The sequence below is a fragment of the Anas acuta genome, chromosome 1 (genome assembly GCF_963932015.1).
Source record: "Anas acuta chromosome 1, bAnaAcu1.1, whole genome shotgun sequence".
Classification (NCBI taxonomy): Eukaryota; Metazoa; Chordata; class Aves; order Anseriformes; family Anatidae; genus Anas; species Anas acuta.
In genome coordinates this window covers 125249729-125320429 of record NC_088979.1, presented here as the reverse complement: position 1 = coordinate 125320429, position 70701 = coordinate 125249729, and the positions used below count along the sequence as shown (strand labels likewise).

Genomic DNA, 70701 nt, shown 5'->3' with positions numbered 1-70701 from the left:
ATGACAATATTTATTTTGAAGTCCAGGTTCCACTTGCAGCATGTTACCATCTCTCACACTGCCCTGTTCATCATTTCTGCTTCCATCATGTGTTCTCTTGCTCCCTTAGCAATAGTCCTACTTATTATGGGACCATCACCACTGAGAAGTTCTTGCCTAATGAACTAGGTCATGTCTCTGGCCCACCCCTCTGACTACTTGTACTGGTGCAGGGCTGCAGGGCCCTGTAACATTCCAGCTGGATTTGTTACAGCCTCCATAAAGTGCTGTTTCTGCTCCAAGATCTCTCTTGGCTCCAAGATCCCTCTTCATTTCTTCTCTGAGCTCAGCAGTGTAGCTGCTTACACTTCAGAATGGGCTATTGAATAGTCAGAAACCACATTTGGCCTAGGAGGATTTGAAAAGAGCTGGAGCCTGGGACTGTGTCGGGCTAGAAGTATTTCATCTTCTTACTTTGTTCTTCCCTAGGATTTCACTTTCAGGAACCTTTGTTGCTGGACTTCTCTTTTGGGACTTCTCCTAGCAAGACTAGATTAGACTCTGTGAGAAGGAGGGACAAACAAGCAGTTGGGCAGAAAAACAGATAATTAGAGGGGACAACAGATGAAAGCATATTTTTAAGGGAGTGACAGTCAGAGAGGCAAAAATTCATCTATAGAGAGCTGGAAAGGGACATTAAGTAGGATATCCCTAAACAGGCACACACTGCTCCCTAAAAACATTCAAGGAACTAATGGACACTAGCTAATATTGCTCTGAGGCATCATGGTGGAATAAGAGAGGGCCCAACAGCTTCCAGGGTGTGTGTCCAGAACTCATCATGTTGCATAGCCATCTCATATTCTTGCTAGTGCTGACCTACTGTTATTAATACCCAAGACATTCTTCACTGTCCTGGTTAGAGTTAATTCACTGGCTGGGATAGAGTTAATTCTCTTCACTTTTAGTTTGTTATTTTTGTTTCTCACTTCGCTAGCTTATTAGCAATAGGTAATAAATTTATCTAATCTTCTTATGCGGAGTTTGTTTTGCCCATCATGATAGTAGTTAAGTGATCTCTCCATCCTTATCTCAACCTTTGAGCTCTTTTCATCCTATTTTTCTCCCCCTTTCACTTTGAGGAGGGGGAGCGAGAGAGCAGCTGTGGTGGAGTTCGGCTACCAAGCTGAGTAAAACCACACCCTGTTGCTGTTACAGGATTAGAATCAACTTGGGCTGATATATGTCTTACTGGACTACAAGGTATGCAGAATGATGTGATTGGAGGGAAAACACAGCAACATAAGCAGTCCAGGAGGTTACTAGAATGCATTGATGATACCTTTCTCATCCAAGTAATAGAGAAGCCAACAAAGAGAGGTGTTCTGCTGGGCCTCATTCCTGGTGAATGCAGGTTGCCCATAAAGGCTGTGGAGTCTCCCTGGAGACATTCAAAAGCCACCTGGACATGGCCCTGGGAGGCTGGCTGTTGGTGCACCTGCTTGAACAAAGGGTTGGACCAGATGACCTCCAGAAATCCCATCTAAATTCAGCCTTCCTGTGATACCATGATTCAGTGACGTAGCCCTTGCTTCTGGACCATCTAATCCCCTTCAGTTAGTGCTGTTTACAGAAGGCCCCTGGTCTCTTTCTTGGGTCTTTGCAAATTAATTCTCTACCATCAACCTGTTTTCTCATCTTAATTCAAATTCAGGTCTCATTTAATCTCCAGGCAACATCATCATCCTTCTCCAAGGATTTAGGGCATTCAGTCTGCCTTCTGTCTGCAGAGAACTGGGGTTATAAGTACACCGATCTCCGACCTTTTCTACATCAAAGTCAGACTGCATATTTATTCTGAGGTACCAAAAAATAATGACACCTGCCAGCATTTTTAGATTGTCATGTGAACTGGCAATGTGTATGGAATTTCCATACTGCTGTGGGTAAAGCCCTCTCTGTTCAAAAGCCCTCCCTAAGCTGTGAGCAGGACTTTCATGATGCTTCAGTAATTATGGCAAGAGATATGGATGAGTCTTCATTTAGGTGCTGCAGATTTTCTTAAAACTTGTTAATGAAGGGGTTCCATTTTGTGCTGGCCATGCATGCTATACGTTCTGTAGTTTTATGCCATCGAACCTTCTAGATTCTTGGATGGGGCTCAGCTAACATCTGTAGCATAATGAAGGTATATATGATGATGAGTCTCAAAGTTAGTTGCCATATGCCGCAACAGCTCAGTAAATTACAAGTTTTGTTGAAGAGTTGTTATGGACTTCAGTATACTCAAATACATAATGATTAACTGATCTGATTTCTCCCAAAGGAAATGGTTAACACCAGAATGGCCAGAAGACGTATGATAATCCCCCCTGAGGGCCTGGACGGGGGGAAGAAAACTTCAGCTCCACTGTGCATCACTTGGAGTAACTTTATTTTGTTAGTGTACGAGATACTCATCAGCCAGCTGTGCTCAATTTCAGATTTGCCCTCAGATAACAGAGTCTGGAAATCCCCCTTCAGCCTGCAACTTTTCTGGTTCTCTTAACTGTCTGCTAGATATCTGGAGACCTTGGCAGGGATAAAAGATGTCATTAATCAAGTAGAAGAGAGAGGCATGGCTCCCCACAGCCCTTGCCTTATGCTTCAGATAATCATTTGTGCCTGTCAGCTTGCAGGCCCAAGTGGTAGCACATTCCCTAGTAGCCTAGTGGGACAACACGAATCAACTGCTTGAAGGCACTGGAACTGGGTCTCCCAGCATGGTTCACTCAGATGTCTTTCATTATTTCCAGTGCAAACTGCAAACTACAAACTACAGAAATGCCTAACACGCCTGCATCTTCTTTTTGTCTCCTGCCCTTAGAGATAGCTTAGATCTTTCTATATCTCCTACCTCACCATTCCACTCAGTGCTTTCTTTTGGAAATTCAGAGACTTTTTACAGTTCTCCACATGTTCTCTCAGTTTGCAATGAACACCTAGGACTCCAGAATGTGAAAGAATTTGTGAACAGGAGCTGAATGAGAAAGACAAAATTTCTTGAGTTGACATTTTCCGTTTATTCTGTTGTTTCTACATAGGGAGAATAAATACATAAATATATATATATATATATATAAAATACTTTGTAATATAATTGTATTATATTGTAATAAAAGCAGTAATATAATCATAATATAAGAAAAATTGTAATGTTATATCATGAGGTATTTTCTGAAATTTACACACACAGTCATGGAAGTGACCTTCATAAGAAATTCTCAAAAACAATGCTCTGCTCTGATTAAATCTATAGAACAAATGATCATGAAAAAAATATTATTTGCTGGCCTCTCAAGATAGTATTCATAGAATCTGACTGCAGAATCAGCAGACCTGAAAGACTTCATCCTGTGGTATGATTCCCATCCACACTGGACTATAAAGATGCAGAACACTGTAACCTTGTTGCCTGGCCGCATCATCTGAACTTCCCAATAATTTCTTGTCCACAGGAAATGTTCCTTCTGCTGTGTCCAATATTTAGCAATATTTAGCAATGCCCAGCCTTCTGGGTGTAAAGGCCTTTTATAGTGACAGTATGAAACTTCATCATTCAAAACTGTAGTAGGACTGCCAAGAATCGGCTTCTCCAGTGTTGTAGGTAGTGCTGTGGTGCACAAAGTGAACTTGTAAGCATGCTGCTGGTGCTAGTATTCAAGGTTTAACACTGGAGGAAGCCCCTAAAAGAGGACAGAAATATGAATATTAACAGCTAGATGCCAAAAGCTTTAGTCTCTTCAACATGATATGGAGTTTGAAAATACAGCATCAGTTCCAAGAGTTCACTCTGATCCGCCATCACAATGTCAGAGAATCTACCTTGGGACACAGCTTTCCATACAACAGGATAACACCCCAGAATTTATGTGCAGTATAAACCCCTCCTAAAAAGGCCTCCTACTCAGAAAAAGAAGCATTTAGAAGGTAACAGATTGCTTAGCTGAAACCAAGGGAAGTGGGGGCAGATCCAGTAGAAAAACAGAATTATTTGACTTAGGAAGGTCCCCTAGAGGTCCCCTAACTCCAAGTCAGGCAGCTGAGAACCTTTCCCAGGAAAGTCGTCAGTGTCTCGGTGGATGAATATCTGACATCCTCTCTCGGCACCTGTTACCAGTACAATACCACTGTCACCAGGAGGCTTTTTCCTTCTGTCTGGTTGGACTTTCCCTTGCTGAAGCTCACACCTGTTGCCTCATTTTCCATCTGTGAAGATTTAAGGAGAGTCTGACTCTGTCGTTTTTGCCTTTATGTAGTGGAAAACTGCAATAAGATCCCATTTAACCTTCTTGAGGTGGAACAAAAATATTTCCTTGTAGATATATTCTAGAAAATACATATCGTATATTTATAAATATATGTATATAAATGCAGTCTCCTTGTAGGGCAAGTGCTTCAGTCCCCTGGCTGTTACAGTGATGATACTCCTCTGAACCCTCTCTGGTTTCTAAGTGCCCTTGTTAGGAAGCCCAGAACTTGACACAAGAGTCAGTGTATTTGTCAGGAGCATGTCTGGAACTCACTCTCCTCATTACACCTCTGTGCTCAGGTAGTTTTTCTCTGCCCCAAGGATAGCGTGAGCTGGCAATGGTCAATGAGACATACCTGAACTGTCAGCACAGTTAGTATAATGTGGCTGGGCGTTCACAAGCACTGACCATATACAACTTCCTGTTCTTTCTGCAGGGAGTTGCTGGTTAGTCAGAGTTACTGGTAATGGATCCCATTCACCTTGATTTCATGGCTGGCTTGAGTTTGTCTGAATGAGCAAAGCAGCTGAGCAAGTGCTTTACTTTTAGCTTAAGTATCCTAGTGCAAGCTTCCCAGCCAGCAGGGCTCCTCAGTAACCAGCATGGTAGCCAGGGGCGCAGGGAGAGCCAGGTCATTTATTAGCTGGTTCTTTGAAACTAAGACCTGAGACCTGAAGGCCGTATTCAGCTTGTACAGCTGCCTAGAGAACTGCTGAATCTGCTGTTTTTTCCAGTTACTCACAGGGATGTAGCAGACAGCTCTGTTCATATCTCTGGTAAGCAACATACTATGCGTTTAACTGTGTATGATCTGCTAAACTATTTAATCTCAGGCATTAGGAGACTGAGGAAAGCTCAAAGCCAAAGGAAAGTATCTCCTAAACAGTTACATTGCATTAACTACTTTGTTAGGTTAGCTGACTGACTGGACAATGCCATTGACAGCATCCCCTGTTACCTGAACTTCTTAGTCATACAGTTAGAATTGAGAAGGATGGGTCCTGAGATATTCAGTGACCCATGTAAATTTTGGGGTGGATGGAACTGAAATGGAGTCCAATGTTTAACTTTTCCTTGTTCAGAAATAAAAAATACATTTATAGCAACTTATAAACAGGTTAATTTTCCTCCTCCTACACTTCAAGTCCCTGTCTGTATTATGCAGTTCTGTGCATCTCTTCCTCTGTCTTTTGCTGTCCATTCAGTTACCCCCATTTTACATACAGGGAACAGTTCAAACAAGAACTAACTTGTCCCATAAAGGATGGCTGAGCTGGGAGTTTATCTCCAGTCCTGCTCTTCTCTCCTGTTCAGTTGACCAGTTACTCTCTCTTGTGTAGTGGGATATCAGACTGTGCAAACAACTTCTGTAGTTACGAAACAGCTAGTAGGGAATGCAGATCACAGTCATATGATAATCTTATATGTAAGCTCTGAAAGTGAATCCACACAGCTGGGCTTTTGGACACACTCAGAACTCCATTGAAATCAGTAGACTTATCCTGAGGGACTAGAAGAGTGTACTTGAATCATGTTTACACAGATGAATGAGCTTTTAGTATCAAGTAGATCCAGTAAGCTGCAAGAGAACATATTCTAATTGATCCATGTAAAAAGTTGAAATAATTTACCCTTTCCTTAGTATCAAACTGTGAGTGTTTCTAACTCCCTTCTCTATTCCTGGCCATAAACAAAGGCACAATGTATCAGCAAAGTCCTTGGAAATCTCTTGCCACTTGGCCTTTTTTTTATGCAGCACCAAATCCATGCCAATTTTTCCTACTATAGTTTCTGCTAACACCATTGCCAGGGTTCTGCAAAGTTCATTTGTCTAGGACTTTGCATTATTTTAGCTCTCAGCCTTTTCTTTAAAGTGGCTACTAACCAAAATGATACGGTGTAGCTCTATGCAGTTCAGAAGGATGTGCAGAATGAAATTCCAGGGCCAATAATCTTCTTCTCCATGTTGGTACGCAACAAATCTTTTCCAGCTGGAACTGTAATCTGAGAAAAGGAATATACAGTCACTCCTGTTGAAAGACATGCAGTCCTGGTTTTGGCTAGGATAGAGTTAATTTTCCTCCTAGTAGCTGGTAGGGTGCTCTGTTTGGGATTTAGGATGAGAAGAGTGCTGATAACACACTAATGTTTTAATTGTTGCAGAGCAGTGCTTACACCAAGCCAAGGACTTTTCAGCTTCTTGCTCTGTCCTCTGACCATACGGGGTCATGCTAAACAATATATAGGGGTGGCTAGCCAGGGTGGGGGGGGGCAGCTGCTTGGGGTTAGGTTGGGCATCAGTCAGCGGGTGGTGAGCAACTGCATCGTGCATCACTTGTTTCATACACATTATTAATACTAGTGCTATTATTATTATCATTATTATTATTATTTTCCTTTCCTTTCTTCTCCATCCTGATATACTGTTTTTATATCAACCCACAGGCTTTCATTTCTTTCTGGCTCTCTCCCCCAACCCAGAGAGGGAGGGGGGAGGGTGAGCAAACAGCTGTGTGGTGCTTAGCTGCCAGCCAGGTCTTTCCAGCCTAGTTCTTTCTTCAGAAATATCAGTGAGTCAATGTTTTCTCAGTAAGGCAACGGTAAAGGACAAGGGAAAGATATTCATCTGCAGGCATTCATGCAAGGGCCCAACAATGACCTGCAACTACACAAATAAGTTAGTGGAAAGGGGAACCAAAACTATTGAAATAGCAACATGTCCAAAAAGGGGAATTACCAGACAGAAATCACTAAAGTGGCTTAGGCAACCCATACCACAGATACCACATAAGGGCATAAGGCCAGAGAACCTCGGCCAGGAGAGAAAGAATCTGTGAAAGACAGGCTGCAGGGAACAACTGCAAAGGAAAGTGGCATGTGCAATCTGGATTTTTCAGGCACACCTTTTGGCAACCTGGATCTTGATCACGGAAGATTCAGATAATAAACTTATTGCTTCATTCATGAGTCTGTCTGACTTATCTTTATGGTCAGGGAAAACCTGATGTGAACACCCTAACATTTATCAAGATTAACAGTTTTCTATTTATCTTAGTGTTGACAGGATAGCCAGAGCTTCTTTCAGTGCTCTGGTGGCATAATCCCAGGGACAGGTTCCCAAAGATAAACAATGTCCTTAAAGTTTACGTTTGACTTGGTAGGTTTTGTAGCTGCACACTACAGTAATAACTATCCAGACATGTATGTGGAATTCATCTTTTCAAATGTACTTTCCTTTCTGTGAGCTACTTGTCTAGACTTTTTTTTTTTTTAATCAAACATCAAGAGTCAAGCAAGATATACAAAAAACACAGGTGCAAAAGACACATTTATAGTATGTGATGCATAATCTGAGTCTCCTTATGATGGGTCTCCTCTTCTCCAGCTATCAAGAGGATCTCTTTACTAGGCGCAGTTAGTAAACTGATGTGCATATATATGCTAAGACAGACAGGAAAGATATTCCTGCGAGGGTTTCACATTGTATATAATGAAGACATGGATGGCTAGAGAATGACATAACTTTCCTAGTTCACGTTTGGCAAGAGGAAATGACCATGGTGGTCCTACAGCTGTTTGGGATTGGGAAAGAAATAAAGCAGAAGAAAGCAGCATATGGGCACTCACCAGTTGTTCCCAATACCAGTCATCCACACTACTACAAAGTACAACTGCTGGTAGTGGATATAATCCCATAGGTTTTGGTGTACACCCAGACAAAGATGAGGAGTAGTTGGGTTACCTGCAGGACTCATAATACGTATGATGACTCCTTTCTCTGTCAGGTTCCTGAGACCTTGCCGGTTACGAATATCCAGATGTTTGAAAATCTTGGCTGCGAATATTTTCAGGGTTACATTGGGGTGTATCCTCAGGAACTCCAGAATTCTTTTGGAGCACTTCCCACAGGGGGTAGTAGATAAGACCCAGGTGATAGAGCAAGAAGCTGATGACAAGGGCTTGAAGCAATTTTCCAAGAAGTTGACTTCAGCGTGTTGGGTAGGATTGTTTGAGCACCAACCCCTCCAGACGGTACCTCTGCGCCACTTGATTGCATACATCAAGTACACGACCTTTGGGTGTTGGGAAGGCAAATAGTTTGATTTGAAGTCATCTGGCTGCATCTTCCACCTGAAATAAAAGTATCAGCAGTGCCTCTATGACCCCAATATTTCAGTGATGTTTGGTCACACTGTGCACTGCCCGCTCTGTGTGGCATCAGCCAATGCTTATTCCCATTCTCAGCCTTTTCCATAACAAAGGAGTAGCTTGAAAAATGCTACAATCTAGTGATCTAAATCTGGAATGAGATGAAGACCCCAGAATGATTCCCCTAGAGTGATTCTGGTGAAAAACCCACAGCACTGAGAAAGGTGAAACACCTCATTTAGAGATGTTGGCGGCGTGAGCCATGACTGGCCAACATCATGCTGAGATCAACACTGTTCAAAGCAGTGAGACAACTGAAAAGGAAGATGAGGGAAAGGAACAGTGAGAAGAAAACAAGTTGCAAGTCTTCGTAGTCTTGTCTGTCTCTGGAAAATTCCATGAGCCCAGGCAGCCTGATAAGATAGAACAATATGTCTTACCTTTGGTTGTTCTGTCTGGGTGCACGACCTATGCAGAAAAGATTTGTTCAGAAAATGAAATCTCCTCTACACATCCTATCTCTTTTATATAAAAGGGCTTAATAAGTAATACCTGTACACCCATTCTGGGATCCAGGAGTGGTGGATTTCTTCTTGGGAGCTAAACTTGGTCATTTAAACTATTCTGTATGTGAAACTTTACGCGCTTTAACACATTATTGTATACTGTGATATCAACCATTTTTAACTTCAGTGATATCATCAGTATTGCATCTGCTTTTGTCTGACAAATCAAAGAGTAGAATCAGATCTCTTCTCACTTTCTATTTTCCAAATCAGTTCTGCTAGGCAAAACATGAACTAGTTTCCCATTGGTACTCATGACAATCTCTTTTCTTAATATGAGACTTTCTCAAAAGCTGGAAAATACCAGTGCCAAGAAAAAAAACTGCAGAAAGGCAGGTGATTTCCAATACCTATGGGGTAGTACCACCAACCTGTCTGTTTATATATACATTTTGACTTTCATGGCAGCAAAGACGTTTGACCCTATGAATCACTCAGCCCTTCCCAGATTAGGGTTTCTTCTGCAAAAGCCCATCCATGCCAAACTTAAGAATTTTAGAACCTTCATTTTACTGGAGGAAAGAGAGTTAATTTATTTTCAAATAAGATATGAAAGGCACTTTTCCATATACCTTAGGTCTTTGAGATGGGGAATTATGAAACACATGCATTCAAATTACATTTCAGCATGAATCTGATAGTGTTCTTCATTAACAGAGACCTGGTCAGCTCCTTACACAGCCTAGTGGCATCAATTCTTTAAAAGGCATTTTCTAGGTGGTTCTTGCGTTGGAAACAAGACAGGTGAAAAAAAAAAAAAATTTGTTCCATTAATAATTGCCTTTGGGATGTCTTTGCACACTGAGAGGTCTTTGGCGATTCAAATTTTTCTTGTCTAACACAGATCAGGGTTGACACAATGAGACATTGGTATTTTGAAGCTCAACCTAAGACTCAAGACAGAGTAACACATTGAAAGAGGTCGCACAAGAAGATCCACAACTGTCTCCTTTGCCAACACACGCAGTTTTCTGTACTCACCAGTACCTTAGATACAACTAAAGTAAGCATCTACACTGAATATGTAGAAATAGGCCCACTTTACACATAGGTGTACTTACCTCTATCGCTAACAGCTGCCATTGATATTTCTGTATCTGTCTATAGCCTCTTGGGCGACGGGTATCCTTTTATTAGTCTCGTGTTTATTTCAGTTTCTATTCTTGCAGATTGGACTTTGGATGTCTGCAACGTCACTTAGCTGAATGTTTCCTCATAGTGACTTGCTCTGACGCGAGTAAACTTCTTCACTGGGTGAAAGAAGTTTCACCCTGCAAAGGAGGGTGAGCCCCATTCATAAGTGAATCTGGGTATGTAGATAAGGTCACCTGCCAGAAGCTGAAACCATCAGGTGAGATATTTTTACTGTGCAAGACTGAAATTTCTCTCTTTATTACCACTAGTCCCAGGTAAGAAAAACAGCTCTTCTGGATTCGTTTTCTCTATGTTTCCTGTGGCACTGTTACTAAGCGCTGCTACTAATCAAGACACGTTTTTGCAAGTCAAACAAGGCATCTCAATTTACAAATGCATATTTGTAAATATCTACCACTGAGAAGGAAATTAAAAGAATATTGTGTCACCTCATCTCTTTTTCATGAGGGTTTATTAGCATATATAACATTGAAACAACAAATACATTGTTTGAGGTGTTTCTCTCTATTGCAGTTGTTTGTCCTTTTTGCTGTGTCAAGAAATTATTTTATTGTATTTGCTGAGATAAAACACAAACAGTAGCTATTTTTACATATATGGCCCATCAGATCTTCTGAACAAACAGTGCCAGGTATATAACAGCAATGAAAAATGATGGTTGCAGTTACAGTGAACAGTGCAGGGGGGACATCAGTGTTCTGTCATCTGAGGCCTCCCAGGTGGAAGTGCCAGCTATGGTCATGCCATGTTTTACCATCAATACTGCCCTTCAACATTTTTGTGGTACATTCTGACTAAACCTCATATTTACTTAAATATAAGCAAAATATTTTTTTCCAATTTCTCATACTTTCAATTATTTCACCTTACAGAAGTTGCTTAAGATAATGTTAGAGGTAAACATGAAGATGATTTGCAAAATGCTGAGCTACGGGCAGCATCTGAATATATCTCACCCACTCCAGTAAATGGGGTTTTGAAAAAACAACCATTGACCCCCTACACATACCTCCTGAACATAAAAATGCGTTTTGGAGGAAGATAGTGCAAAGGGCACACAGTGGTGGGCATACATTCATTAACGACTTTTTTACCCACCAGGTTCCTTACATCTTCATAGTAATATTAATATAAGAGTGACAGGGAACTAACTCCCTGCGGATGTCTCCCAGGAAACAGATATCAGCATGAGAATACTACAACATGATCATATTACAGAAATGGTGTCTACTGGATGTACTATTCCCCTAATTTATTTTACTAAGCAGGTGTGATTTGAGAGTACAGGCACATGGCATGTATTTTTTCTCAGAAGTCTCTTGGCTTATTTGACAGTTGAAACCCAAGGTGTATATTTGATAACACTGACTCCAGCATCACACTGAACAATTTTATTCAGAAAAAAAAAAAAAAAAGACATAAATAGAAGTCATAGAAAAGGGAAAGGGAAAGATATGGAAGAAATTAAGAAAGACAGGTTAGGGAGAAGAAATAAGAACGCATAAGAAGGAAAATTAGATCAGATACCACAGACAACAAAAAGATGCGGGGTTTGAATCAGCCAAGTTCGTACTTTGTAAATCCCTAGGGATTTTACAAGGTCCTGAGCTTTGATTCTTACCTTTGCATGACATTTTTGAATGAATGATTTACTGGAAAGAGATGAGAATCAGCAGGTGGAAGCCTGGAAGCAAGGAGGAATTCAAAACTTAAATGTGACTGGAAGTTCAGATCTTGTGCCACAGAGGCTTAGGTCTCAATCCCCATTTACAAGCTGCCTCCTGGAATCAATTTGCAATGGCAAATTTTGTGTTAGTTTAAGTGCAGATTCTGTTGCTGGAGCATTTGACCGTAAAATAACATCCACTATATGTTTGGGTTTAATGGAGTTTTCTCAGAAGATATCTACATTTCTATGGAAAGAAAAAAACAGTTGGTTTTGCTTTTGTTTGTTTGTTAGATTTATACTGTGAACTTCACATTTAAAAAGGGCTAAAACATGACTCTGTGTATGAATATATATGCATGAGTACACACAGCTATTTACATACATATGTATGAATAATAACACAATAATGCAAATAAAAACACACAAATATACATCCTTAGAAGCATATGAGCATAATAATGAAAAAAATGCAAATAAAAACAATCTTAGAAGCATTTGAGTTTAACAGTCAGACCTGCAAGGACATCTACCCAGAGGTGGATAAGGACATCCACCCGGAGGTCTTTTTACCTCTCCAGATCTTTGCTTTCATTTTCTCTAACTGCAGGTTACACAGCAGAATCATACTTTACTGGGACTCCCGTTCAGTTTCTGTACGTGGCAATCAAAACATACCAGATTAAGATAACTGTTAACACCCTGCTACTACTCAGTGAGCTTTATGAATCTAATTCTGAATAACAAAGTGGAATGACAACCAACAATGAGGGTGTGTGGGCAGAGCCTTGGCCAAGACAAGGCTGAGGGCAGATGGTTAGTGGGAAGGACTTACCTGTGTGCTTACTTCAGTAATACTTTTTGTTACCTTAACAAAACATAAATAAATAAATAAATAAATAAATAAATTTAAAAAAAAGAGTCCAAAAGTGAATGTATCTGTACTTTGGACTATGGTTTTCTGCTCTGAGCAGTCCTGCCATCATTGTACACTACTTTGCACCACAGAAGGACTATATTTTTATCTTTCTGATTTTGCCTACTGCCTGCCTCTTCATTTCAATGCATGTGCTGTGTAAAAGTACTGGCAGAACAATAAGCTCTACATACCAGAAGAAAACCTGGTGGACATCAGAGTATCCACCCTCCCTTTGAGAGGCTGAGTCTGGCATACAGTCATCACAAAACTGGCAGGGCTCTAAATAGCAGAAGGGTGACAAAACCAGGTGGACTTGAGGGAAAGCAATGATTCTTCTGTTCTTTTCCTTCTGTCATATCAGAGACAGCGTTCAGAGTAGCTCTGTGAGCTTTCAGTGTGGATCATGTCTTCTCCAAGCACTCGGGAACTGCTCAATGGCATAGGTATTGTTAAGCTCTCACCAAAAATCACCTGTAAGTTCTAGCTCCCATGGGAGGTAAAACCTCCATCAGAACCAGACATCAGAACCATTGGAAGGACACTGTCAGTATTGGTTTGGCTGAGATGGAGCTGATATTCATCAAAGCAGCCCATATGGCACTGAGGTATAGACAGGTGATAAAAACAGCATTGTTAATACATCTTTGTTTTAGCTATTGCTAAACTCTGCTTCCACAACATCAAAGCCTTCTCATTCTGCCCCCCAGTAAGTAGGGTGGGGGTGGGCAAAAGGCTTGGAGGGGACACAGCCAGGACACTTGGCCTTAACTCGCCACAGGGATCTTCTGAGTCATATAACAGTATACTCAGCAAAAAACTCAGGAAGAATTTTTCCAAAGTTGCTGTTCCTCAGAGATTAGCTGGGCATCAGTATACTGGTGGGGAGTGATTGCCTTTGTGTCTTTTGGGGGTTTTGTTGTTGTTTTGTCTTGTTTTGATTTCCTTCACTTATTAAATTGCATATCAACCCATGAGTTCTCTTGCTTTTGCCCTTCTCATTCTCTCCCTAAAATGTGCAGGGAGAGGGAAGAAATCAGCTGCTTAGTGATTAGCTGCCTCCTGGAATTAACCCATCACAAAATCTGTTATTTACAGTTAAACTAGAAATCCACCCAACCTGAGTATCCACAGATAAACCATTAAAGAGATCTTCAGAAGGTACAAGAGATATGGGGTTGCTCTGCCAGGATTTTCATGTTTCAGGCCCTATGCTGCTCTGTAAACAGTCTCTTCTCCTGTCACTGGCATGAAGTATGACTGTGAGATAGCAACTTGCTTGTTTAAGCAGCAGTATGTGCTTTGTCATATTTCTCACAGAAGAGGCAAGACAATCTTCAGGGGGCCATCTATCAACAGTCGTGGTAGCTTTGGACTTGAACATTTGTGGTGTGTGGTGCAAGAGCAGGGGACACCTGGTGCTGCTGTGAGATAATGCATCCAGGGAAGAGATTTAGGGAATGTAGCTGAAGTGATGGGTCCCAGGAACCTTTTCCCAGGTTGAAACTGTTTTGCTCATGCCAGTCAGTGGAACAAGGAGGAACACCAACTGTGCAGTGTTTGTTTTGGACTGTATTCATCTCATCTGAGAAGATATTAAGGGAAGTGAGGGATTCAAAAGTGAATATGGGGCTAAGTAGTATTTGTGAGCAGTAGATGGCAGAAGTGGAATACAAATGAGGCGGAAATTAAGGTGGAGAGGCAGACCCTATATCAAAAAATCCAGCTGAATTGTCACAGTTCAAACATATATATGAGCATACCCAGTGGGGTCAACGGCAAATGCTCATCCAAATATGAAAGTGATCTGAAAATCATCCCCAACTATGCAAATAGTCTTGGTCTTGGCTATGGATTAGATTTTCCCCAGTCAGGATGCTGCTATGGAAAGACCTCGCAACTGGGAGTACAAATAATCCAGGTGACACTAGAAAACCAAGGGAATTATAGTACAATGGTTCAGCTCTTTTCCCTGTCATAGTTTACGGTCTCATCTTAGACAAGTCACGCATGATGCTGGCAGGGAAGCCCCTCCAGATCTCACTACCACAGTTAACACATTGTAGATTTTGAAGTTAATAAAGTTGCTGCTCTTCTTGCAGACAGGCAGGGCTGCAGGATGGGTAACATATCCATCTGCACCTCTTTTGCCTTAGCAAATCTCCACTCCACAATCCACCTTCAGCAGAGGCTTAATCTGAGACGCCCAACCTCCAGTCACCATGGCTGAGGTTCAAGGATTCATACATGAAAATAGTCATTAGCTGGTAAGAAAACTTTTCTTGGATTAACCAGACCCACAGTAGCAATGTATGCAGTGCAAAAAAGGTGATGCCATAACATTTCTGGGGCTGCAGATGAGGAAACAGAGGTGAGATGGGCTCCCAAAGCAAATCTGTGAGACAAACCTTCAGCTGCTCCCTGTTCAGAGCTCTGGGATGCCACCAAGCGACCACCCAGATGCATGGGTGGGGTGACTCATGCAGAGCGTGCTGGCATTTCTGCTGAAGTTAATGCTGAAACATTGATGATGATGGCAGAGAGAAAGGTCTCCAACCTCTTCAGCAACTGGCAGATCTGAGTCTCCCCAGGAATGATGTAAGAAGAAAGACAACAGCTAGTGGCACCTTTGTCCAGTTAGAAAGCAGACCATGGCAAAAACAGCAATCATGTTGTATGGCAGGACCCAGGGTTAGGCTGGAGGTGGAGAACAGTTGAACAGACCATAGTAGCCAGGTATTCAGAATGAGGTGAAGGAGAGTTGCTGAGGTGCTGGATGGTGTCAAGATGAGGTGTGTTGTCTACAGTAGGCCAGGTTAAGTTATATTTATTTTGTTTTCCTTTCTGTAATCACCACACTGTCCATGCATATATACATGTATTACAGACTCCAAATCTGCAAATACTGCAAGAATGCTGTACCCACAGTTCTCTCACAAGAAAAAATAAAAATTAAAAATTAAAAATTAAAAAACAACAACAACAACCAAAAAAAAAAAAAAAAGCACGGACAGCAAAGGCTGGGGCTCTTTCTTGGCAAGACTGGATGCTTTCTTCTCTCAGAGGATCCAGCAAAAACAACATAAAAAAAAAGGCTTTGCTCTACAGAAGTTTATTTAAAGACAAATTCCAAATTTAGATTTTGTTTTGGTTCCAGTCAGCTGTCTAGTCTTACTGCTTGCATATGCCTACACGTGTATCTCAAATACAGTCACATATAACCCTATACTTACCATCCACAGCCTGTAAGTGACTGAGCTTGAGTGCAAATTTCAATCTACAGGAGATTAGGAAGTTCCATGCCCCAAGCTGGGAACAGAAAGGCCGCAGTGAATAAAGGAATAACAGTGACAATAAATGTGTCATACATACAGGATTCAGGCCCTTCTGTTTCTCTTCACATAAGAACAAGACATCTCAGTACAGAACACCACCCAGCAGTTTCCAGATCTTTTCCCTAGTCTCATACCTCTGTGCTGCACAGCCAAATGTTGATGTTTCAGTCAACTATGGCAGCAACAAGAGTATTCGTGAGTTTCATGGCTTGGCTTTTGCCTCTACCAGTTCAAGAGAGACTAATTCTGATTTCTAAGTTACTCTTGAGAAATATTGCTCAGCTGCATCATTGATATTTGGTCTGTCAGGTCCCATTTATTATGTTTATTTTTGCTGTTACATTATATGTAGTCTAATATTCTGTGTTTCATTTCCTTTCTCTCCCCACACACGCCGAAGAGAGAGTAGTCTGCTAAGAACTGACCCGAACGTGATGTCACTTCTGGCTTACCTTTTGACCTCAGATTGCTTTGCAAGGCAAATATGGTTTGAAAGAATGGCCTGGAATAGAAACTTCATCACAGTGTTATAGGTAATCAGAACCTGAACAACTAACCAGGAGTCCAGAGCTGCTGTTTTCCCTGACCAGGTCACAGCAGGTTTTGCCAGACACCTACTAGGTCACAGCAAGGGTCAGCTACCCCTAAAGAATGAAAAGCCACATCAAGAGAGGTAAAGCAACCAGCAGAGCAGGAGCCTCACTAGCAAGGTCCTGTCCCACTGTACCCCAAAAAAGAATGATTAGAGCAGGCCTAGCTCTAGCAGCCAGGATCAGCTAACAGTCCAGATCTTCAGGCAAGTTCCTGCTGGCCAGTCAGGTCCTAGGTCAAGTAGGGCAGTTAACTCCTAGGTCAGGATGATCCCTGTGATAATAACCAAGGTCACACACAGACCAGCAATTACCAGGATGGTCTATAGTGATAAGACAGGTCTGATGTCAACCCAGAAAGTCAGATTAACAGTGTCCATGGCTAAGCATGGACATGGGCCTGGACATCAGTGTCACAGAGCTGGAGACAAGCACAATTGTACCATAGCTCAGGCAGGGTCTAATAACCCAGACCTGAGATCAAATGGAAATCCTGGGTAATCCACAGACAGAGTGTCAGTGGGAGCCCCAGGTGAGGCAGGTCAGGGCAGCTGAGGCTTTTTAATGTCCTCAGGTCCCTGAGTTCACAGATCATATAATTGCCTTCAAGTTTTATTATGAAAGTAAGTTAGGGCTTTTTCTTGGTTGTGACAGTCTTGCTTCAGCTAAAAGCAAAGGTTACAATGCAAACAAGGGCTGAGTGTGGTAAGCCACAGCCAACAGGGCAATGTAAACAAGAAATGAATGCAATGAGCCTTGCACAGACCATTAATCAACCTGGATAAGTGTACTGTGATATCATTTGATTGGCAGCTAGTGCCAACAGCTATCTTCCAACAACCTTCCAAACAGAAACTGAGGGAGGGAATTGTCGTGTGTACAGCTGCCAACATTTGGAGGCAAAGTGCCCAAAGTAGAACAGCTGCATGTTGAAGCCAAATTGCCACCTAAGTGCCTGGCACTGAGACTGGTGGGAAGGAGTGCCATGTCTGCTCCCAGCCTCAGCTTTGCTGACTCACTCGAGTTGTGTTTTGAGGTGGTCTGCATGTATGTGTGCATGTGTGTGTGCAAAGCTTTTCCTGACATAGCCTATCCCTCACTTGATCTGCTTCATAAATTGTGCTTAGAGAAGTCACATTTCTGCTGTTCCTCTTCCAGAACAATTTGTGTGATCAATTTTCTTTGCTTCTTTAAGACCATCTTGAAAGCATCAGCTCCTGATCTTGTAAGATAGAAAGATCTGTATCTAACCAGGGGGATGCATCTACCAAAGTAGCCTTAACTGAGGAATGCTGCCATTCTGTGAGTTACAGGTAGCCATCTCTTAGTTTCTGTAAGTCAGATCGTCTTTAGGCTAGACCTATCCAAAACTTTGACTAATTCTATTGACTATGTTAAAAATTTAATCAAGCGAATGAGAACCAATCATAGCTTCAGCATTTAATGACTGAAATGGGTATAAACCAGTGAGTATTTATTCTAGTCTTGCAAAAATAACCTAGTGTCAGGAACAGGGAGTGGAGAAAGGTTCTATTCCCAAGCACACAGTACTGATAGCAGAGCTGTACCTTTGCACAGTACAGAGGCCGCCTCAGAGGAACAATGCTAGGAGTAGTGGGCCTGAAACACTTCCCTGTTCTGCCTGGTACCTGCCTCCATTTCCACATCCAGAGGCTTCTCATCAGGGATATTTAGTATGGTCCAGTGTATTCAAGTGTTCCATTGACAAGCCGTCTGTGCAGGATATTGGTGGCTTTTAGAAACTGAGGTAAGTTAGCAACATTTTATGATTGCTATCTTCTACATACAAACAGTAATTTTCTACGTACAAGCACAGAATCACAGAACCACAGAATTTCTAGGTTGGAAGAGACCTCAAGATCATAGAGTCCAACCTCTGACCTAACACTAACAGTCCCCACTAAACCATATCCCTAAGCTAAGGGATCCCTAAGCAGTATCAGGTCGTCTTCTGTGATTGTAATCCCTTAGTGGAATACAGATTCATGAAATGAAAATAAAAATAGAATATTTAGATCCTTTAACAGTTACACTTTGTACTTGCTGCAATTTTAAATGGACATAACACAAGCTCTTGTGTTACAGATTTCCCAGATGTTCAATGACACATTTAATTATAGATTTCTTTCATTCCATTTCACTAAAAGTAACGTCAGAAAACTCCAATACATTGAAATCATTGTGTTGAAGAACTTATATTAGCTTTGCTATATTTATTATTTGTTTATTTATTTATTTGTACAAAGAATCTCTGATCTCCAGGGGCACAGCCTTTCAGTATCGTATCATTGGTGAACACAATCTCTCATTCTCTTTTGCCTTCTAAGAGACCTGACAACAATCAAAGGCTGGAACTTGCCAGGGGACTGAAATTCCCTTTCAAACAGCTATGCTCATCTTTGCAAAAAAAGCTTCTCCCTTCTGACCAGTAAGGGAATTTGACATGTAGAATCTGGCAGGAAATTTAAAGAGGTGTGTAGGGGCCCAGTGACTAGGAGGGGATCTCAGAACACAGCAGATATTGACAGTGGTGAGCAGTGTCAGTGGTAAGTAGAATTATTTGGTGAACAGAAACGTGCTTGGAGACAGATTAGAAAGGAATCTGGGGGAGGCTTTCTATGATGAGACCAGTTTCAGCTGAAAATCAAGGGATTTCCCACTCCGGAACCTGAAGGAGAAAAGATACACTCTTAGCCTTTGCTCTCTACTATGATGAACAAAAATCCGCAGTGCTTCTCTCTCAGTGGCACGGGGTAGTTCCTATGATTAGGATAGTTCCTTTTCCAAAAGCATGCTGCAGCACTCTTTAAACTCCTACTAGATGTGAACAGCTTCTTTCCTGCTCAGTGACCCCAGACTGCAAATTGCTTCATGTGGTTTCCCCTGTCCCTCAGAGTCTACAAGCCTCAAAGACATTCCTGAGCCTCATCCAATACATAGTTATCTGTGACTCAAAGCCCACAGACCAAGAATCATCAGCAGCATTTCCTCTGACAAACGTTTTCCAACAGTAGGTGTAGCCTGGAGAAATGGAAGCAAGCTGACTGACCTGCGTATATTCAGGCATCAGACAAGCTCAGGAAACAAGAGTTTTTAACCCCTGATGTGTGCCCATGCCACTGGGACAGCTAGGCCATGGACAGGCCAGCTGATGGATGCTCTCCTCATTACATTTGGAAATACCATTCTCTTTATTATTTTTTTCCCCTCTCCTTCCAGCAGAGGACTCCTTCAGCCAGCCTTTTCCCAGCAGCTGCCTTTAATTCCAAAGGACAAGGGAGAAGCACCTTATCTCCCATTCTCTGAGGACTGACAGGAAGATGGTGTCTGTAAACAAGAAGGGTTTTCATACAGATTGGGTTGCTAAGACTCCTGTCCCCTTTCTCTTGTAATATCTGAATATCATTTTTTGTATGTGGTAATTTGTTGCTGAGCAGTGATACATGTGCCCCCAAAGGAGCCGGATGGGAGGGTACTGAGCACAAGAAGTAAGCCTATACCAGATTTACCCATGCCCTAAGTTCACCAGTTCATCCTTTTCCAGTTCCAGAAAGCACAGGAAAGCCCTGCCTTTGTTCTTCATGACAGCAGTGGTGACATTAGCTTAAGGTCCATCAGACTTCTGCAGATCTCTTCATTTTCTATGCAATAAAGTCATGCTTCATGAGTGTTTGTGTTCACATAAGACTGTTGTTTTGTGTTTGTTTTGTTGTTTTTTTTTGTTTTGTTTTGTTTTTTTTTTTGTTTGTTTGTTTGTTTTTTAATTTCTGTATTTCATGACAGCAGCATGCACAGGGGCTCCAGGACAAGCAGCAGGTGATGGAACAATCAATATAATTACTCTATCTTTTACTCTTACAGACGTTGTTCAGGAAGCAGCTTTCAGCATGGGAAAAACATTTATGACCCACCAAGGCCTGCTAATCTCACCCCACTGCAGTTCACAGAGTAGGTATGTCTCCTGTGGATTCTCACAGGAGGCAAAATGACACTTTCATGCCTTTTTAGAAATGTACATGCTGAAATAGAAGAGAAATTACAAGGAACCAGAGGTTACAATTTTGTTTTCAGTAGTATTCCAGTATGCAAAAAAAGGGAGAGGGTAGAGGAACCAATAGGGGGAAGGGAAGGGAAGGGAAGGGAAGGGAAGGGAAGGGAAGGGAAGGGAAGGGAAGGGAAGGGAAGGGAAGGGAAGGGAAGGGAAGGGAAGGGAAGGGAAGGGAAGGGAAGGGAAGGGAAGGGAAGGGAAGGGAAGGGAAGGGAAGGGAAGGGAAGGGAAGGGAAGGGAAGGGAAGGGAAGGGAAGGGAAGGGAAGGGAAGGGAAGGGAAGGGAAGGGAAGGGAAGGGAAGGAGAACTTGTATTTTCATAAAGATTAGCATGGTCAGCACAATTCTACTTGAGGGAGAGAAAAATAAGTGCTAAGAAAAAGATGCAACTCTCAGGAATGACATTTTCTGATAGATAAAATGAGATCTATTCAGTTCAGAATAGACCTCTAAATGTAATAACTTAAGTAACTGTACAAATACTGGAAATGTTAGTAGTAAATATACCCTTCATATTAGCAATTATCCATGATAGATACATAAATAACAAAATATATTTTCCATGAGGACTTTGTAGCCTTTTTACAATTGTGCTATATAGAGATCTGCATTAGAATGCACTTCATATATGTATTTTTTCACATTAGAGTAATTAAGAATATGTGTAGTAGACAACTGGACAGACCCTTAACAGAAAAGCAAGAAACCCATAGATTGTTTTACAGATTAGCACGCACCAGTAACTAAAAATCCCACGGTCTAAACCAAGGACAAATGAAATCTTGCAGATCAGCTGTCACATACTCTCTAACCGCAGGAATCATTGACTAAGTAAAAACGCATCTCATTTATCTAAGTCAGTCGGAAGGCTTTGTATTCTTACCCTCTCTCCTTATCCCAGCCTCCCACACATTAGCATGTTTGTGTACATAAACCAGTCTTTAAACCACCGAGTCACCGAGTATGTCTGTTTATTTTCTCAGTGTAAACTCTGTGTATATAAAACCACAGAAACTATATATGCTTGTTGCTTTATGAGATTTTCTATTGAATTTATGTAAAAGTAACATTTAGCTTTGTTTGTTTAATTATGGTAAAGGAATATTTTTATTATATATAATTCCTTTGTTATGTCATTAAATATACAATGGAGAGAGATAACGGAATCACAGGCTTGAATTTTACTTTTTCTCATCTGAGGTGCTAAAAGATGTATTTTTTCTGTTTCTGTTATGTTATTTGGAAGTTAGTGCTTATTAGCTTATTTTAAGCTTGTTGATCATTAAGAAACACAAACACACATATCATATGTAACATAATATAACACACACATATATGTATGTGTATATATATATACAGGGAACATAGTGACAGTGTCTGAAGTTCTGAAGAAAATACATTAAACTCAATATACAAGCCAAATCCTTTCATCTGTTTCTTGCAGAAGGTCTATGTATCATTTTGGAAAACATCATTACAACATATTGTAGAGATCTGATGGATTCAAAAGTATTTCTAGTTGTTGTCATCTGATTATAACATATAGACAAGGAAAATTTTTCAAGTCTTACTTAAACTCTTGCCTGTGTCTTTACTATAAAACATTGCACTTTGGCTAAGCTATTGCAATGGGTGTCCCATGCGTATTTGCAATGACATAAACACATTTCTTTAGAACAATCTTGCATTACAGTAATCTTCAAGCTATAAACACCTTAAAGATATGCCTAGACAAGTGAAATTTGTTGTGTGACTAATTTAATACAATATTAACAAAGGTCTGCATTGTTATAAATGTTTGCTACAGATGTAACTTACTATTTTTTGAAACATATATTAAAGTAAAGTTAAACAGGTCTAACAGAAGGACAGACAGGAAATTTATAATACATCATAAAATATTTTGACACTATAGGAATACACAGAATCCCAGCAACTATTCATCCACTTTTCTCCTCAAACCATGTAAGAAAATGCTTAAAATGAATTGTGTGTTTACAGATAAATTGATAATTTGCCCAAAGTCATGCAATCATTTCCATTTTTTATTTTTATAGCTATTACAAACTGTTCTAGCTGTTCAGCATTGTTACATATAACACATATAAATTCATAGAACCTAACTAAAAGAATAACAATTAAAAAAAAAAAAAGTTAAAAAAGAGTTAAGCACTTAGTAGCTGGTTCCTTGATACAAATTTGAGGTAAAATTAAGATTTAGCAAATCCAAAAAATAGCCCCTACCTCTTTTACTTTTCTTTCTAAATTTAGTCTATTAATCTCATGAAGGCGGACTTGCAACACTTTCAGAATTTAAGAGCTAGAGAGAAATACACCACATATAAAGACTGACTGAGCATTTGAGAGGTGAATTGCACCCAAAAATGTTTAGAAGAGCTGGGGGAAAAAATGGCAGAGGGATGACAGCCAAATATAACTACCTCTTTTTTTTTTTGCCATTAATATACAACAGCTATATAATTGTGTACTAAACCTTGAGAACATCTTGACTGATTACAATTATATTTTAAAATGTATTTTTAATATCTTTTTTATATTTTTACCATTGCCCCATTATTGATAACTTGAAAAAGAATGTAATGAATTTATTTTATAATGTTCTGATTTTGTGAAAACAGCTTCTAAATTAAGTAGAATAAACTGCACTTTTACAGGTATTTAATAATTTTCCTTCCTTTCCCTAGCACTTTTTACTAGACAACATTTAAAGTTCTACTCCTTGTAAGATGATAGTAGCAATTATAATATCTAAAATGTATGGCTACAAATGTGTCAAAACTTCTTTAATCTATATTTTTCCTCCACTACTAATGCTTTGCAAAGCTGATGTATTAGAACTTTTTTTCTGTATTGGACAGAAAATATCCGATCTGACATTTACTGTTAATTCTGTGGCACAGCAGCCTTTTCAAGAGCCACAACCGGTTCAGCAGGGAAAGGGCACTTTCAGGTTCTCTTGTTCCCCAGCACTGGGGTGAGCCATCTCCTGCCTTTGCCCTTCCCTGCCCTACCTTTACCCGTTTTCACGGGTGTCATTTGCTCCTTCCCTTGTGATGCTTCCCGTGCCAGCTCTAAGCCTTGCCCAGTGACGAGGCAGGGCAGCAGGCAGCAGTTTCCCCAGCACATCCAGACCTTAGTGCAGCCCCTTGCAGGCACGGACAGTGCCCAGCGCAGTTACTTTTGGAAGCAGGGTTCCTCTGCAGTTGGGCTTGCACAAGCAGCATGCTCACCCTTCCAGAAGCAAGCACTTTGCACAGATATAAAGCACACCCGTGGAGCAGCAAAGCAAGGGATCCCCTTCGTGTGGAGCAATGACAGCACAGAGCTGAAGCTGAGATTTTCAGCCAGTAATCTTTTTACCCTCTCAGCTTCTTCTTGTAGATGTCTTCTTTCCTCGTGAGCCCTCTGGCACTGCTCTTTTCTTCTGGTGCTCTCCTTTCTGTTTCTGTTCTTGCAGAGCGAAGCTCCACACTCAACCAGTGACAGAAAACGCCTGCAGGTTCAGCTCAGGATGATGTAAGAGGAAAGGCAAAAAACACTTTGACCTCAGTTGCTCCCAAGTAACAACAAGCCTTTACACACCTGCTCTTACCAGCACTTCTTCCTCTCCCAGCACATGGTGAGTGAGAGCTGATACGTGTTTCTGGTTAAAAACATAATAACTGGATTGTCTCTTTGCAGCCCACTTGTAAGTTTGGAAGGGATGGTAACACTTAATTGTCAGGAAATGTGATTTATTTTTGTGTTCAGAAGAACCCTTCAAGTGGTGCAGCTGTTCCGTAAGGCACACCCAACTTTCCTCTGAAGCACCTGAAGCTGTGGGAACGAGGTGGAAGCCTCACACACAGCAGGATTTCTCGATGCTCTCAGAGCTTTGCCAAGGTTAAAGTGCTCAGAAATACCCTGATGAGTGAATAAACTCATAAGTTACCAGCAAAGTTTAAATACCTTCCTGCCAAATCTGGAAAGATGAGAGTTCCTCCTCTGGAGGAAGAGAGATGACCACGTGTTGGGTGCCTTGCAGAAGACATAATATCCAAGGATTCAACCTCTAACAGACCATGTCTGCTCTACTGGGCTTCATGCTTAAGGATTGAGAAGCTCTGATAAAACCTGAAACTTATATCTTTGGGAAAGGTAAACTGCATGCGGATCACAGGATGGAAGGTCGAGATCCTGACCAGAGATCACTGTACATCGAGACAGTGACACACAAAACAGTCAGCTTGGTCTAGGTGAAGGTCTGTTCTGCACTGCACAAATCCTGTAGCTGCAGAACAGCCTCAGGCAGTCCATGGTAACAGATCCCACCTGGTACTGGCCTTGCCTTTATCTAAGGTGTTCTCATGTGCACTTCCTTTAGGAATAGAGGTGTTTTGCTTTGGTTTTGTTTTGATTCAGGATCTGTGCTACACAAACATGGGGTGCCCAGCATCTGAAGATTTACTCACTGCTTATATGCTTCTTTTTCTGTGTTAAACAGCAGTTTTATTAAGCTATTTATTGTCAGGCCTTTGTTACTTAGCTCCAGAAAGCTATGCCACAGTCTGTTTTGGCAGCACCCCATGGTCCAGGAGGATAGGTCGCCTCAGACTCAACCATGCTTGGACCCACAGAGCCAGCTTTGGCCTATTACAGTGGCAGAGCTCCAGGTCCCTGCATGAACTGGTCTTGTTGTTTAGTTTATTGGTTGTTGTGGTTTTTGTTTGGTTGTTTTGTTTTGTTTTTCCATTACCTAGGCTATTGCAAAACTGCATGAGTTTGCAGGATGAGGATTTGGGTCTCCGTTTCTCATTTTATGGAGTATCTGTAGAAAACTGCTGAGCCCTGTCTCTTCTGAGGGATAAGTGCTTTCAGTGCTTTCTGAGTAGAAAAGAACTTCATCCCTTAGCTCTGGATGTCATCTGGAGGAGACTTAGCAAGAAGACTAAGGATGATGGTGGTTATTCTGGTGCTGGGGATGTGCTCTGACCATTCTAGGTGGACCCTAACTAAGACCAAGTTGGGCTGTGGGAAGAGTTTTAGAGTGGAATGAAAATTTTGTGGCATGGTATCTGAAGTTCCCATTTGGTTTAAGGCTGCTTTGTGATCAGTCTGAGGCCATAAGAGAGAGGAAACTTCCAGGAGCAACGATATTCTCACCATAGGGAGGGTACCTTGTGAAGAGAAGAGGTAGGCTACAGTGACTTTTTTTTTTTTTTTTCTTCAGTATTCCTGTGAGAAACCAAACAGCCAGCAATCAGCAATCAGTCTCCTGTTATAGTTTGGTTTTATTATTATTTAATTGTTCCCATAAGGATGTGACCATCTTTGAGGGAAAGATAACCCCAGGAGAATGTCACTAACATGGGTGTATGATGTTGTTCAGTGTGTGCTCTGTCACTCACTGAAATCACTCGCAGGCCAGTCTCACTTTTGAGAATTTTTTTGGGTCTTCCCACCTCCAAGCCCCAGTTCTGGTGCCTGTCATCTGAGCCCACCCTGCCTTGGGACTTTGCCTTTGGCACCATTATATGAGATATCCAAAATCCATCCCAACAAGCCTGTACCTATATCTGTCCCCACAGCACCTCAGTCCTCTCAGAAATCCCTTAGTGGGCACCCACAAACATTGTAACAGCAATAATTTCCTGGGATTAATCAATTTACCTCTTCCTCTCACTCACATTCTCTACATCATGCAATCAACATTAGTAAATGTGATAAAGGTATAGAACTGTAACACAGATTGAAATACAAGAATTTTATAGTTCTAGGGTCAAGCTCTCTTACAGTCTTCCAAGGATGGAAGAAAGTCTTACTGTAAGTCTTTTCTTTCTCCAGGTTTCACAATATCCTGTGTACTGTAACAGCAACATGGTGATCTGGATGAGAAAAGAGATGTTTTTGCTGTGTTGTGACAGGTTCACATCATATTGCCAAGCCACGGGTTAACCTCTGCTGAGCAAGCTGCCAACAACTGACCAGATGTTGAGAGCTTCTAGTTCCCAAACACCCAGAGCTTGAACTACCTCATCCTGCCACTGCAGTGTCCTAAGACTAGATGAAAATGACTTGCTGCACTTCTGAAACAGTATTATCCCTCCCCACACACAGCTGGATGGCTTTATTTAAAGCCATATCCTGGGATGGTGGTTGCCTTCAAAAACAGCCAGACCCTTCCTGGGAAGCAGCCCAAACATATGCTCTGTGCATCCTTGTAATGCACAGCGTGAGCCATGCTCAGTACCACCTGGAACACCAGTGTCCTGCATTCAGGGCATATTGCTGATGTGGCTGTGGGCCCACACCTGAGCTAGAATACATCTGTGGCAGCAAATTATGACCAACAGAATTTCCTTTGTCTGGCACTAATGTTGTAGCCTCACAGGAGTCTGATGAGGTTATAGAGGAAGCAGGTTAAGTAATTATAGTTTCAGACACTAGGACAGAAGAAAACTGATGATATGATTGATTTGATTGATATGCTCACGGTCAATTTGCCTTTTGAGCACTCTGTCCATATTTGTTACGTGGTTTAGAAAGATTGGATACCAAAATGAAAAACATTATGTGAGATCATCAGCAGGTAGGTAAAAAAAAAAGTAGGTAGGTTGGTAACACAAAACATCTTGTTCTGACTGCTTAGTCATAGAACATATGAGTCAGAGTGTTTAATGATTTAATTTAATTTATCTCTTTAAGTATCATGCTCTTTATATTTATTGTTATTACTCAATGAAATGGAAACCATAACATAACTGCATTTCTGTGCCTGATTTACATTTTTGAAGATCTGAAAGGGTATGAGGGAACATTTCCTATGCACATATTGGATGTTGGTCTCCCAGTAGCTGTGGCTTTCTGTCCCCATCTTCTGCTTGTGACTTTGTAAAGGAGCCTTTATCAAATCCCAGAGCTGAATAGGACAGGAGAAGGTGTACAAGAAAAGAAAAGTCATGAAAATCAGTGTATCACAAAACTACAGCATTCCTTAGCACATCTCTCTCTAGCACCTTAGGTGTTGTTTGCTTTTGCTGCCAGGTTGTTGACCTTCCGTACAACCCAGCTCCTCTAACTTCAGACTTCTGTCACAGTCACTGATCCAAAGTTATATATACATTCAGGCTCCTGGGACAAAGAACTGGAGGGACAGTTCAGAGCTTGAAAAGCAGAAGGCAAATAAGTACCCCAGGAAAATTGCTGTTTCCCTTTTATCAAGCTTATTTCCTTTTTTTTAGGGCAAATGCTGCCCTGGTGATTTTCAGACAGTTGAATACTGGGGACAGACAGTTTAGATTTTGAAAGGTAGTGTTTGAGGGAAGAAAAGGGGAATGGGGAAGGTTATTTCTTCACTTTAAGCCTAACCATTGCAATAGGATAAAAGATTTCCCTTTCACCTCTCTATTTCCTGCGTCATCCACATGCCATTCAGATAATTCTCAGTGGTAGCTGTCTCTGATCTTTGTCCCCAGGTCAGTCTTGGATCTCTGTGTCACCAGAAGGAAAATTTAGGCTGCAGCAGTAAATATCATGTGAGTGAAAGGAGATAGGGGGATAGAGATGTTCTCTAGTGCATGGTGGCTGTGCAAGGTGTGGTAGGGCCAAGGGCTTTGACACAAGACCATGGTGAGGGAAAGAATCTCAATTCATGTGAAATGTCGTGAGAGACAGAGAATAAAGAAACATCCTTTCCTTCCTCTCACCATAGTTTGTCCTGGGTCTTTAGCCATAGGAAGATACAACATGAGCCAGCTTTTTCTTGACTTCAAGAGACAACCTGTGTCTATACTGAGATTTTGTACTGATGGCCAAATGAGAAGGAGCAGGGTGAGCTGTGAAAAGCCCAAATACCAAACCAACAACCTAAGTTGCTTTTTGGGGAAATTGCATCATGTCTTTGTAAGTAGTTTGAAGCAGGATGGCTCCACCTTACTAAAGCACAAATCGTTCATAGGGCTGCAACAGGACTGTTATTATCCCTGGCTGTTTGTTATTGCTCTTCCACCCTGCCAGTTACCACCTTTGCACTGGTCTTCCTAGGAAGGACAGGACAAATGATCACTTCTGTAGATTTTTTTAATATTTAAATCTAACCCATACAGTTCTGTAAGTGCTTGGACAGCAACTCTACAAAGGAACAGATGGATATTGGCCATAAATAACCAGGCTCACAAGCAAACCAAAATGGAAAGTGGCAATATGATACAAAAGAAAACATAACAATCCTCATTTTTCCAGAAGTTAAATTTTTCCAGAAATACCTTTCCTTATATGAATTCAACTAAGCTTAAAGACAGCTAGCCAGAAATTAGTAGTTCCGTTTCCTGAAAAGCATCACCATGATGACTTGGGTTTAGTTTCACTCACAACTGAAACAGGGTCCCTCCTTCCCTTCCCTCTCAAAATTTCAGTGGTTTCTCAGCTGCATACTGTGCTATCCTCTAAAAGAGCTTATAGTTTGTGGCATTCAGCTGAGATGTCATAGGATTGATTACCCAATTAATCTCCTTCTTTTCAGCCTGGAGATGTTTTCCCAAGGGGAGGGACATGGGGAGTGAAAAACAAAACTTTCTGCAGAAACCTCTTGCAGCCTTTCCCCATGTAAAGCCAAATGATGATAACTCTCATTCCTTCATGCACTTCTGTGTCTCCAAGCTAGAAAAACAAGTACCACAGAAACTGATGAAGGAAATCATATAATGAAGGAAGTGAAAGAGTCATGATGGAAAAAAAAATAAGAAGCCAGCCTGGAGAGCAGAATGAACAGGAAAATGTATGAGAGAAGTAAATGAGATGACAAGAATAAACAGCAAAATCTGACGGGATATCAGAAATAGGCCAAGCACAGAAAGGTACTTCTGGAATTTCACAGTTGACCCTGTCTGTGTGAGGGGAAGAAGATGCTCGTTATGCCAATGTATGAGACTCGCTTATTTCATCTGCAGAGAAGAAGGAGCACAGGAGCATGATATGTGGTGGAGGGGAAGAAGATCTTTCTCCCAGCTTAGCTGAGGGCTTTAGTCTTGTTCAAGTTCACAATAGTCTCTGGATGTCCTGTGAAGATATCTGAAAATGTCATCTCAGGACTAGCTTTCAGCAGCCAATCCTGTTGTGAATGAATAGGCAAAATGAGAGAAGAACAAAGGAAGTAAGCTCTGAATTCCTCAAGATTTTATTCATGTGAGAACACTCAAGAATTCTATGAGAGAAATACTCAATGTTCCTTCTACCTAGAGGAGATGGAGTTCATCATTTGTATGAAGTTTCATTTGTCCTGTCCCTCAACTGCAGCTCAGCTCTTGTTTAGAGGCCCTGGAAAGAGTAGTTTGTATGTTGGAAGGGAGGACCAAGTTTGCAAAAGACCTTTCCAGTTCAGGCCTCACTCTATCAGTACGGAGCAGCCATTATGGAGATCTGTGTCCTTGGTGCCTTGCTGTTCATAGCAAACCAGTGACCAAGAGGAATTTCTCTGTCCCTGGGGCAGGGAGCAAGTATGGAGAGCATCCTTAGAAGAAAGGTGAAATGATGAGGCCTCTGGCACCTCTGGCACCGTGATTGTTTAGTAAACATAGCTCTCCTCTGTGAAGTCACCTTGAGATCTCCTGGAGACTGCCATTCAGAAATGGGAGAAAGGAGACAGATGGAGCAACGTCCCTCCACCTTCCAGTGTTTCTCAGCCCCTTGTCTCATGGGATGTTGGGATGTCGAGGCATTAAAAGTGAGTCCCTCAGCCCCTGGGCTTTTTGTGAAGGAAGTGACAGGCATGTTTTTTCAATGCATGCCAAACAGGTGGGTCATCCACCTCCCCAGCCTGGAGCACAGCTCCGAGTGACTCCACAGTTACAATAAGATTTCTGCACCCATGCTCACACTGTGCCACTTTGTACTGCTCATGAGGCACAACGAAGAGGATACACTACCTCCATTTCGTCTGGCTGCTTCTGCTTTTTCCAGTCCCTCGACTTTTCTCTCCCTGTGCCATCATTTCTCTCTCCCACATCCACAGACAAGCAGAGCAGAAGCCTCCTCCCACTCCTCCAGTAGAGGCAGGGGGAGGGGAATGAGGAGGTGAAGCAGCATGCTGGAATGTGAGATGTGTGATGAGATTTCAGCAAGCTACACTGTCCTGTGGAGAACAGGCAATTACCCCAATCCAACTTGTTTCTTCACTGGTTCCATTCCCAAAGCCCTGTGCCTCGGTTTCCTGACAAGTGAAAGCATTAGCTGTTACCACCCCCATGTGCTCTGCTGAGAGTAGGGCAGGGAGGTGGACCTGTTTGTGGGAGGTGATTGATTACTAATGTTTTATTGCTGTTGTTGTCATATATACTGAGCAGATGTTGTGTTATTTTCAATCTTTCCACTAAGCTGATAATTTAGGTCACACCAAGTTAGACCATGGCTAGATCATTTTGCCACAGAACTACCCAATGTAAGCAGATTGCCTTGCAATTTGCTTGCAGTTGGAACTCCACTCACTCAGGTTACTGCCAGAGTATCTAACCAGAATCTCAGATGGATTTTGCAGCTTCTTAGCTTCACATTGCCTAAACTCCGTCATTATAAGTAACCAAGCCACAAAGTTAAGTGCTGGCTTGCTGATGTAAAACTAGGATTGCTGTGATAAGGTAAGTTCTGCGGAGAATGAACGCTGCCCAAAGCTGAGTCTGCTGACTGTGGTGGTTTTACTCAGGTGGACAGTCGAGCTCCACCACATCTGCTCTCTTACTGCCCTTCCTCAAAGGGGAAGGAGAAGAATACGATGCAAAAGGCTCAAGGGTTGAGATAAGGATGGGGAGATCACTCAAAAATTATCATGATAGGCAAAACAGACTCAAAGTAGGGAGATTAGTAAAATTTATTGCCTATTACTAACAAGCTAGAGAAGTGAGAAACAGAGGAAACAAAAAAAAACACCTTTCCCCCATCCACCCTCTTCCACCTCCTCCCCCGGAGCAGCACAGGGGAACAGGGAATGGGGGCTGCAGTCAGTCCCTAACACCTCGTCTCCGCTGCTCCTTCACAGTCACTCCCTGCCCCTGCTCCCCATGGGGTCCCTCCCACGGAATGCCATCCTTCCCCAGCTGAGCCTGTGGGAGCTGCCCGCAGGCAGCAGCTCTTCAAGAACTGCTCCCACACGGCTCCATCCCAGGGGGTCCATCCCCCAGGAGCAAACTGCTCCAGCACTGGTCCCCCATGGGTGGCAGCTCCCCCCAGACCCCTGCTCTTGTGTGGGCTCCTCTCCACGGTCTGCAGCTCCAGCCCGGGGCCTGCTCCACCGGGGGCTCCTCCATGGGCTGCGGCATGGAGATCTGCTCCATGTGGGACCCATGGGTGCAGGGGGACAGCCTGCTCCACCAGGGGCCTCTCTCTCCACAGGCTGCGGGAGAACTTTTTATTTTGTTTTGTGTTTTGTTTTTGTTTGTTTTCCCATTTCTTAAATCTGCTCTCACAGAGGCACAAAAAGCATTGCTTATTGTCTCAGTTCTGAGCAGCGGCAGGTCCCTTTAGAGCTGGCTGAAGCTGGCCCTTATCTAACATGGGTCAGATTCTGGATTCTTCTCACAGAAGCCACCCTTGCAGCCCCCTGCTACCAAAACCTTACCAATACACTGATGAACATGGTTTTGTGCTAGATGTAGCACAATGGGATGGTGGAGACCCCTCAGTTATCCTGGACACTTACTTTATTCTAAGCACACCACTTCCTGTAATACTGGTTCAGACCATCTGACAACCTGACAAGTTATCCTTCTGACAACTCATAGAAACTCTCCTCCCCTCCCAACATCAGTTAGTGAGCAATATTTTCAGCCTCCAAGGTCACAGAATCAGATAATGGTTTAGGCTGGAAGGGACCTTAAAGATCATTCAGTTCCAACCCCTCTGCCATGGGCCCCATCCAGCCTGTCCTTGAACACCTCCAGGGATGGAGCATCCACAGCTTCTCTGGGCAACCTGTTTCTGTGCCTCACCACCCTCATAGTGCATGATTTATTCCTTATATCTAATCTCAACCTACCCTACTCCTTGTCCAGCCCCTTGATCATATTAATGGCTCTCCTCTGGACTCATTCTATTACTTCCATGTCCTTCTTACGCTGGGAGCCCCAGAGCTGAACACAGTACTGCAGGTGGGGCCTCACAAGAGTGGAGTAGAGGGGAAGAATCAACTCCCTCGACCTGCTGACCTCTCCTCTGTTGATGCAGCCCAGGATACAGTTGGCTTTCTGGGCTGCAAGCACACATTGCTGACTCATGTTGAGCTTCTCATCAGCCAACACCCCAGGTCCTTCTCATCAGGGCTGCTTTCAATTCATTCTTTGCCCAGCCTGTATTTGTTCTGGGGATTGCCCCAGGCCAGATGTTCAACCCTGTTGGTCTTGTTGAACCTCATGAGGTTTGCACAGGCCCACCTCTCAAGTCTGTCCAGGTCCTTCTGGATGCCATTTCTTCCCTCCAGCGTGTTAACTGCATTATACAGCTTGGTGTCATTGGCAAACTTGCACTCAATCCCACTGCCCATGACACCAACGAAGATGTTAAACAGTGCTGGTCCCATCAATGACCACTGAGGAGCACCACTCGGTACTGCAGACATTGAGCTGTTGACCGCAACTCTTGGAGTGTGACCATCCAGCCAATCCTTACCAACTGAGTGGTCCATCCATCAAATCCATCTCTCCAATTTAGAGACAAGGATACCATGGGAGCCAGTTTCAAATGCTTTGCACAAGTCCAGGTAGATGATGTCAGTTGCTCTTCCCCTATCCCCCAGTGCTGTAACCCCATTATAGAAGGCCTCCACATTTGTCTGGCACGATCTGCCCTTAATGAAGCCATGTTGGCTTCATTCACCAATCAAATCCGTATTTTCCATGTGCCTTAGCATAGTTTGAAGGAGAAACTGATCCATGATCTTGCCAGGAACAGAGGCAGCCTGACTGGCCTGTAGTTTCTGAGTCTTCCTTTTTCCCCTTTTTGAAAATGGGGATTATATTTCCCCTCTTTCAGTCAGCGGGAACTTCACTGGACTGCCACGACTTTTCAAATATGATGGATAGCGGCTTAGCAACTACATCCGCCAGCTCCCTCTGGACCTGTGGATGTATCTCATCAGGTCCCATGGGCTTGTACACTTTCAGGTTCCTTAGATAGTCTCGAACATGATCTTCTCCTACAGTGGGCAGTTCATAATTCTTCCAGTCCCTGCCTTTGCCTTCTGGGGCCCAGGCCAAATCAATCATCTACAGCACAGAGACAGGGCTGGGGAGTGTTTCTCCACCCCCTGTTGACTTGCTTTTCCTTGTATCTTGCCCACATTTTGTAAGCTGCCCCCTGCTTACCAAACTTACTGTCCAGTTCATGGTCTCTCCAATGCAAACAGCAGCCTCGGATCAGCACAAAGAGATTCCTCAAAGCTCTAGAGTCAACAGTTGTCATCAGCTGGCATCAGCAGATCCACTTCACTGATACAGAGGAGCCCCTCTAACCCTGTAAAGATCTACTAGAACAGGAGGCAGAATTGTCTCAGGCATCAGAGTAAGGCAACACACAGCTCAAATACAAACAGCTGTGAACACATTATGAACAAGCCCCCAGACCAATCCAACTAACCCAAAGTGAAACCCCAATAACATATGCAATTCTTTCCCTGCAAAGAGGATAAGAAAGAGACAAAGAACCACATGTGGCAGATCTGAGTCAGGGCACCGGAAAATGCTCAGACACCATAACGATTAAGGCAATCTAGGAACCTAGACAAAATAGACTGGTTTTCTGTTCTCTTTCTCTTTTTTCCTCTCCTCTACTTAATGTGGTCCACCTCTTTCTCATTGTGACTGACTTTATTTATTTGTCCAGGAATTCATGTTTCTATTGCATTTAAATAAAGGGTCAGATTATGCACTTACAAGAAAAATGTCAAACCTCTAAAAGCCACTGAAGTTGATATAAAACTGCCTTTGACTATCATAGGACCAAAATCCTTCCTTGCTGAGGAACTATCCCAGTTACAGAGGGAGCAGGGATCAGCACCTGGTTAACTGGGCTATTTAATCCCCTCTTTTGGTTTTAACTTCAGCAGGTTGGAACAAGATGCTCACATGTTTTCTCCATGTAAGAGATTTTAAAGCAAAGAAGAGAAAGTTATATAGAACAGCCTGATTCTGAGCATTTTCATTTCCTCCTGTTTCATGATGCTAGGAGACTGCTGTTCAGTAGGCTGCCAGCAGACCTTGGCATTTCCATGACTGTGTCATTCAGCACTGTGAGGGTCATTTTTAGGTGCTCCAACTGGCTGTTTCAAGTCATTGGGGTGTCAATACCTGAAAGACACATTCAGAGGACAGGTGTTGAATCCTGTGGTTGGTGTACACCTATTCTCTGGGGATCAAATCACAGAGAAGGAGTGCTCCAGTTCCTCATACAGCAGGAGCAGACCTTAATTACCAGGCTTTGCTAGGAACATGCCAGCGAATAAGCTGCTCTGGCTGCAGGGCACCACTACTGCCTTGTCCTCATAGTAGGTGCAGCTGGTGGACAGATCAGAGATCAAACCTCCAGATGGGGCCAGCACATGGGTTTGCAGAGCGTGTGGGTACTGATAGAAACTGAAATCTTCAGTGGTTTGTGTTAACGTGCTGTCTGTGAACTGTGGTGACTGAGGAAAGATGAACTACATCCTGCTCGACCATTTTTGCCACAGATGTGGGGATTACTGGCAGCTGCAGTAAGTGAAGACAGACAGCTGAGGTGTTAACCATGTCAGAGGGCCCTGCTGGATCCCAAATCAACACCTGTATGTTTGCACCAAAAACATGCAACACTCTGCAAGGTTATTTTGCATCTGCAGGCGCTTTAACGCTATTAATAGATTGTTTTCAACTATAGTGAATCAATTCAGTCATGAGTGGGGTTAAGAGAAGGTGTTCCCAGGCCTGTCTTAGCCCCTGTTTGCATGCAGTACACAGCTGAGGTTAGAACTGGAATTTTTTGCAAAATGTTGTTCCCAACAATCACAGCAGCTCCTCCTCCTCCTTCATGGCTAAATTGTGCCAGGGAAGCGTTACTATATTGTCACAGAACAGTCTGAGTGTCTGCAGTTCTTTTGCCATGATTCTGTGGCTTTTCCCGATCTTATAGACAGGGAAGACACCCAGTCAGTAATTCAGTCCCTTTGCTGCCCACAAAGATGTGCTTCACTGCCTGGTGTGAGCTAGCTCTCCCTAGACAATCCGAAAAAAATGAACAAATATTTTTTACCTTTATACCACCACTAGCTGGTGTCAAAGCTATGCCCCGCTCCTCCACTGGATTCAATTCCTAGACAAATGACATCCAGCCGGAAAAAAAAAAAAAAAAAAAAAAAAAAAAAAAAAAGCTACTGCCTCTTACTGTTCTTCTCTTTGTCTCTTTTTCTTTCCATCTCAGTCACGTCGGCCACCTAAATATTGTTAAACAAAAGCAGATAAATCTCTTTCTTCCGTCAGGCCCAGACAAAATCCACTTGCAGATCCCGTTCCACAGCACTGGGTTTCACGGGTTACCATTCAAATGTAGAGTGGGTGCCAGCCAGGGAGCCTCAGGCTCTAACACTTGCTAATCACTCATGAATGCATGTGCAACAGCCAGTCTTGGAGGAAAGCAGAGGGTGGACCGATGGGGGTGATGGTCAGGCAACGGGGGAGTCCCTGTCGCAACCTGTGACAGGTTTGAAAGAGCAGCACCCTTTTCAGTCATCCCAACATTTCTTGTAATCAGACACTTGTCTCATAGGTGATCTGCTCTTACGGGGACTTTCTGGAGCTTAAAAAAATCTAGATGCCACAGAATTGGCACAGTGACACATTTGAGAAGTATGTGCTAACTAGAAGCGTGTGGTTCATGAGATGTATTAGGAACACAAAATTACTCACAGGCTGTGTGCCCATTTATGGCCTGCATGTATAATTACAGTCATCCACTTGGCACATGATCCTCATTAGTTCTGTTCTGATATGCATTAACAATTGTGAAAAACATGGGATCAGCCTCCGGTAAAAGATGTGGAAGAAAACAGGTGCCACAATACTCAGTGAACTCAAGAGAGCCTTCAACGTGTGATCTATCTACCAGTTCAGTGCCCTGCTGACTGCAGGTTCCCACTAGCTATGGATTTGTGGAGACTTCCCACTGAGTGGGTTGTTCGAAATTGTTCCTATCACAAAGGGGAAGAAGAGTAAAGAAACCTCAGGAAGAAAAGCTTCTGTTTCATTTCAAAGTGGAGTGTGTTTGGGGAAGAAAAGGCAAACTGCCTGATATAGAGCATCCTCTGGGAGGAGAGCATGGGAGGTGACTCATTTTGAAATTACATAGGGCCTTTGTACAATGAAAAGCACAGGACTTGGTATTCCCCTCTAGTGGTGGAAACGCCAGAAACTCAAAGAAAATATCTGAACACAGTGATCTCTATCCCATTTGTTTTTAATAAGAGGACATCTAAGTGAGCCTGTAAGAACAACCTCACTATCACTAAAAGGAAGAGGTGTGAATTTGATCAGATAATTTGATTTCTGTCTCCACGGGGGAGACAGAAATTCTATATTCCAGTTTATAGGCGCTGATAAGGAATGCTTCCTCAAACAAGTACTTACAACATAACTTCAACATTGTGTGCACGGCAGGCATGGGCACAAGAAAGGGCCGATAAAGAAGGAACAGGCCCATCATACCTCAAGAAATCTGGGTTGGCGCACTAGCCTTCTTCCCACCTGATTCTGAAACTCAGGTTTTCCTGCCCGTGCAGGGAGTCTGTTGGTTTTATGCCGTGGCTCCTCTATCCCAGTCTGCCTCTCCACAGCTAACAAAGGGCCACATCACCCAGTAATTCTCAGGTGATTGAGAGACTGGGTTGCCACTGCAAAGGAGAAGCTTTGTCCTTTTCTTGACCTGCTCCCCCAAAGAGCCAAGAGAAAGGAAAACCATATTGTAATATGAATGAAGGTCTAATTTTTGTTATTCTTTCTTGGCTGCCTTCCCTTCCACAAACACGGCATCCTGAGACCAGACTGTGAGCTGTGACCAAGCCACGGGTGGGCAGGCTGTCTGGAGCCAAGAGCTCGGTGGGTACAGAGGGCTGCAGGGCAGGATTATTTTTCCAAAATTTAACTTGAGAATTCAATGTAAAAAAAAAAAATCATAGGTGCCTGCTCGCAAGAAATGCCAGGCGAGCTCAGCAGAATACAAGGGAGGGATTTCTACCTGCCTTCCCCTTCCATGCACATGACTGACTGAGTGTGATGGCACCCAAAAAAACCTCTGAGGAGCAACAGGGCCCAGGCCGTGGCCCCCTGTTAACCACTGCCAGCTTGCTGAACACCATGAATGTGAGCAGAACAATACAGGAACTCTCATGACACTTCACAGTATTCACCAAAACACAACTGCCCCGTGTTTAAGTTAGCAACAGGAAGACAGAAGAGTACCTATCCTATATAAAATTTGAAACTACCTCTACTAGTATAACATTAACCTGCTGGTGAAAATGAGCTTAGCAGTGCTCTGAGGTAGGAACCCATGGCATTTCTGATCTAGTGGTATAAGATCCAGAGCTGGATATACACTACCAGTCATCTGCTTCTTCCCCAGCTCCAATATAAGTTTGTATCACTTCAGTGCCAATATATGTTTGTATCACTTCAGTGCCAGTTTGAGCTCCAGCCCTCTGAAGGCAGAGATTGCACTGACACTAACAGGGGCTCCTTCACAAAAGGAACTTGCAGGATGAAAACATCTTTCAGCCTTGGTCCTGTCTCATGTGTACTTAGGCCAAGAGGCCAAGACTGCTTTTAGACCTGAGCTTCTATCTCTACTCTGGAAGGACTATGGAAAAGGTTCGTTAGGACATGCTTCAGCCCAGTGCCTGGTTACGTTCACTGCCATATGCATAATAAAGCAACTTATGCTCACTTGACAAAAGCTCCAAAATATTTGGCACATCATAAACTGAGAACTACCAAACTGGAGAGTGGCCACAGGATGAAGAGGGAGGGGGTCACAACTTTTAGCTTAAGAACAAATTGCTGCTGATACTTCACCCTGTGGGGAAGAATAGGACTAAATCAGATCTGTATCATGTTGCTGTTCCTGCTGAAAACAGCAACAAAAAGAAACATGAGTGGAAACATGCTTCTGTTTTAGGAGTCATTCTCAGCAGGTATTTTTTAAATACACGTCAGCTCTACATATTCATGGGTAGTATATCCACTTTGCAGGCTGATGTTGTCACATGGCAAATGTCCCTGACCCAGTACCTTGGGGAGCTACTCAAACATATACATCTTGCTTCCTATAGCATCCTATGTGCCTGTGAGACTTATGGATTTACCTTCCCAAGGCATTTTTATGTCTACAATTTATTTTGGGGAAAACAACTGTATTTCTTTACATTAAAAAAAAATAAAAAAAATCCATCTTTAGATGGTATGATTTTATACACTCACACAAGCTTCATTTCTCCCACATAGACATTTCAAAAGATATGCCTCATAATCTGGTAAGAGGTATGGTTGGGGAGAAGGAGAAAATTGATGTCACTAGAGCGGGATATATGGAACAGAAAATAGATCGGATAGTTCAAGCATAAAAAAAAAGCAAAGGAAATGGAAGACAAAGGAGATGAGAAAATCAAAAGATGAACAAAGGCAAATGGAAAAGGATGGGTAAATGAAATCAGTTCTATGCAGGCTACAAAGCAGGTCTGTCTCTTGGAGAAAAACAGCAGCTCAACACCAAAAAATTGCAAACCGTGAGCAGTTCAGCTGCATTTTGCAACACACACACACACCAAGGGAAGGTGGGATCTGATGGTGGAGGTAGTGTTACTCCATCTGTAAAAATGTTAGTCCTGCTGTAGTTGTTCCTAGACAAGCTGTGTCACCTCTCTTGACTCAGTCTGCAGCCTGTGAGATGGCCAAGAGTGCTTCCTGCAACCTCTCACTAGTGGGCACCATCGTCTCCAGACAGGAGTCCTTGTCAATAAATACCAGAATAGTGTTTATTATTTCACGTGATGTGCACTGTAGAGGCAAACATGGAGCTCCTCAAACTGTCATTGCCAAGAAACAATCAAACAAATGATTTGGCTTGCAAATACAGCTCCCTTGACCACAGAATCCTGTGTTTTTCTCTGTCTTTGCAATGGGCTGTTGCAATGAAGTCAAACACTACCTTGCAGGTAGCATGCATATCTCCAGGGAAGCCCTATCAGCACAGGGACCATGCAGATCAGTGGCTATCAGTTCTACAACATACTATTGCGTGACCACTCTGCATGTCTGACAGAGAAACCCTTCCTGTGCATGCATGGGCTGAGTATTGCCCATGGCAATGAGCAAGCAACCTGCATGAAATATAGAACTGCAAGAACAGGGCAAGAGCCCAAGAGCAGCAAAGAGCCCGGAGCTTGCACTGCTTGCTTCAGGGTAAGAATCTGACTCTGTATTTTATTCCTCTTACTCAATTACAGCAACTTTTCCTTGCATTCCCAATTATCTCTCTGCCTGATTCTTGTCCATTAAATCACAATTAGTTAGGAATTTATCAAAAAATGGGCCCACCAAGGCCTTCTCCAGCTAAACTGCTCTGCAAAGGCACCCCAGTGTGAGCTCCTCAAAGTAAGCTCATCAGTCCCAGCAATTCCCAGCAGCTGAACAGTGGCACAAGAGAAAGTGGGCTTAGGGTAACACCTGGGGCTCATTTCTCATAATGACTCAACTGGGGTGGAGGAGATATATGGAAGGAAAGGAGATCTGTTTCTATCATCTCTAGAAGATTATTAACAGTGCAGTAATCTAGCAACTATTCCCCCTTCCTTTGGGTACAGGTAGGTGCCTGTGTCCTGTTTCTTTCACTGGGTGAGATAGGGAATTTTATGTGTCATGTGCCTTCGCGTTTACCTTTCCATAGAGTTTTTCCAGGTTTTATAATTCCTGGGCAATGAGATCCTCCCAGTAAGCTTTTAATTTCCTTAAGGGAAGTGGTAATAGTTTATTTATGGGGTGGTGGTTGTTGTTGTTGGGGTAGGAAGGAGGAAGTAGCTTAGCTTCTCTGAGCAGACCGTAGGCCTTGCCTTTAAGTGCTTAAGACCTATAAGGCTCTTTTATAGGTGTACGGCCCTCAGCTCCATAATTCCCGTGTTTTCCTGGTGTGTAGTAAAACCAAACTTTTTTATAAGCTCTGACTTCTTAAAGAAGCTAGGAAAAAAAGTGGCAAATGGTTGAGGAAAGAAGCTTGAGAAGTACATCTGTATCCCTGCAAGGCAGGCCGGCCTTCCCCAGCCTCGGGTTAGCAGCTGGAAGAGCTGGGGAGCAGCTTATCTTTCCTGGAGCCCCCTTCCCCGCAGCACAGGGTGGGCGCTCAGGGGAGTCGCCCCCTCCCCTGCCCCCGGTCCGCATTGACCGGCGGGGCGGCGGAGCGCTTATCTGCCGGCCGCGATCTGCAATGCAGACACCGACAGCCCCCGCATGCCCCGGGGGGAGGCTCCTGCCTCGCCTCCATTCTTCCCCCTTGGGTGGGGGGCGTAGGTGGGGAGAAGGAGTGTGAAACGTGGGGGCGGGGGTGCCTGCCTTGCCCGCCCGGGCCCCGAGGTGGGAGCAGGGTCCCCGCAGGGCGGGCTGAGCGCCCCCCGGAGCCACTCCCCCCCCCAATCAACCGGCTTTTAACATGACAATGGCCGTGACCGTCCCTTCCAGCCGAGGCCGGCCTGGGGAGGACATAAAGCACCCCCCGGCTCCGCCTAATGGGGTATCGGCATGCGGCAGGCGCCCGGGGCTGGGGGTGCGGGCCCGGCCATGAGCGCCCACCTGGCCATGCCGCCCTACACGCCCCTCGCCGGCGCCCTCAGGTACGGCCACTACTGCTGGCCCTCCGGCACCATGGACGGCGCGGCCGCCGAGGAGGCCCCGGTAGACCTGCTGGCCCTGCCCGCCGAGCAGAGGACGCCCAGTCACCCAGGTACGGCCGGGGGGCGACCGCTTCGGGCAGGGGCCGGGCGAGGCCACCACGTCCCGGCAGGGCATCCCTGGCTCCCGGCATCCGTGAGCCATTCGGGGAGCTGGGCGTCGACTTTGAGGTGTGAGCGCTCGCTGCTGCTTCCCTCCCCAGATGCCTCTCCAGCTTCCTCCAGCTCGGGGACGCTCGTCCAGTACACGCCGGACTCGGCCACCAGCCCCACCGCGGAGCGCCCGTCTCCACATCCCAGCTTCCAGGTCAAGGAGAAAGATGAGGGCGCAGCGAAGAAGGGCAAGAGCCGCACAGCCTTCTCCCAGGAACAGCTGCAAACCCTGCACCAGCGGTTCCAGGTCCAGAAGTACCTCAGTCCCCATCAGATCCGGGAGCTGGCAGCGTCCCTGGGGCTCACCTACAAGCAGGTGAACGTCTTGCTCTGAGCAAAGTTGCACCCCTGTTGTGGAGTGATCTTGCTACCACAACCAATTGTTGTTTTGTTGTTTGCTTTTTTTTTTCTTAGATCCCCAGAGGAGTGTCTTTAATTATCTTATTTATCTGATTGCGTATATGAGAGAGTAGAGGGTGTGAAAACTTATGACTCAGTCTTCCTCTTACTTCCCGCACTATCCTCCCACTGTGTGCAGATGTTCGGAAATAAAGGGCAGTGCTACTTAGGTTACTGCTCTGTATCAACATATGTTGTCTCTGATAAAATACAAAAAGACAGATATTTGGCACTACTTTTCTTATACGTAGTGGCACCCTCAGTCTTTCCTCAAGGAGGTGGTCTTTGCCTTGCCGGCTGCTCGTGTGTGACTGAGGCCACGAGTCACTACTGAATCGGCACTGATCTCGTCACAGTAGTGAGGTGCTGCTGTACAAGCAATGTTTCGGCAGTTGTATTGTCTTGCCTGTCTTTCAGGAAGGGTTTTTGATATGTTGAGCATGAAAGATCCCGTGGTGGCCTGAGCAGTAAGTGTGCTAGACTCAGTTTTAGTTCTACTGGTGCCTAACGTTAGCTGCTGAAACTATGCACTGTATTAGGACCCAAGCAGAAACTATTATAGAAACTAATACGTTTTTAGGATATGTACTGAGATTCAAATAAGAATGAATTTCTAATATTCTATGTCCTCTTCACTTCCAGGTGAAAACATGGTTTCAGAACCAAAGGATGAAGTTTAAACGTTGCCAGAAGGAGAGTCAGTGGGTGGAAAAAGGGATGTATTTATCACAGGTGAGAGAATTGCCCCTTTTGTTTGCTATATATATTTCCACTAGTCAGGGATCCTCTGTTCTGTGCTGAAAAGTGCATCATGTCTAAGACAGTTGTATTTCTCATGTGTACAGAACAGGTTTACAGGTTTTACAGCAGCATCTATTTTAAACCTGCACTGGCAACTGAAATAATGTTATCCACTTATTTCCAGGTTAAGAATTGGCCAGAGAGGGCCACCAAGGCCTACTCATGCTGGCTTTCTTCCCAGCATGGTGATTTGGGGATTTCTAACTTTAGATCTTATGATCTCTGTTATTATAAATCTATAGCGGGGATGATGTGGACTGAAAATAACTGATTTTGGAAAGGAGGACGTATCCAAATCAATGGACACAGGTGGTGTGCCTGCTCTTAATTACTGAACAGCTATCTCTGTCTCCCCTAGAATGGGTTTCATCAAGCTTCATACCTGGATATGACCCCCACGTTTCACCAAGGATTCCCTGCTGGTGCCAACAGAAACCTTCAGGCTGTGACCAACATGCACCAAGCTTACAGCAGTGGCCAGACTTATGGGAATGGGCAGTGCCTGTACCCATTCATGGCTGTGGAGGACGAGGGGTTCTTCGGAAAAGGTGGGACAAGCTGCAACAGCCAGCAAGCCGTAGGTTTATTAACTCAGCAAATGAACTTCTATCATGGCTACCCTACTAGTGTGGATTATGATGGCCTGCAGTCAGAAGACACCTACAGCTTCCAGAGCACCTCTGATGGTATCATGCAGTTCTCAAGCTCTCCTGTACGGCATCAGTACCAGGCCCCTTGGCATACGCTGGAGACCCAGAGTGGTTATGAGTCTTAGACCAAAGTGTTTTTCTCCCTCTTCCTGTTTTCTGTCATGGGGTTTCTAGGGTCTTGACTCAGAGATACAATTTTTATTCCTTTCTTTTGCTCCCCCCCCTCAGTTCTGGCTCTTTACTCTTGGTGGGTCTTGGTACCCTGCTGTGTTTGGCTTCTCTTCTGTTTAAAAGAATTTGTGCATAGCTAACCCTTGGCCAAGGGTGTTTTGTGCATAGATAATCCAAAACTGCATTCATGGAGGGGGATGTGCAATGCCACAGCCAGGAGCAGCAGAGATGGTGAAGGTTGATGTTTACTGTCCAAGACCTACTCTGCTGCCTCTTTAGCATGTGATTCTCTGATCCTTGCCCTGTGTTTTGCATCAGGATTTTGCTGGAGAAGACTTTTCTTGCACTTCTGCAAGAAATACCGGCTGTAACCCAGAATGTATCTTTCTGTCTTGCCTTTTGCTAATACCTCAGACAGCTGATAAGTTCATCTGGGTCCTCCCATTCTTCACTGAAAAGCTAAAAGATCATCTGATCTCAGATGGCTTTGATCCAAAGTTACTCTTCTCCTCCTGGAGAGGTCAGCATCTGCCTATTCCTTGCCTGGTACCTTCCTGTGTACATCAGGGGGATTGAGAGGAGGAGCAGAAGAAAGAGAAGTGGAGAAAAGTATTTCTGATAGTTGAAATGGAAACTTTCTCCATAGTTTCCAGAGCTGCTAACTTCTTTGTGCCTGTCAAATCATTCACAGTGGATCTCTGGAACTGTTCCTTTGCAGTTCAGATCTTGCCTTCCTTAATCTTTCTGCTGAGATACTGTTGGCTTGTCTCAACTTGAATATTGCAGAGGGTATCCCAAAGTGCCATTTCTGTGTGAGGTGGTGAGAACGGTTTTACTTATCTGTATGTCATGGTTCACTAGCACTTCATGAACACAGTGACAATACCATGGCACTCTTCTCAGGGGTAGAGATGGCCAGCTACTTAAAAGAATGCTAGGTGGTAGAATTGTAGAAGCCTGTCTGCCACTGCTCAAGAACACAAAATGAGCTGGCAAGAGTAAATTGTAAAAGCATAAATAATTTTTGGTATTGTTGTCACTAGTGCACATTTTTTTTACTGCAATCCTGTATTTTAATGTATGCATGAGGATTGTATGTCATAGTTAAACTCACTGCAAGGGAGATGAATATTTGTTGTGTTCCAGTTTCATTTTTCTAAGTGTATTTTCTTGCAGTGATTTTGAGGATGTTCTTATGGTTATGTGCATGTTGTCTTTTATTATTTGGCATCTGCTTAATGTTTTTATATACTTGTTTGAGTTGAAAATAAATGACTTTATTTTAATGCCTAAACGGTGTTGCCAGCTTGCATCTTTCACCAGAACAGCGTTTTAAGGGAATGGTGGTTCTGTTCCTCTGGAAGTACTGGGGAAAGGACGGAAAAATCCCATTGTGTTTGTCCCAGAAGTAGGAACCAGCAGCTGCTTAAAGGGAGTAAATCACAGAGTCATCAACCTTGACTTCCATAAGCAGGTGTGTTGCCTAGTGCAAGGGGGACTCCAGGAGTAGGCAACTGGGTTGCTAGCAATGATTAAGAGTAACTTTAGGTATGAGGGATACTCAGTTCAGTTGGGAGTGAGAAAATGCATTTTGAGATTTCTATATCTCCTTGCTTCTGCTGCTCCAGGTATGGTCTAGAAGTACTGCCTTATTCAGGCTACAGCCCTCTGGGGATTCCTGTCCTAACCTTATGTATACCAAACTTGTAGATTATTATTTTTTTTAATAGGAGTAACTGAATCCTGCCTTCAGCACTGAAACAGAACTTGATTCCTTCCCCTCTTTGCCTTGAGACTATTTCTTGCTGCTTAGCAACTGGGAGCTGGTACACATGGGGCTCTTGCACTAGAGCAGCGTCAGCAACCAGCAGTTTAGAGGCTCACTGACCCTCTTCCTGCTCAGTGAGTTTCAGCTGGCTGTTGAGCATTACCTTTCCTACATGCTTATTAGCTCAAACATGTGCAAAACCATCTGTGGCTGAGGTATGCAAGCCTTCATGGGTAGTAGTGCTAAGGAGGGGAAAAAAAAAGCACTGGTTTGTCTTCAAACCCTTAGGTTACTGCTGTATTAATACAGGCAAGCTCCTGTTAATGGCCATAGTCTGAACTAGCAAAAGCGGTATGTTTGGGTTCAATTCCAGGCTCTTTAATTTACAATATACCACAGATGCTTTTCATCTGTCTGAAGGGTAGTTCAATATGTATTCCCACTGAGCACAGGAGGGTAAAATGGCAGCTGACTGCTCAGATTGCCACAGGTCCTTTGCTGCATAGAACCTGCTTGCTTGTATAGATGCCAAAGCATGTGTAATTTCCTTTTGCAATGCTGTAAGACTCTGCTTCCAGGGCATAAAGTAGGATATGTGCAGAAAGGTGAGGGATTGGGCACTTGAGGCTGTAGGGGAAGAAAGGCTGACTTGTATGCGTATGAGCTGCTGACCTTCAACAGCAGAAAAAGGGAAGTCTGGCCAGCAAGGAGAAATAACAGGCTTATACTGCTCCCTGTACCTGTATTACAAAATGGATCCTTACAAGTCTGACTTGAGTCTTGTATTCTAACATGTTTAGATGAACTCTGGATACTGCTCTAGCAGCAGTGCTAGTTTCAATGACAGCATTGCTTGAAAGAACAGAAAACCATGCATCTGTAAAAGTCCTGGCTACCAAACCAGTTGCATTTCACCTTTATTTTTTTTAATAACTATTTTTTAAGGTGCAAACCTGAGGTCTAAGAAATATACATGATACATAAGTCTTTGCAGAAAGATAGCAGAGAATTCTTGCTACAAATTACCTGTGTTGTTTTAGTATGTTTTTCTTCCATGTTTCCGCCCCAAGGGTAAGGAGGTGAGGGTGCTAGTAGGCAAATAATTGCTGGTAGATGTCCTGCAGAAATAGGTAAGATTGTTCTCAACACACCTATTGCTTAAATAGCTTTGGGGCTGTTTGCTCTGCATGCTGTGGTTTAGTTACTGCATTTACCTTGGAATTGTTCTGCAGAAATGGAGTGTTCCTTCATGGGTACATTATTCCCTTGGTTGCTCAGCCCCCAGGCCGCGTGCAGGTTTGGCAAGTGCACGTAGTTGCAGAGCTAGAGGGAAGATGCAAAGTGGCTGTTGGAATTCTGGAATGTGGGCTGGGAAGGACCCAGGATCAGGTAGCTGTGGAATGACACTGGACTTGGTCTTTTCATGCTGCTGGAGGTCTGTTACCTTGACATGCTTGAGCTACCCCAACTTGTGAAACAGCTGCACAGGTAATTGCAGCACTACTACCAAAAGTAGTGGAGATACAACTAATCCCTTGAGACTGGTATTTCCTAGCAGGTTTATAGTAGCTCTTCAAAGGAAGTAAGTGCATGTCAAAAAAAAAAAAAAAAAGCCTTATCTTTGTGGGATGCATTACATCTCTGCTAGCACTGCCACATCTTCTTGTGGCTGTGCTGTGAAAATGTGATTTCTGCAAACATGATTTGCTTGCTAGCAAATCTTACTAGGATCCAGCTGTAAGCTCACATGGAGTATTGAGAACAATCTCACCTGTTTCTGCAGGACACCTACCAACAAATATCTGGCTGCTGGCATCCTCACTTCCATGTCAAGCTTGATACGTATTACAGCATGTGGGGTAAGCTGCACTTTCAGAATCTCTGCAGGGTCAATGCTCTAGTTTGTTGAATCCCATCCAAACTGAACAAATTAAATCTAGTGCAAGCTATGTAGGCTAGGTTTTATCTCCTAATTTACTGGGTCCCAGCCTTAGCTGTCCTATAGGCAAAATAACAAGTAGGTAGTGTGGTGCAAGCAACCTCATTCCTTGCTCTCTCTGTCAATGTGGCCTGCAGCTATGTTTTACAAGCTACATATTTCTTCTGAGTGGCCCATGAGCAAGGGCTCACAGCCCTAGTTATCTCTGCAGTGCAGATAAAAGGTGTGACCTTTAATAGGTTCTTCCCTGCAGGCATTAGTAAGTGTTATATTTAGTCATCCAACTACCCTGCATGACTCAAACACTGAGCTACCATAACTTTGGAAATTTTCAGTAAAGCGTTGGCACACATCTCTTGCTTGGCCTATCATAACTAGCCAAAAGCATCTTAACCAATACCAAGCAGGTCAAGAGGCACAAAGGACCCAAAATCATGGCACTGAGCTTAAAAGCTTTTCCTTTCTTGTAAGGGCCACATTACCTTCATGCCTCCAAAGTTTTGAAGAGCACCCTCGTGTCACCTGTGAATTTCTTTCATAAAAACAAGACTAGAATTAATTTCTCATGTTTAATGAGAAATACCCTGCTCGTGCACAGGGTATGTCTCCAGCTGCTGGGCTGTATCTGAATCACTAAATCTTTTAAATATCACAACACTGGCACTGCTGCCTGGGCTGAGCACTAAGACGCAGGCAAGTGAACCATTGCCAGATAATGAGGAAAGACTCAACTTTTTCACCTACAACTGTGTTTATTAGGATGACATGGAAAGGTTGCAGATAATATTCAGGGTAACTGCAAAGGAGCTGATAACTGATGTTATTGTACCGTGCCTTGAGATGTTAACCAGCATCTTAAAGCTGGCTTTCAGTTAAGCAGACCCAATTGATCCCCACCCTTCTGATGGTGTAGTGGTTGAAAGAACAAGTCTTTCTTGAGCAAAAGCACTTGGTGGGAGCAGGAGAGGTGTGGGGTGTGGGACTGTGCTTCAAAATGAAATGAAATTATCTGAGTCAAAATCGATCTTCCAGAAAGCCCTATTTTTTCCAATTCACCCAGTTTACAGTACACAGCCCTATAAAAAGTGTAGCCCTGCATACAGTGTAGCTGTACAACTCAAAGGGTCAGAGAGTGGCTACATGAGGGAATGGAGGTAGGAACAAACAACTGTGAGGCATAGAAAAGCAAAACAGCAGATGGCCACACATACTATTCCAGTCTCAGACAACAAGTACTTTCATCTTATACTCATTTTCTTAACCATGACAGCTATTTCACATTAAGATAAAGTCATTTTTATCAGAGTCTGAGAGAAAACCTTTGATTCAGGGAAGTGGGACCCTGCTATTAAATATACTTTGATACACACATCTGTTTTTAGGTACTTAGATATCCATGCAGTATTAAAGTTAGAAATGATAGTACCACCGTGTCTTAGTCTTATTATGAAATATTGCTGGGTAGGAGAGATTTTTAAAGTAGGTGGGAGTTACCTTTCTGTCCCTCTGATTCTAGATATCTGGTCTTGCCAAGAACCATGAAGCTGATCCACTGATAAAAAAGGAAAAATATCTGTTTATAGTTTCAGATTCAAATCAGTAATAACAATAGAATATGGTTGCTATGGCTATTTATTCTCCATCTGGGTTTCATTGCCTGGTTATAAAGAGAAAAAAATGCAGAAAAACACGTAATCCACCTGAAAAAAGTATTTTATTTTCCAAATTAAATGCACTTTTATTTTTTCTCAAGAGGAAACAAGGAAAGATAGAAGAATGAGCTTATTTATCATTTTGATGCTTATAAGATCATCTCAATACCCTCTCTGCAAGCAGCTTGTCAAATCTCCCTTCATTATGCATTTCTTCACTCCTATGACTTGTGGTTAACCTACAGAACTGGTGGTCTAACCATCAGGTGGATGCCCGTTGTGTGACAACAGCTTATCCACTGTCACTGAAAAGTATGCGACTAGCACCTCTACAGACAGCCCACATCTTTGTGTGCTCTGTACAGTGATGTGTGTACATGAGGTCCCCAAAGGAATCTTTGCCTACTCTGAGATAAGGTTCTGAGGTCCATAATTTGGAAGACCTAGGAGACAGTCTAGTCAGCCAGACCTTGGGCATATGAGGTAAGGGGATTTGGCTATATTTGCCAATAAAGAACTGTGTGTGCGTGTGCATGTGTATGTGTAAAGGCATATGAATGAAGGGCTATATGTATGCTTATGTGCTAGCACTTGTGTGTCTGGGCATGCCTGCAGGCAAACGTTTGGATGCCAAAATTGGTTCTAGGGGCATCATGTGATGCCCCTGAGTTGGAAATTACATTAATAATGAAGGAAGAGATGAGAATAAGATTTGCTTGTGAGGTACCCAAGTTCCCCCCACACACACAATGCTTAGGAATGATAGAGATGGTAGCCAGCAGTGGTTGGGAATGATGCCCCCATGGGCGCTGAGTGGTGAAAGTTACAGCCATCACCTGTCTTTGTGCCCGGATATTCCACGCTGCCAGGACAGCTGTGATAAAAGTCTACTTTGTGCTGGGCAATGAAGCCCACCGTCTGCTGGACGCTGCAGGTGCCCCCACCTTTGCCAAAGACTCCTCCATCCTCGCTGGTCACAATCGCGTAAGCGTTCTGCCCTGCTCCGTAGTGCTGGCGGGGAGAAGACACTGTTTGGATGTTGCTGGCTGCATTGATCGGGTAGCCCTGGTGGAATTTGGGGTGCATATCCAGGTAAGTACTTGGCTGGAAGCTGTTCTGAAAAGGAAAGACAGTGAATCAAAACACAACATCTTGCACTGGTGTCCACAGACATGACACAGAATCACAGAATCATAGAATGGTTCAGAAGGAATCTTAAAAATCATCTAGTTCCAACACCCTTGCCATGGGCACAGACACCTTCCACTAGAGGGACTTCTGTCCCTTCGCATTTCACATTGTTTCTTGATCAGCAGCAGTGGGATGGCAGGGCAAGAAGATTCATATCCATCTCCATAGCTCTGGTATGGATATGCAGTCAAATGCAATATTTAATATGCAATATTTAAGGAACACAATCATTCTCTGGAAGCATTTAAGTAGCACAGTCAGCCCATTGCCAGGCTACCAACAGGGCATTGGAGAGCCGTGCCAAGTCTGTGCCTCTGTGCAAACCAGAAGGCATGGTGTGTTGTACCTGTACCTATACGGTTACATTGCCCACGTGTTCTTACTTGCGTGAGGCACTGAGCCCGAGCAGTCCACAGGATATGCTTCTGGCACCTTTTCAGCTTCATCCTCCTGTTCTGGAACCAAGTCTTCACCTAGATGGGGAAGGAAGACCAGAGAAAATATCAGCAAAGAAGAGGGAGTAGTGACTGTTATCAGATTTACAAGCAGCAAAGAATCAGGGGAGAGTGGTCAGATGGCATAGATATATGGGGAGCAGCAGACAAAGCCCTTTAAGTGTTCCCTGGGGTTATTGCCAAGGGAGATGTCTGTCTAGCAGCCTCAGCAGGTGGCTAGTGCATCTGCATGTGGGCAGGGGGTGGAGGGGGCGGCATTATAGCCCTGTGTCAGTCACAGTTGTGACATACAAACTCATTGCAGTCACGGACAGCAATGACTGCTGCAAATTAAACCCACCCCCGTCTCCATAAGCCCCCTGCACTACAGGAAAATTTCTGAAACACTGTTTCTGCAGGAAACCAGTGGATAGGTGTGAGCAAAGTGAAACACTTGCTTCTTGTATCCCGTAGTTTCAGAATTCAAAGCTCCTAGCAAGGGTGAATTCCAGACCATTTTCCCCCAGGGCTGTGTCTGGGCTCTGAGAGCAGCCTTTGCAAGGATGTTGATTGAAGGAAATAGCAGACTGTCCCGCCAGCCCTGTCCCTGACAGAACCAGTTCAGTATGTGGGTGCCTGCATGTGCATATACAATGCATATATGAATATTTTAGTCCCAGGGCATCCAGGGACATCCAGGCCATCGTGCCTAGTTCTGATATCCAAATGCCAGGCAGAGTTTGGAGTTGTAACTTCATGTAATTGTATGGTTATTTTTTCTTTGTACCAAACAGCAGATTGATAAATGCATTTGTAATTCTACTGCAAGTGTTGGCAGCAGTCCCCTTAAGTGATCCCTCACTGGGGAGGCCCAAGTCAGGTGCCACCGACTCTCCTGTCCCCCAGAAGTGCTTCAGATATCTGGGGACAAATAGGCAGGGCAGTGACTGATACGTAGCACCTTTGCCTCTGCCCTCTGCTGGCGACTTGCTTTTCCATCCTGCCACTGCTTTATGTGACTATTCAGCCACTGTGTAACTGATATACCATGGGTCAAAGCCTCCACGTTCACCTGCTGGTAGGTGAGCCCCAGGGCCACTGCCAGCTCCCGGATCTGATGGGGGCTGAGGTACTTCTGGGCCTGGAACCGCTGGTGCAGGGTTTGCAGCTGCTCCTCAGAGAAGGCTGTGCGGCTCTTGCCCTTCTTGACTGTCCCCATGACATCTTCTCTGCCTTTCTGAGGCTTAGCAGTAGGTTGTGGGGATGAGGATGCTGAATGTGGACTGGTGGCTGAGTCTGGCATGAACTGGCTGAAATTCCCAGAACTGGAGGAAGCCGGGGAAATTTCTAGAAATAAAAAGAGAGTGGCAGAAGGTATATAAGACATAATGTACAGCTGAATGGATATGAGCACACTCCCTACGTGTTATGGCATGAGATCAGCACTCCTTGTCTACCTGAAAGAAGCCTGCTTCAGGCAAAGGTCTGTGTCACACATCTACCTTCATGGATCTGTGAGAACAGAGAAGCCTACTGACAGTGAGCAGTTTTCCAGCTCAGACTTCCAGGATGTCCACAGTTCCCTTTCATCAGGTGAAAAAGTCAGGGCACAGAAGAGAGAATGCTGCACATTGGCTCACAGTGTAATTATTATCCTTCAAAAGGCCCCAGTAATTTTTCAGATTCAGGTGGTTTAAAGAAGTCTAGTCATGACTGTACATAGAGATTTGGGTTGGTAACTGGCCTCCCCAAAACTGTCTGCCCAGGAATCTCAAGGCACTTGATAGGCAAGGAAATCTCCATTCCCAAGATGTATGTTGGGGCAGAACAGTCAATGCTTACAGCGAGGGGGGGTTTACAGGTGGAGAGTATCAGAGCCAGACCTTGGATATTATATCACTCCAGTGGCTCCTAGTGCTGGAAACAAATGTGCAGATGAAGATATTTGGGAAGCCTTATGCCAAGAACAAAGGAGAGAGATTTGACACAGAGATGGGGTAGGAGAAAGGAAAAGTGAGCATGTGAGACAGGGAAGACTCAGAAACCCTGTACTGGAGACACTGGGGACAAAATTCAAAAGTGCAGAGGAAGCTGTCTCAGCCCCTTCTCATTTGTCCTGTTAAAAGTCCTAAGGGGGTCTCTGCTGAAGGACAAAGCTAAGATAAAGATCTAAAGGAAAAACTTCCTAAACAAGCTGGGCCACTTTTCTAGACAAAAGCTTCCAAGATGCAAAGTCATTCAGGCTGCCTGAATAGGAAAATGTTAACAAGAGAGATTACCCCCAGCATCTTTCTGTCAGGTGCCTGGTTGCTGAGGCCTGTGACAGGCTGAGATCTTCTCAAGACAATCCTGACTGTCTGTGAGGCCAGTCTTCCCCCTTCCCATACCTGCAAGGATAAATCTGTCCATTTCTCCTTCCTCCAGCAACTCCTCTACAAACCCTTCTGCATACCCCATGCCCTCTCTTCCTACTGACATTTCTGGAGAGACGAGCTGCAGTGAATGTGCAGTGCAATTTTCAGTACACAGCCTCTCTCCAGTAGCTCCCGATCTCCTTCCTAGCCATCTTGAGAGCTGTAACTTTGAATCCCATTGAGACATCCTCCTCATCCTCCTGAACACACATCTCAACCCAATCACTGATTACCTTCCTGAGGAATGGGCTCCTTGGCCTAAGCTGAGGGGTTACTAAGCAACACTAAAAATTTTCTGGGCTTCAGAAGGGAGGGCCATGTCTGTGGTATCTTTTCCCTTGATGCTCTCCTGGCAGAGACACAAGCTGTCCTCCCAGGGCCTGCCATTCCACAAACAGGCGTGGAACAGACACAAACACAAAAACTTAAGACAGGCACAACTTCCACAAGCCCTTGACTTTTATGTAGGCCTTCGCTCCCCCAGCTGGCCTCTCTCTGAAGAAAGAAGAAACACTCACTGAAGGAGAGTGTTTGAACCCAAGTAGCCACTAGCACCTCTGCCCAAGGCTGTAGCTCTCCATGGCATCTGACAGCTCAAAACAGGCACCCTGAAAACTCACTCTTCTCTCTTCTCTCTTACCCATTGCAAGAGTGTTACCCTGCTGACCACACAGTGAGGCTGGGTGAAGATCTGATTTTATCAGACTTTTATCAGCCATTCTGTTGCCACTCACCAGGGTGGGGAAGGAACAGAAAGCATAGAAAATGTCACTGAGGTGGAGCGAGGCTGGAACTTTTTTCAGAGAGGGAGAGGCAAAGAGACAAGAGCACAGAAAGGTGAGGGGAATAGAGAGAGGAAAATGACAAACTGAAAGAAATGGAGAGGGACAACATTTGGTGTGAAGGGAGCAGATTTCCTGGCACAGTGATTCAGGTCATAACTTGCCAAAGAACAAGCTTAATGAGCACACGAAGGCCACACAAGGAGTTTGTAAGAGGCCAGGGGACTCCCTGAGCACTGCTACCTTTGGGATGTGTTGCTCCAAAGCACATGACAGCATTTGCCTAAAAAGAGGCCCAGATATTCCTTCCCTGATAGCCACAAATTCCACGACAACATGCCTTTGCACTGTCTTAGCCCGGAGCACAGAACTGCCTGTACCTGAAGTCCCTGGTGAGATTTAGGAAACCAGTTCACAGGCACCACTGAAACGCACTGTGTAGAGGTGAAGTGACAGCCAAAGGCCATCCTTCTCACCTGCCACATGGATTTTTGCCCAGCTCACATATAAGAAATCCAAGGCAAGGAGAAAAAAAAAAAAAAAAAGATCTGCTCAAAGTGGTTACGCAAGTGGCTGAAGTGGGGCCACAGGTACCCTGACAGAAGCATCTTACCTGTTGTCTGCCTGTGTTCTCCTGCCTCCGGAGATGGACTGGCACTGGCTGCTGCTGCTGGCCCGGCCGAGACGGGGACATGTCCTGTGTCCCCTGCTGAGCTCCAGCAGAACTCCAGGTACCCCATGCCGGACCCGCCGGGGTAAGCCTGGTAGGGGGGCAGAGCCAGCTGAGCACACATGGGGGGGCAGGTGGAGGGGTGGTTCCCCTGCCTCCCAAGAGATGCCACCTCCGCTTAGGGGGCAGGTGTCACCGGCAAGCTGCGGTAGCCCCGAAGTATAGACAGGCAGATGCCTTTATAGCTCGCTGTCCCCTGCCTGGGACTGCAATATCTATCATCATCGGCTTCTCGAGGCTCTTTGTCATGCTAAAGAGGGCTGATTGGTGGGGTGGGGACGGAACAAGGCAGAGGGAGGGGGAGGAGGGGGCACACATGGCATCAGGGCTAAAGTATGTCCCCTACGAATTCTTCCCGTTCTGCAGGTCCCTCAGTCACACCTGAGCAGGTCTGTGATCCAGAGCCCCAGAAAACCCCATCCTGTTTGGTTCTTTGGGCTCAGCTTAAACCGTCCCATCACAAAATAATGCCATGAGGGTGGATGTCCTGTAGAAGAGAGCTGCTCACTACACTGGAAGAACAAACTCATCTCCACTGCAAGGAAGTGGATGGAAGGTGGATCTGGTGCTGGTCTGCAGTGTAAACCCAAGCCCAGGTTACAGTTTATGTGTGGGGGGGTCTGAGACCTTTGCTTTGGGGCTCGCGCCACACTGGCATCCCCACAAGACACCCACACCCACACTGCCTCCTGACCTAGCAGCACTTCCCAGACTCTCAGTGTAGGAGGCTCAGGGGTACAATCAGAAGATATCTTTTCACAATTATACGCAGGTAAGGAAAGGTTTAATACAGGTGAGGTCCACGGCTAACAGATTTGCTCCTCCATGGCCCTTCAAAGGCACATCCTTTTGGTTGCATAGTATTGTCTGTGGCCTTTGTCAGGCTGCCCCAGACTGGTTGGAGTAAAGATGAAGTGGGTTCCCTAAGGCAGTGTTAGCGGTTTGCTGACACATGGCTGATCCAAGGAAGACAGGCACCTGCAAAACTGTTCATTAAATAACTAGAGGTAATTGAGTGAGCCACAGAAGACAGCAATGGGATAGTGGGCTGCTCTGCTCTGTGGGCTTGCTCCAGTCCTTCACCCTCCATATGTTTTGGTCTACCTAAGCTTAGGAAGATTTGACTAGTTTCATTTCAAGCTACACTGGAATTCTTTAGCTAATGTCTGTATTTCTCAATGCACAGACAGAAATTCTGGAGTTAATTCAAATATTTCTTGCTGGAATCAGCCCTGCCTTGGCATAGGGACATGTGCATGCCTGGCTTCAGCTCAGAGCTGAGGGTGCAGTTCCACAGCAGTGTAAAATGATTTAAACCCGGAAAACCCCTATTTGCCCTAACACTTCGTTGTTCCACAGATGTTTTTTGCTGCCTTCTTCCCGAGCCTGTGCTAGTAACCAGTACCTGCCCAACAGGCCAGAGAGGGGAACCTGCTTGCTGTGACAGTGTTCAAGTATCAGCAGGGAGAAGAGACAGACAAACAGGGATGAGCAAAACATAAGTAAATGCAAGTTAGATTAGTTTAAAGGAATATAAAGCATCACTTCTACCAGCATTTCTGCCACTGCTCTATGTCTCTTGACAGATTACTATCCCAGCTCCCGTGTCTGTACAGCAGGGGTAAATAAAGAGCATTCTTCCCAGAATGGGAAGCTAAAAATTTCTGCAGGACTGGCCTATGAGTGAGCTTAAAAATCAAAGCAGCTGCTTGTGAAACATCACGGACAGATCATTCAGCACATTTGCCACATCACTGAATATTTCTGCTGCCTTGAGACCATCTCTTTTCCCATGAGGTGCAGACTGGGGGGAACTGAGTAGAGGCCTGACTAGGTTCTCTTTTCTCTTGACATTCAGGATTGTATTTTCTGTTTTCTGAAGCACTATCTTCTGTGCTTACAAACCACAGGATCTAACTTCCCTCCACACAAGAAATGCAGTTACAAGTATGAAGTATGTTTGGAAAAAATGAAGTCCAAAAGGACTTTTGAACACTTCTGCCCCAACAAAATCCCAAGAACATACTGAATATGTCAGTTACACTGTAGCAGCCTCTACATCATGGTTTTGGTTCATGCCTCACATCTGAATCACTCCATGTTTCAGAGCAGCAGTGCCGTAAGATCTCAAGTCACCACGCCTCATATCTAGCTACCTAAGCAAAGGGAGGGACACCGATGAGCTTGGGACCCCACTGGGCAGCTCCAGTGCCAGACCCTCAAGGAGAATGAAGCACTCCTATTCATGTCTGGCCTATTACAGTATCTTGGTGTTCAAGTTTGGTGCAGCTAGAAAATGAAAACAAGTTAGCAAACCTGGAGGATATCAACATATCTACTAAGATTTAATTTGACATTTTGACAGAAAACTTGGCAAATAACTGTGGCTTCACAGTATCTGTTGGGATGCTGGCTGAGTACTTCTCACTTGCTCTTGATTTCAGCTACTTTTCAAGGTGTCTGGGATCCTTCTCGCAAAGTGCCCAGAGGCCATAATAAATTATCACAGTCAGCTGCACTACAAAGTCCCGCTGCATAGAAGCCATGGGAGGAAGACACACTGCTCCTAGGAGCAGAGACACCCACAAGACTGGACCAGTGAGTCACTTCCCTGGGGAGTGGGAGTGGGACTGGGACTGAGGCACAGAGGAGATGAACAAACCTCCAGGCTTCATTCCCATGGTTTCAGCACAGCACCACCATTCACAGAGCAGCTTATCTCCTCCATGCAGCACGTGGATCAGCTCACTGAAACCAACAGTGAGTGCAGCTAACAAGGCGGATGTGGTCTGGCCTCAAACTGAGCCAGGCTCTGGTCTGTTTGGTGCTATTCCAGACTAGGCCCAGCTACTTACTAATTTCCCATAATGACCTCCATGAGGTCTGCCCCTCCCAGGCTTGTGCTTTTGGCTCAGAGGACTTTCTAGTATCCAAAAAATAAAAACTTTTCCTGTTTTTCTGTTCCATGAAACTGAAAGCATACTCCTATAAGAAGAAGCTAAATTCTTCACAAGTGTGTTAGTAACATGATTTTTCATCAACAGCTAACTTCTCTGCTTTCTGTGAGATGGAACTCAAGTCTGCAGCAGTCATAGCAAATGGAACAGGAGCCTGTAAATCACAAGCTTTCCTCAATAAAGGCAGTGAGGAAGAAAGACTAGTAGTTAGACTGTGAGGAAAGACAAAAAGAGAAGTCCTTACTCTCTGCCCCCATGCACTCCAAGGTCTGGCTGTAGCTCACACTGGCCTGAGACAGCCACAAACTAGTGAATGCATGTGCTACTGACAGTGTAACTCCAGTGATGTGTAAGGCAGGACAGGCTGCAAAAACCACCTTGAACACTGAGCTGGGATGCTGACCATAATTCAGGACATGCACAAGTAGAGCAGAAGATGGAGAGCATGCTCATGGAAATGTTTTCTTTAACTGGCACTGAGCACATGTGTGGAACCTGGAAGTTCACACTGACAGCAACCTGACCAGACTCAGGTGTTCAGTAGCAGCTTGAGTCCTCATGCCTCACCTCTTGGTGCAGCTCTGCACGACAGCCCCTTCAGCGAAGAAACAGCTGGTGGCACCAAGTCAGCTTTGAAAACGTATGCTTTTCAATCTTTGAACACATTAAATGTGGTTTTGGTTAAGTATTCAAAGAAAGATAGCACTGTTGCTTTAAGAAAAGGCTTTGACCGTCTTGTTTTATAGTATTTTTTCTTTCTTTGATGCTTTAAACAAATGCCCTTCTTTGTTTTAAGATTTGCAGGGATTTTGTGATTAATGTTGATGCTAATGGCTTAATCTAAATAAAATTTTTGAAAGCAAAAAGTTGAAACACTAATACAGTTTGAATGATTGAAAGCAAAGAAATGAAAACATTACCACATCACAGCATTCCCATCCCATCCCATTGCTAACCATTTAGTTCAGCATGTTAATTGTAACTTCCTCTTGAATTTACTTCTCTTAAAGCACCATATATTTTTTCATTGACTTTTCATTTTTGGTGATTGAATGTTTCCTAACTTTTAATTTGCTTTGTATGTGACTGTGCTGGAATCTAGTCATATCCATTTTTAGGCAGTTTTCACAAGGGCCTTGTCCTCTTTTAAAATTCTATTAATGAGCCTACATCAGAAGAGGAGTTTTTCTTTCCCCCTACCACATAGTGTTTTACTGTATTAACGATAAGCAGTGGGAAGAAAAATGGATTAAAAAAAAAAAAAAAAGTAAATCATAAGCACATACTCAGGATCATTTACGTTAGAAAAGACCTTCAAGATCATCAAGTCCAACATGCTACTGTTTTTGTTTGCTTGTTTGTGTGTCATGCTGGGGCAAGACATTCTGAAAGAGCTAAATATATTCCCAGAGAGGGTATGTGGTGAAGTTTCAATTAGGTAATCAAAAAGGACAAGAAGCCTTTCCCTCTTCTCTAGGTTATTCTGAACCTAGAGCTAAACTGGGTCAGAGCTGGCACCTCATTTTACATAGAAGCCATCCAGAGCCACAGAAAAGTAAGTTAAAAACTCTCAGTGCTGAGAGATCTAAAGGGACCTCTTGTACCACCAACCTATCAAAGACTGGGTGAGCAGCTAGGACATCTGTACATTTTAAATTACATTCTTTACATTTCCTATCTGCTTTCTATCTGTCCTCTTGTAAATACAATTTAAAAACCAACTTCCCATGTTCAGTGTGTTTTGTTCATGAAGAAAGAAAACACTCCATAGAGGTCCTACCTCTTAAATTATAACAAATATATCTGTTATGTATAATATATATACTATAAAGAAAAATAAATAAAATAAAATAAAATAAAATAAAATAAAATAAAATAAAATAAAATAAAATAAAATAAAATAAAATAAAATAAAATAAAAACTTATTTTGCTGAACAAAGTTTTTCAGTAAAATTGGTGAAAGTTGAAAGTTAAAACCATACCAAAAAGTGTGCTGCACAAACACATCCTTCTTTTTAAATCCACTTCCCCAAAAACCACTCCCCTGCTTTTCCCTCTTTTTTAATCTACCCAGTTAACTAAAATTAAGGTACACAAAATGAATGGGCTTAGTTTCCAATAAAGTCGTTTAGGGTAAGCTGTTGGTCATCATAATATGATGGATTTTTCTTATCCATATATCTTCCCTGAAATCCTTCACACAGTGAGGCCCTCCAACCAAAGCAAAATCTGACTCTGAAGCCAAGAAAAAAGTGAAATTGTAAGAAAAGAACTCTGCAAATGTTGCCAGCACTCCCACAGCTTCCTGGATCTCACCTTTAGGCTTTTACTTCTTGAACTGCTAAAAAAATTGTGATGAAAGTAGGCTGAAGAGAAGGCCCTGGATAGTGTCACCATGTCTGCTAGTTAGCCTCATTCCAACATCTCTTGAAAAGTAGGGGGTGATTTCCCTGCTCTCACTCATACTTAACAAGGCTTTTTCTGTCCACATTCTGTGGACATCAGACATGATGTTTAAAACACATCCATGGCTACTGGCCAAAGAAATTTTTCTGACTATATGGCTATGAGCTTATGGGCAGTGTGAGGTAACAGCAAATTCTCAGCCAGCCTAATGCTGCTCTGTGTTTTCCAGTTCCAAGAGTGCCTGTTCATACCATATATCCTCTAGCAGCAGAAAGTGGTGCAAGTGCCCAGCATCAGAAATGAAAGTTGTACTTTCCTTCTTTGTTGTTCTTCCTTTCCCAGTTCAGAGTGTGTTTAGATTTTCAAGTTTGTACATCAAGTAAAAACAAGTTTATGGCCTAGGTCCACCATGACTAAATCCCCTAGAAAAAAAATGAATCTTGACTATCATTAATGCTATCTCTCATATATTTTCTTCCTAAAAATTAAGAATTAAGGGAATGAGGAATTGTCATTTTTTTTCCCAGTACTTTAGCTGTTTTCCCTTCTCTTTATCAAATGTTATGAAGATTTTTAATGGTGATTATTGCCATGGCACCAAGCTGCCTGAGATCTTGAAATCTCAAATCATTCTTAACTGTTTAATGTAGTAAAAAACGCATACATTACAAAACCCTCTCCTGCCGTTGGAATTCGCACTTGGTCCTAGGTAGATGTGGTCTCTGTGTGATTACACCCCTACACCTGTTCCTAGGCAATTCAGCCAAAGAACTCCCACCTAAGCCCAGTTTGCAAGACTCTGGGTCTACACAGACATTCTTCCAGCTCAAATGTCAACGCCTTGGAACCCCTCCCATTCATCCACTGATCTGATCGATATTAGGCTTTTAATTTAGGCTATATCCTAGGCTTTAGACCTAGACTAGGCTATGTTAGGCTAGTTTCATGCTAGGCTTTCAGTGCCCTTTTCATGGTAGTCATCCATCATGCTTCGTGATTAGTGGATCAGCAAGTACTCATAAATTCCTAAATATCTTGTGAGCAAAAAGCATGCAAGTAGTGATGAGTCAATAGGGGACTCTGTGCACAGAACAAGGCAGGAGGAAGAGGAAACTATGTTGGGACACCTCTGCAAGGGATTAAATTACAGGGGAGAGCAGGTGATGGATTTTGGCAGGTGGAAGAAAGTTAGAGCTTTCTCAATTACATTAAACGCAGATGAAGACTCTCTTAAGGGACTAATAAGCACTGGAACATCTAACCTCACAGACTCTTCTGACATATCTAGGAGTGGGAGAAGAATGCAGCCTGCTCCTTTTCCAGTTACCAGCTCTGGTATCTGGGATTCCACCAGCCCAAATGTGCCAGGAATTAACTCTCCCCAGACAAACAGAGATAACATAGCAAAGCTCTGATCAAGGGACTGATATCAAAGAAACAAATCACTCAGCCCCAGGGTTGAATCATCAAGGCAGTTTATTCCAACCTTTTCTTCTCCTTTCAAGCATCAGGTTCAATTACAGCAACAACAGCACAAAAGGCTGCGTCATTCTAGGTGCTGCAGAGACAGGGAAAACACAACCAGGAGGAATGGAATTCACAGGTGATACAAGGCTGGGAGGGTGTCGCAAATACCACAGAGAACAAAGAAATAATGTAAAAGGAACCTATCTTGCTTGAGCAGGGAGGAAGAAGCAAAAAATGAGAGCTAGTCATGCACCTGGGAGAAAGAATCCCAAAGGTAAGTAAATATCAAAGGGAGATATGTAGGAAGCACAGCATGAAAGAAAAAAAAAAAAAAAAAAAAAAAAAGAGAGAGAGAGAGAGAAGCAGAAGAGATGCATGTTTACTAGCTGAGGTATACTCAATTCAAGCAACAGCTTGACTTTTGCAGGCATGCAAGCACTTGACAAAGATCCATATCATCTCATTTTCATGGATGGGGAAACTGAGGCAACACACAGGCTAGGTAAAGGGCCTGTTGTTGTGCAGCACTGGCCACACCTTGGCTAGGCAGAAACATCAGGTTGTCAATGCAGAAAACTTTAGTTTTAGAACTAAAGGATGGTGTTATACACGGTTACCGTGAGATTATGCAAAGAAGGCTACATTCTGTTTTGTGTGTGCCCTGCAAAACGAGAGGGAGGGGGAGGTCCCAGGGAAGAGCAGCAGGCACAAGAGTGTTAAAAAAAGACAAACAGCTTTTCTCTGCCAAACATACTTGCTTGGCAAATTCAGAATAGAACTGCAGCACCTCATCCTCTCTGCCTCTCAGCAATCTGTGTATCTAATCTCTGTTTACACTTAGGGAGAGATTATTTTTTCCTGAAGGCGTTCCCACTGCCAGCTCCACTCAGGTTGCCTTTCCCATAAAAAAGGTGCGGACAGGTTGCTGAACTGGCAGACAGAGACAGGGCAGTGATGAAAGTAAATAAGATTGCATGTCACTTTAGTTGTCAGGTCTTCACAATCTCACTTATGTACCCTCCCTGTCTGGAACAGAGCTGGGCCAGGTCTGGCCTTCTCTCTCATCACCATTACCAACAGTTACGTTGGATGATCCTCCAACAAGCTCTACCAGTCACATCATTGCTGGATCTTAATAGGCAATGTTATTAATTGGTCCGATTCCTTCCTGTGAGCTGTGTTGGTTCTGCTGGGCAAACAGGAGCAGACCTGATAGACTCTGTAGAAAAATCCACTGATCTCTGAAACCTGTAGTTGTGGCTCAGGCGTATATTGGGGTGGGTTGAGGGGTGGCACAGAAGTGCTGCTGAGCAGTGTTATGTTTTGGGTTGTGAATTAGAGTGTTTTGTTGTTGTTGTTTTGCTTTGTCTTTGTTGTTTTGTTTTGTTTTGTTTCGAGGGCTGCAGGGCACTGTGTGTATGCATTGAATGTTTTGAGGGAGGTTGGCTTGGGGTTCATATTTCAGAGCAGCCCTGTGCTTTGGTGTGGGCAGAAAAGATTTGCTTCTTTGAGCCCTCAGGTGGTCTAAGAAAACATTACTGATAATTGCAGTGCAGATTAGTCTAAACTTTGCAATGAAAATTTGTGGGTGAGTGGTTGACAGCCACCTATATGGAATAGTCGCTGCTGGTGAGACACCCAGGAGACATACATGCTCCTAGTGTGTTGCCAAAAAAAAAAAAAAAAATCAGGCATGTTTCCATGCTACAGAGAGGGTAGCACAGTCAGCACCCTCCAATGAGGGCACGTGGTATCTGGTGTTTCCACGGGGCTGCTGCACTCTAGCAAGACTGAGACACCTTGGGAGGAAGAAAGTAATTTGTGGCCCAAAGGCAATCATTTTTGGGGGAGGTAATGTTAACTTGCAGGGAAGACAACAGAGTGGCAGGCAGGCAGCCAGTGGAAATATCAGCACGAAAAAGGCAGGAGAGCTTTTTAAAAGCTGCATTACTCATGCTGGGATGTGTGTGAAGGAATATCTTTTGCTCACAGCAGCAAAGGCACGATGTAAAAATCTATAAGGGATTGTAACACTGGGTCACCCTCAGTTCTGCTGGTGTACAGGAGGATCCAACAACATGACAGAGACAGAAGGAGCTACGGGGGAAATAGGGGCATCAGAAAATGCCACATGGTAGAGGGTCTACCACGTCACAAGGTCTTGTGACCTTGGCCATGTGAAGGTCAAGGTCACAAGAAAGTCCTTGAGTTACAAGAGAGAGCCCAGAGGCAGCTAGGTAATGCAAGCCAACCTCCACAAGGAAGCTTGCCATACCTTCATCTGTACTTTCAGTTCATCCATTCCTGTCCTTCCTAAAGTTGGAAGGAAATGTCAGCCAGGTGAAAGTGGACAGTAATTCCCAAAGGTATAAGTTGAGAGATGGATATGTGAGGAGCCTGTGAACAGCAAGAAAAGCCAGTACATGTTGGGAGGAGGAGAGGAGGTCAGCAAAATTTGTGACCCCCTTTGCCGTGCAGATCCCCACAGGGTGTGGTGTGGGAGGTAAGTCATCAGCGAAGCTGGTGAAAATTTTGTTTCTCTCTACTGCGTGGCTAGGCACAGGTGCAAGGCTGTGCAGTGATTCACAGCCTTTTGCCCTACTTTTTCATGAAGATCTGCATTTTGCGATCAATAATGCTGATCTCAGAAGACCTCCCAAGGCTGCATCATGAGAGCTGTCTGGCTGTACGGACATTTTGCACCTGTTCACTACTCTGCTGGAGAGAATCGAGCACACAGTATCTATGCAACCAAATTATTCACACCCACAAACCACACATCAGATATGTGGTCCTCATGGCCATGCTTCAAAACCCTGTAGGGTGCAGACAGTTCTAGGAACCTGGGAGCAGGGCACATGGTACCTTTGGCTCCCAGAGCTTCTCAGTCACCACACACCTCCTGTAGCCCCTTGCAGTGGCACTAGGAACAGTATAAACCACTTCCCTTGGTACCTCTGTTTGACCAGCTTGCCCTTCCACAGCAGACAGCAGAAGGGGATGATGAACAAAAAGCTGTGCTGTGCTTCCACAGACTCCTTGGTGTCAGGACACTGCACAAGCACATACACCTGATGCCTGCATATCCGCTGCCAATGAGAGTTTCTTTGGGTGTGCCCATTCCAGGATCACTTTTTGGCTTCAGTCTAGGAAGGACACCCTATGGTCTTTCCCCTACAGTGAGTGATTTTCGTGTCCTGCCTGCTCCCCTGTTTTGGATTGCAGTGGCTATGAGCTATGTATGATGAGCATGAATATTATTCCTGTATCAGAATGGGAAAAAGGTCAAAGAGTAAAGGTGCTCTTGATATTGCTCACTCTGAAAAGCTTTTGACCAGGGCATGAAATAAGGAAGCTGAAAAACATTTCTTTGAACACTTCTGCAGTAACAGTGTTTTGGAGATGGATGAGCCCTTGCAGATTTCAAAGCAATCATGTTTTCTGTCAGGACTGGGCTTTGCTGGCATATGTCTGGGACAGTTCTCTTTCTCAGGACCTTGTCTTGCATTACCTAATGGTTGAGGGTAGAGCTTTACTTTGTGTGTATGGAAAGGCAGTCTGACAGACTACTCAGATAAGCTTTATTCTAGCTGAGCCAGCTGCGTTTTATATGTCCACCTGTTCTTCCTGGCTGTGGCAATCAATGGGCCTGCATTTATGTTTTCCCTGAGCTCTTTCTGCAAGTAGCTTACAATAAATCCCAGCTGTTCATGTTCTGTGAAAATTGTGTGGTTTAGTCATGTTTCTTTTTGGCTTCCTGTGAAAGCCCATTCTGCAGAAAAATGGGCATCCTAATTTCTACTCTACAGGATGTGAATAGCTTTTTGCAGAGGCTGCTTTCTCACATCCTGTGGGGCACTTGCAATCAAGCCTCATGGCTGGTAAGGCACAACCTTAAAGATATTGTATTCCTGCCTTCAAGAAAGCACAGCTATTGTGTTCCTGTTGGAAATTGTCAAAGGCTGCCCACCTTCTCTCACCACACCCATCTGTCTTATCAGTGGTGACTGTTAAAACGTGATGATTTGTCAAAGCAAGTACAATTTCTGTGGGAACACAATACAACAATATGGCTGATGAAGCCCACAGTAATACAGCTGGAAATGGGACCAGGACAGGTCTATCAGGGAGTCCCATGGTAAAAAGAACTGAAGTGAATAAACGTCATGCCTTTTTGCAGAAACTAGGTGAGAACGACAGTTTTATACAAAGGTACGGTCAATATTTGTCCATCCTCTCCTTTCAGCAGTAACTGCCAACCTGAGAGTAGCTCTGTACCCTTTATTTGACGATGTCAAAGTTTAATTTAGATGGGCATGAGCTCTGGTCACTGCCTTACCTGGGACCGTCTTGTTCATGAAAATATCCAGGTACAAGGAGGGGAAGTGGTTTGCTCACGATCAGCAACAGAACCAGCTCGTTTCTGGTGCTCCAGGCTGTGACCAGGAGATGGCAGTGTCAGCTTGTCCTGCTGGAAGCTGGCGAGGTTTTCGCACAATCAGAGCACGGCGAGGGGGTTCAGTTCGACTCCAGCATGCAGAGCACCACCTCGCAGTCAGACCTGGGTGACCTGCCATACCCATAACTACCTCGTTATGTTTTCCTGAACTGCCACCCTGTTCATTCCTTCTTCCAGTGAGGTCCCTCAGGGTAAAAGCCCAGATGAGAAAATACACGCGATTGCAGCATTTTGTTGCACCCCAAATACCACATATCACCCCTCTCCATTTAGCCTCTCAGTTGAATACCAACTGCTCTCAGAATTCAAGCTCTGCTGTACCCACGGATGCCCCTGTCCTGTACCTGACTGAGGGAAGAAGATTATCCTTCAGTATACACATCACTCCAAAGCTGCCTGTAGTTTTTTGTTTTTCCCACCATCCTGGTATTCTTGGCAGGCATCTTTTTGTAACCACAGAGTGCTCCTGGATGGGCATGAAAGGACCAGTTTGGAGGGAGCATGGTGACAGAGACTGCTGGGAGACAGCAGGTACTGAGCTACAGGTTGTTGTAGGAGATAGAATAGAGTTTATTTCCTCTGCCTCACAACTATCTGCTCCCAATCCACCCTTACAGTCATGATCCCATGAGGGAAACCCCAGGAGTGGGGTTTTGTATTAAGCCAACAGCTAGCTAACACTAACTACCAACCCCTGGCTTGCTTTCTTATGATCTTTTCAGCCATGCTTCTTTCAAGGATTCTCCCATATGAGGCCTTTTTGATCATTTTTGCTTTCATGGTCCTGACTGTTCAAGGGCAAACTTTACCACCTTTTGAAATAAAAGGTGGTAAATTTTGCCTTTGCCTTGGCTATGTGGATTAGGGGAGAGTGGTTGATATAATATACGCTGACATGAGGTACTCTGTAGATATTGTCTCCCAGATCATACTTCTCTGGAAGGTGGCAGCAAACCACTACTCTGCCTACTGGGAAATGGGAAGATGTAAATTATCCCTGTAAGGGAGAATGGGATAATTATTATATAGTGTATTATACAACAGCCCACGCTGGTGTCCTGGCACAGTGACATTCTACAAAGAGCGCCCTGGGCAACCCATCACACTCTTCAGCACTCTGACACATGGTAGGATAAATAAGAAAGGTTAAACATAACACCTATACTAGTTGATTGTGCATTAAAATGTGCTGTAGCAAAGGAGTTTCAGCTGGAGGCAGAGAAGAAACTAGACAGGTTATAGGAAGCCATAACCAACTGGCCAAATATTGGCAGATTTCCTTCAACCGCTGTGAACATCTGGAAATGGAAGTGGCATACCAACCTACTTGTTTTGCCACTATGTATTTCTGATGTTCTGCTGATGTATATCCATTGAATAATGTTTTTCTAATTCATAGGGATGCATTTGTCCATGAAATACTTGAAAGTTGCATGAGACCAGAGGATGTGCCCCCAGTGGAGAATTCATAACCTGGTAGATAGAGTGAGGAAGAAAGGTTTCAAACTAGCTTCAGCTCATGCAAAATGGTCACTGGCTTTCCTTAAGAAACATCCAACAAGGTTCTGGCTTGTGCAGTGATGGGCATGGAGGGTCAGCCAGCAGGAAGCTTCAGTGTAGAAGGCAGGAGCTAAGATAGAAGGCCATAAAGGTTGCCTAAGCATTTTTCTGTGTACTGTGGCACAGAACAGGATAGAACAACACTAGAGAGGTGGATCAGTCTTTGAGCGGTAAAAGAGCAAACTGCAGTATGTCAATGTCTGCAGGTTAGTATGGATCTGGACTAGCTGGAGGTGGTTCCCCAAAGCAGCTATCGGACCATTTCCTGACCCCTGAGAAAGGATAAGTCACTTCAAAGAGTAAGTCACCATTGATTCCTCATAGCAAAGAAGCCCAATGCTTTGGTTTCCATCCCAATCTACTGAGAATGAGGAGCTGGCATTAAAGGTATATACAGGAAATATGGAGAGGAGGGTGTTTACGGCTCCCATTTCTAGTATGATAAAGGTAATGGGGAACTTCAGGTAGCAGGACAATTTTGAAGGAATTTTTTGAGGAATGATTTGAGAAGGCAAATAGGGAGAAGGAGACAGAGTGGGGTTATAAGTCCTTTTCGGTGTTGAGATCTCCCCACAATTCACTTATATAAATCTACCACCTGTCCTTCTCAAGTTCTCCGTCCAGAAACACATTTTATTCCTCATAATCACCGCAGACCCAGCTGCTAAAAACTCTCTTCCAGTCCCTCCTCATTCCCTGAGTCACTGCTCCCTCTTTGTGAGACTGCTGGCCATATTAAATCCACCTGCAGCACTGACCCCTAAGGGTAGAGTGTTTACACTGAGAATGGTAGCAATGGCTATGATGTCTTGTCTACTTTCCCCAACAACTAATCAGCACCTCAGTCTCCAGGGTTTTGTAAGAAAAGAGAAAAACAAACCAACAAACAACAACAACAAAACTCTGAGTATTTCATTCTTGTTTTTGCAAGACCACATCTGGTTTTCACTGTCACATCTGTTTATGCCTGAGTTCTCTAAAACCTTTCTCAGGTCTCTGATGGAAGTGTTCTTTGATCCTAGATACAAGATTAAAACAGTGGCTGTGCAGCTATATACTGCTACAGTTTCTGCCTGCTCCCAAATTTGACAGTGGCATAAGGAAGAACACATCTCCTCACTGGGTAATCATATCCTTTTAGAGAACATTTATTCTTGAGACTTCTTACAGCTGAAGAGTTGTAATATCCTGAAGCATAAGGAAGCAAAAGGTGTGTGCTGTAGGGGACCACTGCCTTCAGCAGTGATACGGTGATTCAGAGAGAGGGAAAGGTAGGTTTAAACAGAGATGCTTCTATGTCTAGCTTGTACTTTTAATGCCCTACTCTGAACAAGAACATACTGTTTGTGCGCAACTGAATTGTTCACAACCACAAACCATATATCAGATACTTTTTCTTTTTGGCTGTGACAATTAAGCGCCTTGCTTTAGACACCCTCCTTCAAGAAAGCAGAAACCAAACTTTGTAGACCCAGAGTTTATTTCCCACTGCTAGGAACTCTGTTGCTCTAACATTGTTTGTTTCACCTGCAAAGTTTCCCATGAGCATTCACTGCAGAGAGGACACCTGTATTTCCCTTTAACCTCAAGAATTGATTAACTTGTGCCTATGAGTCATAAACTACAGTACATGTACAGTCAGTACATGATCTGCAGTGGTCCCACACTAGATGCCACAGTGACTGGTGCACCAGTGTGACTGCCACACACAGATTCATGTGACCATTTGCTAAACAAGAAGTGGTTGTGCAATGCAAGCAGAAAACAGACTTAACAGGTCAGTCATGTATCTGTCAGACATGCTGAGGCTGTGTCTCTTGGAGAAGCAGAAGACAATTCATGTAAGCTGTGTATTTTATTGGCATACAGTGTAGAATCAAGGGCTAACAAAGCAAAGAAATTCTTTTGGAAGTTACACAGCCTGCCTACACTCAATGTTGCACACTTAAGTAGCACCAAATAAATTGTGTTGTCAAGATGTATTTTAAGAAACAAAACCATTTTCTTCCCTAGTCTAAGCAAACCTAATGTCCCTGAATTACACTATGAAGACAATTGTCTTGTCTGGTGACCCGCACTGTAATGACAGGGCCAGGTTAAACACTGTTAAACAATAAGCATGACAGACAAGAGCCATTCACATCTGGTTTTCCAGTAAGCACCTCAAGTATCACCAAAGGGAGATCTAGTTGCTCTCAAAATGAAGAAAACTTTGGAACCATGTCCTTGGTCTAGTCCACAAAAACGAACAACAACAAAAAACAACAAATGGGGGGGAAGGAAAAAAATCAGAGAGATGTGCATTTTCTGTGCAGCTCAATGTTTGATATACCTGCTGTCAGGACCTTCTTGATTATGTGTACAGCTGGAAAGAACATTGTAGAGTGGTACCTTCTCTTGGTCCTCCATCATAGCCCCACAACAGTGGCATCAGCACGCAGTCCACACAATGCACAACACCCTCCTTCCTCTCAAATGAAACTGATGATGTAGCAGTCCCCTCAACAAAGTGACAAATATTGCTTCTTTTGGTAGTTCTGATGATCCTATCCACTGTAGAAAGCGAAGCTTAGCAGCTTTACTTGGAGGTAAGACTGCAGCACTGCTTGGGCTCTCACCCTGGAACCTTTCCAAAGGAGAAAGAGCATCCCCACGCTCTCCCTAGCTTATAAGGTGCCTGGAACATAACAAAGGAACATAAAATCAAATGCAAAGATATGTACACAGGGCAGACCCCTGTGAAATTTAGCTCCAATAAATTGTGTTTTCACATTTCTTCTCACGAAAACTAACTGGTTTTCTTGTCTCGTATACAAATGAGTTCATCAGAAATCACACACAAGAAGTGACAAACGTTTGCTGTGATGCCATGACATGCCTTGTCTTGCTCCAGGTTGTAAAACAGCACAGAAAACTTCGGTGCAGTTGATAAAAGTGCAGCTTCACTTGTGACCCTTAGGGATCTTCTCTCGTCCACTCAGCAATGGTTTCTCTCTGAGAAGGGTTCTCCAGCAATCTAGATGTTCATATGCATCCTATTGCCTTCTGCCCTCAAGGACCTGTCATGACTTTCCATGCCACTTGGGATTTTTCTGGTGGTAACACCT

The 70701-nt window shown here is 43.8% G+C and overlaps 3 protein-coding genes, 1 long non-coding RNA gene and 1 pseudogene across 5 annotated transcripts; 2 read left to right on the top strand and 3 right to left on the bottom strand.

Annotated features, from left to right (window-relative positions):
• Positions 1 to 3003: 3003 nt before the first annotated feature.
• Positions 3004 to 15691, bottom strand: APOBEC1 (apolipoprotein B mRNA editing enzyme catalytic subunit 1). Its single transcript, XM_068701152.1, has 6 exons — positions 11763 to 15691; positions 10048 to 10257; positions 8861 to 8888; positions 8014 to 8402; positions 6157 to 6275; positions 3004 to 3704 (listed from the first exon to the last, which is right to left on the bottom strand). The coding sequence occupies exons 2-6, from the start codon at positions 10067 to 10069 to the stop codon at positions 3672 to 3674; spliced, it is 591 nt and encodes a 196-aa protein (XP_068557253.1). The 5' UTR covers positions 10070 to 10257; positions 11763 to 15691; the 3' UTR covers positions 3004 to 3671.
• A 3868-nt stretch (positions 15692 to 19559) lies between these two features.
• LOC137860107 (uncharacterized) lies at positions 19560 to 24355 on the bottom strand (annotated as a pseudogene).
• Positions 24356 to 24374: 19 nt separating this feature from the next.
• On the top strand, positions 24375 to 31352 carry LOC137865759 (uncharacterized). The gene is made up of 3 exons (XR_011102073.1): positions 24375 to 24874; positions 28192 to 28251; positions 29238 to 31352. It is a non-coding gene; the product is annotated as an uncharacterized lncRNA (long non-coding RNA).
• A 9077-nt stretch (positions 31353 to 40429) lies between these two features.
• LOC137865751 (homeobox protein NANOG-like) lies at positions 40430 to 45128 on the top strand. Of its 2 annotated transcripts, none has more exons than XM_068701130.1 (5): positions 40430 to 40583; positions 41604 to 41713; positions 41864 to 42129; positions 42855 to 42944; positions 43372 to 45128. In XM_068701130.1, exons 2-5 carry the CDS (start codon positions 41635 to 41637, stop codon positions 43786 to 43788), a joined length of 852 nt encoding a protein of 283 aa, XP_068557231.1. In that variant the 5' UTR covers positions 40430 to 40583; positions 41604 to 41634; the 3' UTR covers positions 43789 to 45128. The 2 variants fall into 2 exon arrangements, with proteins under 2 accessions (XP_068557231.1, XP_068557225.1); XM_068701124.1 differs by having other exon boundaries at positions 40443 to 40583; positions 41521 to 41713.
• A 4108-nt stretch (positions 45129 to 49236) lies between these two features.
• On the bottom strand, positions 49237 to 54986 carry LOC137865744 (homeobox protein NANOG-like). Its single transcript, XM_068701110.1, has 4 exons — positions 54628 to 54986; positions 51891 to 52165; positions 50768 to 50857; positions 49237 to 50309 (listed from the first exon to the last, which is right to left on the bottom strand). The coding sequence occupies exons 1-4, from the start codon at positions 54806 to 54808 to the stop codon at positions 49947 to 49949; spliced, it is 909 nt and encodes a 302-aa protein (XP_068557211.1). The 5' UTR covers positions 54809 to 54986; the 3' UTR covers positions 49237 to 49946.
• Positions 54987 to 70701: the final 15715 nt, after the last annotated feature.

Coding starts and splice junctions, on each gene's coding strand:
- APOBEC1 (XM_068701152.1), bottom strand. CDS start 10,069: ATGGCAGCTGTTAGCGATAGAG. Junction 8,403..8,860: donor CCCAGACAGAACAACCAAAG/GTAAGACATATT, acceptor CTTTTATTTCAG/GTGGAAGATGCAGCCAGATG. Junction 3,705..6,156: donor AGCTACACCGTATCATTTTG/GTTAGTAGCCAC, acceptor GTCCTCTTTTAG/GGGCTTCCTCCAGTGTTAAA.
- LOC137865751 (XM_068701124.1), top strand. CDS start 41,551: ATGAGCGCCCACCTGGCCATGCCGCCCTACACGCCCCTCGCCGGCGCC. Junction 41,714..41,863: donor GAGGACGCCCAGTCACCCAG/GTACGGCCGGGG, acceptor TTCCCTCCCCAG/ATGCCTCTCCAGCTTCCTCC. Junction 42,130..42,854: donor TGGGGCTCACCTACAAGCAG/GTGAACGTCTTG, acceptor CTTCACTTCCAG/GTGAAAACATGGTTTCAGAA.
- LOC137865744 (XM_068701110.1), bottom strand. CDS start 54,808: ATGTGTGCTCAGCTGGCTCTGCCCCCCTACCAGGCTTACCCCGGCGGG. Junction 52,166..54,627: donor AGAACACAGGCAGACAACAG/GTAAGATGCTTC, acceptor TTTTATTTCTAG/AAATTTCCCCGGCTTCCTCC. Junction 50,310..50,767: donor GGGCTCAGTGCCTCACGCAA/GTAAGAACACGT, acceptor TTTCCTTTTCAG/AACAGCTTCCAGCCAAGTAC.